Source organism: Electrona antarctica (assembly GCF_951216825.1).
Source record: "Electrona antarctica genome assembly, chromosome: 17".
NCBI lineage: Eukaryota > Metazoa > Chordata > Actinopteri > Myctophiformes > Myctophidae > Electrona > Electrona antarctica.
This window is the reverse complement of record NC_136798.1, coordinates 3480358-3552446: the sequence shown is the minus strand read 5'-3', so window position 1 is coordinate 3552446 and position 72089 is coordinate 3480358. Positions and strand designations below refer to the sequence as shown.

At 41.0% G+C, this 72089-nt stretch overlaps 4 protein-coding genes and 1 long non-coding RNA gene across 9 annotated transcripts in view; 4 read left to right on the top strand and 1 right to left on the bottom strand.

Annotated features, from left to right (window-relative positions):
* rps12 (ribosomal protein S12) overlaps positions 1-11345 on the top strand; it is a 131958-nt gene extending 120613 nt beyond the window's left edge. Inside the window, exons 1-6 of one of the 3 annotated variants that reach the window (XM_079525870.1) lie at positions 7780-7858; positions 7983-8026; positions 8991-9113; positions 9354-9456; positions 10763-10864; positions 11257-11345. In XM_079525870.1, the coding sequence (XP_079381996.1) occupies positions 8013-8026; positions 8991-9113; positions 9354-9456; positions 10763-10864; positions 11257-11319 (405 nt within the window). In that variant the 5' untranslated portion in view covers positions 7780-7858; positions 7983-8012 and the 3' untranslated portion in view covers positions 11320-11345. Of the gene's footprint in view, positions 1-7779; positions 7859-7981; positions 8027-8990; positions 9114-9353; positions 9457-10762; positions 10865-11256 lie in introns of those variants that run through there. The other 2 variants (XM_079525872.1, XM_079525871.1) reach the window with 2 other exon arrangements.
* Positions 11346-13945: 2600 nt separating this feature from the next.
* Positions 13946-25058, bottom strand: sh3bgrl2 (SH3 domain binding glutamate-rich protein like 2). The gene is made up of 4 exons (XM_079525444.1): positions 24714-25058; positions 18611-18796; positions 16890-16970; positions 13946-15361 (listed from the first exon to the last, which is right to left on the bottom strand). The coding sequence occupies exons 1-4, from the start codon at positions 24756-24758 to the stop codon at positions 15347-15349; spliced, it is 327 nt and encodes a 108-aa protein (XP_079381570.1). The 5' UTR covers positions 24759-25058; the 3' UTR covers positions 13946-15346.
* Positions 25059-25588: 530 nt separating this feature from the next.
* lca5 (lebercilin LCA5) lies at positions 25589-38938 on the top strand. Of its 3 annotated transcripts, none has more exons than XM_079526254.1 (9): positions 25589-25680; positions 27536-27967; positions 28608-28855; positions 30199-30504; positions 31582-31719; positions 32447-32543; positions 33984-34117; positions 37025-37211; positions 37646-38938. In XM_079526254.1, exons 2-9 carry the CDS (start codon positions 27553-27555, stop codon positions 38782-38784), a joined length of 2664 nt encoding a protein of 887 aa, XP_079382380.1. In that variant the 5' UTR covers positions 25589-25680; positions 27536-27552; the 3' UTR covers positions 38785-38938. The 3 variants fall into 3 exon arrangements, with proteins under 3 accessions (XP_079382380.1, XP_079382379.1, XP_079382381.1); XM_079526253.1 differs by lacking the exon at positions 25589-25680 and adding an exon at positions 25725-26039; XM_079526255.1 differs by lacking the exon at positions 25589-25680 and adding an exon at positions 25767-25856.
* Positions 38939-49171: 10233 nt separating this feature from the next.
* fam167ab (family with sequence similarity 167 member Ab) lies at positions 49172-55115 on the top strand. The gene is made up of 2 exons (XM_079526538.1): positions 49172-49694; positions 54674-55115. The coding sequence occupies exons 1-2, from the start codon at positions 49329-49331 to the stop codon at positions 54929-54931; spliced, it is 624 nt and encodes a 207-aa protein (XP_079382664.1). The 5' UTR covers positions 49172-49328; the 3' UTR covers positions 54932-55115.
* Positions 55116-55341: 226 nt separating this feature from the next.
* Positions 55342-56976, top strand: LOC306940924. The gene is made up of 2 exons (XR_013792073.1): positions 55342-55615; positions 55944-56976. It is a non-coding gene; the product is annotated as an uncharacterized lncRNA (long non-coding RNA).
* The last annotated feature ends 15113 nt before the right edge of the window (positions 56977-72089 follow it).

Below are 72089 nucleotides of genomic sequence, written 5' to 3'. Positions count from 1 at the left end.
CTTACAGTAAGTATTCAAAAAGTACATGCTTTTAAAAGTTTAAAAGCACAAGTTCAAATGTACAAATTACAAAGTGCATTTTGTTTTTGTTTTATATCAATGCGATGCTGTATTGAAATTTAGAAATTTTCCAATCAAAGGTTTTCTAGTGAAAATATTTCCATTATGTTTTAGATAGAGCTTAAGTGGATAATTCAAAAATGTTGAGTCAAAGTACACTATTTGTCTTGGAAAATATCCAAAAATGCAAATACTCAAGTGGAGTTCAGACACTCAAAAGATTTCAAAAGAAGTACTCAAGTTACTGCCCACCATGACACCATGACAGCCGACATGATGACATTGCCTTTAGCAACTTTAGCCTACAACAAACAAAACCTAGGATAGAACAGAAGTTAGTGTCTCATTGATTAAGTTACAATTCACATATCAATTAGTATGTGCAAGAATTTCATTATATATTATGTATATGTATATATTGTAGTCTGCTAGAGAGGACACATTGATTCAAAAAACAAACATCATTTATTGTGATCTCCTTCGCAGTGACTAACAGCTAGCTAGCTTAAATGTTCAAATCTTTATTAACTCTTTATTTATATAGCACATTTCATACCATTGAACAGATCAAACCGTTCAAAGGCTACGGTATGCACTTTGATTACAGCGATAATGAACAGCAAGCACTTACCAAAGGATCAATGAAGATGTTGATCTAATAACTATACATTTATACATGTATTACTGTGGTACTGCATGTACTTGTTTTCCCTGGAGGTGTAGTTTAATGCCCTTGGTAAACATAAACAAACTACAGTAAGATGGCGCTCAGGTGGCTGTATTCCTCTGCCAACACTATGTGACTATAATGTGTCAATATTTGCCAATTCCACGTGCATGTCATAATTTAACCAAACTTACATACCTTTGATGAATTAGTGCTTTTCATGCTTGTTATTGAAGACAATGTTTTTGTTTAATAAATACAAACACAATGTTGTGTGCATGTGGTTCATTTAGAGAGCATTTTCTTTTTCTTTTTATAATGTGCTGAAGAAACATACAACCTCATTGTGACGAATTTAACTAATGATAATCCAGGAACCAGCTGGAGGACGGCCTCTACTGATTTCGGTGACTTCATTGACTGTACTGTATTCACACACCGGCCATTTTTCTCTCACGTCATATTTGCGGATTGTGAAGAAAATGAACTTAGCAAACACTGTGTGAATGTGGTAAAAGGCCTTTCCTCTCTAGCGCTAAACTATAAGTGCATGGCGTAAATTGCCTTGAGGATGTGTCGAACTCAAATATTTGCTTGGTGTACTGTTAAGGGTGTACTGTTAAGGAGAAATAGTCTCTGAATTAGTCATGGGTATGTTTTGGGTGTAACATGAAATTAATTAAGTAGGTCTAAGGCGCAAAGCTTTCTGGCTTTTCTTCCACCCTGCAATGCACCTGACCACACCCCATCTTAAAGGGGCATTCCACTCATTTTCAACATTTTACTATGTCATTAATATACCTTAGAGCTGTTGTGTGGAAATAATAAAAAAGTCCCCCCATTCTGTGTTATCTAGAACTAGAGGTCTGAATTTTTTTTTTAAATAATTACAGTTCTAGGAAGCACAGAATGGGGGGACTTTTTTATTATTTCCACACAACAGCTCTAAGGTATATTAATGACATAATAAAATGTTGAAAATGGGTGGTTTTCCCCTTTAAGAACAACACATCTATGGATGCAGATACATAACGAGGGCGCTGGGCGTGAAAAATGTTGTGACAACTGTTTCGGTTGTGGTCATCTGTGTGTGTGTGTGTGTGTGTGTGTGTGTGTGTGTGCGTGCGTGCGTGCGTGCGTGCGTGCGTGCGTGCGTGCGTGCGTGCGTGCGTGCGTGCGTGCGCAAAATGTCATATTGGCTTGGCAAAACTGCAGTTTCGTGAATGTGACAATCAGTGGCGTATCCAGGAATTACGTTTTGGCCAGGCAAGATGTGTTAATTGTCGTCTCCCTGCGCACAATCGTAGCACTAAAGGTTTTCAAAGAGATATACCTGCCAGACGAGTGGGATACAAAGGCTGAAAGGCATGCATTTACATTCCAATGGGGGTCGAGCTCTACCGCAACGGCCAATCAGCTGTCCATTTTATAGTTCTCAGGTCTTGTTTTTGTCCTCTTTTTTCTCATTGTATGGATTTTGGCCAGGCCAGAAATGGATTTGGACAGGCGGACGCCTGCCCTCGCCTTATTGTAGATACGCCTCTGGTGACAATTATGGATAAAACATATCATGTATAAACTTGATCAAAAACGACCTACAGTAGTAAAGACAATGTTTATCGTGGTATAGATCATGACTGTGCAAGTCTCAAAGCATCATTTCATCACAGTTGCTTAAATGGGAAGATCAGACTCTAGACAAAGAAACTGTTAACCACACTGATTACAGGGGTTGTGTCACTATAAGACTGAAGTGTAAAAGGTGTGTATTTTGAGGTGTGTGCGTGCGTGCGTGCGTGCGTGCGTGCGTGCGTGCGTGCGTGCGTGCGTGCGTGTGTGTGTGAGAGAGACAGAGAGACAAGAGAGACACTAGTAACCATTCTGCTGACAGTAAAAGACAGAAAAAACTGGAACACAATTTGATTGATTTAACTTAATCGAACACTCATAGATAATCCACTCAACAAGAACAATAGCAACTGTTTTGGGGTGCCAGTTAGGCAAATACCTAACACAATCAGTCCTGTTTAGGACAAACTGCTTATTTTTTACCCACATGATTTTAATCAACTGACAAAACACATCAAAGGGAAAACAGAAAAGAAGAACTACAAAGAGGATACACTGAAAGAAAATGCAGAGACGTTGAATGCAGATGGAGATGCAGACTCTAAGGTAACAAACCTAATCTTCACAAGAAATATAATGGCATGGCGTACGGCCACATTGTCCCACTATGCATCCGGCGCCATCACAAAAACAGGAAATAAGGATCACTACAAAGTGACAATACACTTTTTCAATAGACAGGATTCCCCAATGCATTCTGGACCAAGACAGGGACAGTGCTAGTGCAGGGCTACTTAAAACCTTTTACAGAAGACTTCTGCAGACTAAAAGAGCTCATGCAGGAGGGAAAAATAAACATGCACAGTTGCACACTAACTCTCCTATCAAACCCAAGACCACTGAGACCAAAGAACGCCATAACCCCCCCCACCATGGACCCCTACACCTCCACTGAGATGACGGCTGAAAAGACCAAAGAACGCCACGACCCCCCACCATGGACCCCTACACCTCCGCCTCAAAGAACACTGGGATCAGAGAAATGCAAGACAAATTCACCCAGTTGGAGAAAAATCAGTTGGAGATAGACCACAATAAAACCTAGACCACAGTTTGAAATCCACTTCTGCTTTGGCAAGGTAAACGTAAATTTTCTCATACCAATAAAGCTCCTTTGAATTGAATTGAATTGAAATTGAATTGAATGAGAGAGAGGCTGTGGGTGTGGCGGGTACATATTCAAGCATGCGTTTAACAACCAACGGGTTGCAACAGGAGTGTCAGTCAGCTAAGAGGGTGTGTCCACCAGGTAAGCCATGTCCAAACCTGCTCACCTTGTCTACGGCGGCGGAAAAGCCTATCCTACCCACCCAGCATTCTGGATACTTTGCATTCTCTCTCTCTCTCTCTCTCTCTCTCTCTCTCTCTCTCACACACACACACATCCTATATTCACAGGAACACAGCAGTGTGTCTACAGGAGAGCCCATTAGCTTAGGGAATCTGAAGTTCATAGACAAGAAAATATCAGATATGTCTGTCCTAGTGTATTACACCAGCGTGAGTGCTTCCACAGAGGTACAGTACTCTTCTGTTCTCTTACCTGCATGTTGCATAATAGTTTGTGAAATCACAGCTATTTCAGTAGGAGTTGTAATAAGTTGTAATTGACCAAGTTGATAAGTGTTCTACTACGAGATGTGGAAGTTAGTACATTTTAACTGTGTGTGTACTGATTGCGGGATTGATTACATTGAATGTATTATTACATTCAATTTATGCAGACATGGAAAGCTACAGTAGCACCTTTTGTCACATTTATGAAAAACTGGGCTTTTATTGTTGTATAGGTAGAGGTCTCACAGTCAGGCTTCACATACAGAAAACAATCAGCCTTTTTTTAAGTAGTGACATGTCGTTGCAGTCTCTCTCCTTTTTTACCCGTATCATTTTAATAGAGATGAAATGGTTCAGTCCACTCTGAATGAATATAAACAAACCTATTCTCCAGATAAAGAGCCAACAGCAAAGAATCTTCATGGTCCTGGATGGAAAGAAGGTTCAATACAAGGCTGTGGACATTGCTCAGAATTCAGACGACAAGGATGAGATGAGGCGGAAGGCGGGGAACCCCACCGCTCTGCCTCCTCAAATATGCAATGGGGACACTTTCTGTGGGGTAGGTCTCACACAATAATAACCCAAGTTAGTTAGTATTTTATAGTCATATAGTTTTTGAGTAAGGACAAAATCCAATTTTCCCAGAAGAAGGTGTGAGAATAGATTTAGAATGTGGCCTTTAAGCAGATGTTCTTTTAATATCCAGAGCCGCTTATAAGTGCAAAATCTGAGTAAATGACATGACTTCACTGAACCCTAGTCAACAAACAACTGGGTAAATGGTAGAGTGGATACCGGCAAAAATCTGTCGAAACAACATGGTATCTAATTTTGTAGATCTGCATAGTACAACTATCATCTATCAAAAACATTTTAACAATGTCCTTGAGTATTACAGTTTAGTTGTTTAAACTGATTTGTACTGTATGTGTGTCTACTGTCTACTCTGTATGGTGTAGTTAATTCTTAAACAAATCACCAACAAAGTATTTATAAGTCTAAGTAAGTAATGTAGAGAAAGTCGTGCAAGGCAAATAACAAATAAATATAACACAGTTTTAGCTTACATGTAACTAAGGGTAAATCATTTACAAGTTGTAAATTATCATGCAGGCACATTAATTAACATCCTGTTTTAAATCTATGGGTGTGGAGTGGACTCAGGGAATAAATTATAATTTAAATGATCAATGCACACACACAAACACACACACGCACGCACGCACGTGCACGCACGCGCACACACACACACACACACACACACACACACACACACACACACACACACACACACACACAACGCACAAACACAGGAATAATAATAATTTATTAGGAGCCTTCTTATCATGTATAGGCAAAAAAACATGTTTGACTAGGATGTGACCCTTTAATGTTTAATCCATACAGGGAGAGTAAAATTGTATCATTAAAGCCACATTTAACCACAAGCTCACGACGTGTCGATTGGTTATTTTAACTATTCAAAAATGTTATTCAAAATAGTAATAAAAAGGCAAAGTAGTTTAGGGATTAGGGGTTTAGAATGGACGAAAATAGAGCTCATAGTAGAGTGTAAAGTTTCAACATCGGCATGATAAATGCATTACAGCAGGGGTGCCCAGACTTTTTTGACTTAAGAGCTACTTTAAAAATGACCAGCTCAACAAGATCTACCCACAAAGAAGTATGATCTCATTGCTGAAAATAGTAAAAACAAATGTACCTGAGGGGGCGAAATGGAAATAGTTTTTGTATGTCTAACCTTGTAATGCTAGACATAGACATGATCAACACTCTTGAAAACAAATATTCCATTGTGGCTTAATAGGTCATTTTTTATGTCAATCAATCAAGTCACCTTAATTCAATGCACGTGTCAGATGCCAAATTATATATTTTTTAATTTAAATTATATATGTTTTAGGGGCATGTCATGTGATCTACCTGCACAACCTTTGTGATCTACTGGTAGATCGCGATCTACCTTTTGGGCACCCCTGCATTACAGCATGTGGTGGACTAATGAAATCTCTCATATCTTCTCTTTATTTTGCTTTATTTTATTTTTTCGCCTCTCTATAGGACTTCACCGCGTTTCAGAATGCAGTGGAGATGGAGGCTATAGAGGAATTCCTCAAGATATGATAAGACCCAGATCAACCCAGATCATCATCTAGCTCCTGTGCCTTTTAATGAAACAATCAAGCCCTCTAGGCCTACTTCACTTATGACAAATAGCAATAGCCGATCTCTAAGCACACAGGCAATTTCGGTATGTGTGTGTGTGTGTGTGTGTGTGTGTGACTGTGTGTGTGTGTGTGTGTGTGTGTGTGTGTGTGTGTGTGTGTGGCTGTGTGCATGCCATGTGTGCACATTGGGTTAATGTGGTTTTATAAATTATAAATATGCTGAAAAGAAGAATTGTGGAAAATGTCATATTTCTTTCATTTTGTTTAATTTGGTCTCCATTTGTTAAGTTTACACTAATTAAAATAAGGCTGTACAGACTTTTATTAAAGAATGTGTGGCCACATCTAGTTTAGTGATTATGACATGCATATTGCATATGGTCTGTTTTTGGTCATGGAAAATGTTGTGTTTTTGCAATAAAGTTATTGCAGTTATTAGACATGCAGTCTGTTGTCATGTTGTTGTTGTTTTGTTAAATGTAATGGTCCTATGAAAATTAGTGCAGGTCCCAGGTTTTTCAGGCAGGCCTATGGGATCCTCTGTCTAACTTGATAGAAAACCACCCCAAGCCCCAACCAGAACCAGCAAGAGTTGACACCAACAAATGCATTTAGGTAAATGAAAAAGTAGCACAAAATATAATGTTTCACAAATAAACACAGAACTCAGACGCTAATACAATGTAATATAATGTATCCTAGTTGTAGGCTGGCCCTGATGAAAATCGCTTTGCTTCACCATTTATGATTAACAAAGGCATACAATAATTAAAAAATACAATAGGCAAGGAATATGAATAAAGCCACCCCTATTAAACACACACACACGCGCACTGTCTCTCTCTCTCACACACACACACACACACACACACACACACACACACACACAGAGAGAGAGAGAGGGAGAGAGAGAGAGAGAGAGAGAGAGAGAGAGAGAGAAAGTGAGAAATGTTTATAGAATAAAACGTCTCTCCCTTTAAATAGTTGTGTATATTCGTGCAAATGTTCTGATGAATTGAAAATGGTGGGCCCTATTGTAAACAAGTGTAATGCTTTATGGTGTCGTCCACTCACAGTTAACAGTTTTTGTATTGAGTTGTACTTGAAATGTACTGTAATTCTGCAAACTGTTTTTTGATTGATTGAAATATTTATTAACAGTTTGCAGAATTACAGTACATTTCAAGCACAAACTCAATACAAAGACTGTTAACTGTGAGTGGACGACCCAATTAAGCATTACACTTGTTTACAAGAGGGTCCACCATGTTCAATTCATCAAAATATTTAGAGACGTACAAATACGTCACAAAATCAATCAATCAATCAAAAAGCTTTCTAATCGAGACTAGAGCATTTATTCGCAGGATAGGCCTATTATGCTCAACAAAAGCAAGGTGTTATATGCTGATATGCTTATAAACATGGGAAAGAGAACTTTCATAAATAAATATTTGTTGAAATAGACCTGATTTCTTTCTCCAATGTCCACATTAGCACAGCATGTTCCATCTGAGCTTTAACATAGGCCTACTTTCTGGGAGTTAGTGAAAATGCTGCCATACATACATGTAGTCCAGATAGTTTCTTGTTAAATTAAATTGAACATCTCTTCTGGTCACCCCAGAGCTGTATAGTATTTATCATTGGGGTATTTATGGACAGGCAGAATAATGGACCCACTGTGGGTCTGGTTAAAGCAATGTCGCTGACTGATGACGTCCTCTTTTATCCGCTGTCTGTGGACGATTCGGTCGGTTTCTTTACCCTCGCATGCAATCTAGTTGATTTTAACATCATCCTTCATTAAAAATGGGCCACAGTAGTACATTTACAATGTATACTAACTGTTCTTTCATTTGCGATCTTTATTGCAGAATCTTAGGACCATCCATCATTAATCTACAATGGCCGAGGAAGGGTGAGCACGACTGTCATAATATGCGCACTATTTTACTCCCAGGGAAGTAAACGCGTGCCGTTCACAATGTTTTATAAAGTGTAATCTCTAGTGGTCGTTCTCCGGTCACCCAATATGTGGCAAATATTGTCATGTAAATGTATGAATATGTCTAGTATTTTCAATGAATTCGGATCCAGGTGCAGTTCGGCTAAACTAATGGTCAGCTAATCTGGTTAACTATTTTTATCGGCGATTGACAGAACTGCACAATAGTTGCTTTTCTGTTGTTTACGTTGACCATGTGCTCATACATGGGCAACGCAAGTGAGTGAGTTGTGACAGTTGTCTGTAGCAACATCACTTTGCTCTCAATTTAGTTTAGAATGTAACAATCCGACCACACCAGCCACTGCTACTGAGCCAGTGACGTTTAGAATCTAACTTTACTTAATGCAGTGTTTTTCAAACATGTTTCATGCCGAGGACCCCCCCCCCCCCCCCCCAATTAATTTAATGTGGGCTATTTAGCTTACAGAGTGTAGACCCCCATCTGACAATATACCATACACGATTTGTGGTGTTCAAATGTTTTAAAAAAACTAGATCGTTATCAAATGGCATGTATTTTTATGCTATATTAAGTTCTTTCCGGGAAACCAAGGTTGTGACAGACTGTAGTTGATTTATCACTGATGATATTTGGGGTGCATACTTAGTTTAGACTAGTCATTGGTTAGACATGGGTTATGTTTAGGTGTGCAAATGCCTTTTGTTACCCAATTTAGATGCATCAAACTAACTGTTCCATGAGTTTAGTGTTTTTTTCAATTGCACTGTTTGACTTGGGAAGAATGGACTAATGGGGATGTGAAATAAACAATAGACCCCACTTTGAGAAACACTGGTTTAGAATATAACTTAATGATTAATTTGTTTGTCCCACATATTTGATACAGATGTTTAATGATCGTTTGTGTCCTAGTGGTAGTGTTGCTGCTGGAGGTGTGATGGATGTCAACACGGCACTCCCTGAAGTGCTGAAGACCGCACTCATCCATGATGGTCTGGCTCGCGGCATCCGCGAGGCAGCCAAGGCTCTGGACAAGTATGTTAACTGCCCTTTTACGTCATTATTGCTGTTTGTTTGTTTTTTTATGGGTTTTTACATTGGTTGATGTATCACTGATGATATTTAGGCTCCCTCTACTGAAAGCACAGTGAGGACAAATGCCTTTGTTACCCAATTTCTGTCTGAGATGTGTCATGTTCTATGTGTTGTCTGGGGAGACCTGAGCTTGATCCTTGTTAATGTAGCTAATTCCTGTCCTTATTTTATTTTTTTTAGGCGCCAGGCCCATCTCTGCGTCCTTGCGGCCAACTGTGACGAGCCCATGTACGTCAAGCTGGTGGAGGCCCTCTGTGCCGAGCATCAGATCAACCTGATCAAGGTATTGATGAAGCTCTGTCCAGATGAAATTGGTATTACAAGACCATGTCTGTAATGCGACATACCAAAGCCTACATGGGTTGTGCAGTCTAAGCGCTGTGATTGACAGCCTAAACATAACCCTAACCTCAAAAACTATACCTAAACCTAACCTCAGTAAACTTAACTTGCCCAGGGGCGTGGTTATAAGCACAACCCATGTAGGAATTGGTATCTAGTGTCTGTATTGTTTTACTGTGGTGTATCGGATGAGTAACCACGTGGTGTAATGGCGTACCATGGCAGTGACTGTCTAAACATTGTTTGCGCTATTACCAAGACCATGCACATACAGGAAAAGAGAATGCATGGAAAGATGCAGACCCAGTTCAAGATATAAAGACTGACAAACTCAGCTCGGTTAAAGCTGACTCTACTGCAATCATACATGGGCTCGTTAACCCTGCCTATAAACAAATGGACTTTAAATGCACTATCCGGAATATATGGCTTCATAAGAGCCAGGATATAGGACAGGTGCATGTGTGGGATCCCCACTGTTATTCCGAGCATTAGTCCGACATGCGCTGCTCCCGTGCTTGCGGTTATGGTTGGGTTAGGGTTTGAGGTAGGCCGTTCACTTGACTTATATCACTTCAGAACAGAAGTGGGCCAGTGAAGGCATTCATTTAAATGATGGTGCCAGCGGAACAGTGGGACCCTGAGCAACACTACCCACCACTTTTATATGCATTCATTTAGATTTTACATTAGATTTTATATGTACGTCGTATGCAAATGAGAGGCAACTTTCTTTCCCTTTTACAGTAATCTAATATTTCTACACAAATTGCTACATAACCTACATATCCTCATTTTGGGGCTACACAAGGTGAAGGGTAATCTATAGGTTTGATGTAGCATGCATGTTAAAATGATGTATACCCGGGCGCCCGCTGGCTGAGTGGTCCAGGCGCATGCCACCACATAGGCTCTGGCCTGACTGTGTCGTGTGTTCGAGTCCCGTTCATGATAACGTTAGCTGCATGTCGCTCCCTCTTTCCTATCTTCACTTGAAACTATCAAAGGCAGAAAGCATACAGTAAAAACATGCAGTAGGAAGGAGCCAAACTAAACTGATGTCAAGTAAAGGCTGTGTTGCTGTATCAGTGATTACAATTTGGCTCCCTCTACTGAATACCATGAGGATATCTGACATCCGTTACCACATGTACATGTGTCTGAGATGCATGCAGCTTCAGTTAACTTTGTCTAGTAAAGGTCCTGAAAATGGCAGTTTATTTGACCTTCTGTTGTCTTCTGTTCAGGTTGATGACAACAAGAAGCTCGGTGAATGGGTTGGTCTGTGCAAGATCGACCGTGAGGGCAAACCCCGCAAGGTGGTTGGCTGCAGTTGTGTCGTGATCAAGGTAAATGGATGCTCTAAGTGTGAACTGAACATGAGGTGGGGATTGTGAGGAGATGATGATGATGATGATCATGTTTGAGATCACAAGGTTTATTCACAGCGGTGTTACCGTGACATAGGACTTATATTGAATGAAATTGTTGACCATTGTTTGGTAAAATTAATATTAATTAATTTAAGATTGTTTTAGTAAAACAAACTTACTGATCCACTGGTACGCTCTGTGCCATGCATCTTTCTGAAATAATTGCTGTACTGACTGGATATGAGTCGGTCATCTACCCAGTGATCCGGTAGTGTCTTGGTCTAGTCCAATAGTAATATGTTTTGTATTAACAAGTTTGTCATGTTCTTCACCACTTGACTGGTCTAATAATGACTTGTTTTCTCTAGGATTATGGCAAGGAGTCTCAAGCCAAGGACGTGATTGAAGAATACTTCAAAGCCAAGAAATGAGGTGTCAATAAAGATGTGGGAGTAAAGCTACTGTCTCAAGTGTTTTTCTTTTATCGTCCTATTTAATAATGACTGCATTTTGTGCTGGTCAACTCCAGTATGGGGCTGGTTTAAATGCATTCTATAACCTGTTAAGGTATTGGATATCTGACATGATGCAAGACTATGGGGAAATATCTTTATTAAGTGAGTGTACAATTTATTTTAACTGCGTCCGATAATAAAATAGGCCTATTGGTACTTTGGCTATCAGTGTGTGGCCACATACTTGTCTCTTGAAGACAAGTATTAATGTTATATAAATGTCAAGTGTAGCCACAACTATTTACCAAGTCAATTGTAATTGTACCATAGTTTTTACATGGAGGTAAAAGATTAATGCTTTTCATATTGTCAATAATTCTCAAGTTCAGCTGGGTAATGTCCAGATAAACATAAGGGATTGGGTTTTTTTTTAACTACAGATGTTTTGTTTTTTAAACAAATGGCAATTTTTTTTCCAGTCACTTCAGGACAAATGGCAACATTTTTCAAGAATATTTAAATGCCATACAAAAAACCTCAGATTTAAGATGTGTTTAAAGGTAGCAGTTCTTAATGGAAATTAGTATTGAGTTCATAATTATATTAACGTGTCCACTTAAAGTAAACTGCCTTATGACTCCTGGTCTGGGGTACAGTTCAACATTGCATTATTTTGTCAACTGTTTATTACAAATATGAAATGCACCCATATATCATGCAGTAGGCCATAAAATAGCTTCTCACTTCCCTGTCCTGCCAGCTGCATGTTGAATATTTGGTCTGTATTTATAGATTCTATCTAATACCATGTCCTTATCAACTCTTTTGTGAACCTATTTTATTGGTTTAGTAAAGAAACGTCTTGAACAAACTAATACAATTCTAGAAAAGTGAGTCCATCGACTTTACAGGATGTGTGGGTTTATACTGCCATCTAGTGATGATTCATTACTTGATTCTATTGAATCAAGTCATTCGTCTTCAGAGTTGCTCATTTTTTTTATTTGAATAACACTATTACGAAGGAAAGATTATGAAGCTGTTATGGAGTTTGATTGATTGAAAAATGTATTAACAGTTTGCAGAAATACAGTACATTTCAAGCACAAACTCAATACAAAGGCTGTTAACTGTGAGTGGACGACCCAATTAAGCATTACACTTGTTTCCAACAGGGTCCACCATGTTCAATTCATCAAAAACATTTAGAGACGTACAAATAGACACTTCTATATAGAAAAGGACAGACCGTGTATACCAGGGGTGCCCACATTTCTTTGACATGAGCTACTTTCAAAATGACTAGCTCAACAAGATCTACCCGCTGAAAGAAACATACCATTGTTGAAAATAGTACCTGAGGGGGATTTGGATTTGGAATAGCGGAGCTGGTGTATAAAACCAATGCACTTGGAATGGGATATAGTGGGAGAAATGGAAAGGGTAGGCCGATACGTTTTTCTGTATTTAATTTGTAACGTTTTTGTGCACATGCAACTCTTGAAAACAAAATATTGCATTGTGGTTTGAGCTTTTGGATGTCAGTCAAGTCACTTTAATTCAAGTGGCAGATGCAAAAAAACTACTGGTAGATCGTGATCTACATTTTGGGCACTCCTGGTGTATACTGTAGGTACAGCTCAGTTAGCCTGGTTAATAAACCAGACCGAATCAGCCGTTGGCAAAAAAATATTGCCCGCGACAGTGTTGTGTGATATTAGTCTGGCTTATTAGCCAGGCTACAGCTCAGTGGCCTTGTGGTCCGAGTGCCTGCCCTGAGACTGGGAGGTTGGACCACTGGTTGAAAACCAGGCTCTAGTAGCCTAGCCCTGGCCTATGGTATACCATACGACATCTTCTTTCAGCTAGTTCTGCATGATGTGAGAGCAGATTAGGAGCTAATTGTACTAACCAGATTCACATGTCACCAACACTAAAGATGATCTGACTGACTACTTTGAGGAGCTGATGGGATAGGAGAGCTTCACCTGTGATGTTCTCTTCTCTAGTTAGGAAAAGTTAGCGAAATGTGTGGCAAATTTGCAAAAACAATGCTTTACCTTCACAAATGTGTTCATAAAAGTGTCTTGTCTACTATCACCTATCAATTTGTGCCAACCCAACTAACTCCCTTGGGAAACTTTGTGACAGCTGCTGAAAGTTGGGGTACTATTAACCTATGTAAGGCTCTGTCTGTCCTGATGAAGGTCGAATAGACCGAAACGTTGAATAAAGAGCAACATTTCTGGCAAGTTTTCTGACAGTGTGCGGGACCCTTCTTTGTTTTTCAAAGATACCTTTTTAACCTATGTAAGGCAACATTTTCAAATTCTAAAGTTCTCAGTCCTGGGGACGGATTTCATAGGGGTCATTTAATGAGATCAGTGCAGATTTGCAAAAAATCATTTTCATAATTGGGATTTTTTTTCTTTGCTTTAAGCCCTGTGCTTTAAGTAGCATGTGACGTGTCAAACTAGGGGGGTTTTCCTATTTGGACGAAATTTAGCCCAAGGACAGGAAAAGGAAATTGTAATACATAATATGTATCATCATGGGATCATCATTTATATATAAAATGGTTAAACAGAATTGTAGACACTAATGAAAATACACATTAAACTTGGTTTATTTAAACGCACATGTCAAAAATTACACAGTGTAGGAAAATAAAAACGTGTGGCAGAGATAAGCAAAAGGAGAATGTTGCTTCTTTTTGTTTTCAGTGATACATTTCACCAGTTTGGAATGTGTTCTTCTTCCCTGCTGGACTTAAATAACTTCCATATTCAGTCACAAGATGGCACTAGAGAACAGCCAAGTCTATGGACTCAATGTTTGCTTTTAAGCAGTTTGGTTTAAGCAGTGACATCATGTGGCAGCTACAGTTGTCCCCCCCCTCACTTCACACAAGCGTGATGTTTTTTTTAAAAATAATAATGGATTTAGGTGTCTATGGCTATTAATTGTAACCCTGTTTTGACCGTGGCAGTATATATTTTTTGGTCTTTGATCAATTGGACAGTCAATAGCCATATGTGTTTGTCCATAGTCCATACCGTTTGCCCATATAGCAACTGGTTTCAATGCATGGCAAAATATAAGGCGAACGCTTCCTCACATCCACACCAGTGGTACAACTGAGCCACTTATTTTCCTTGCAGCATGTGGATGCATGCAGCAGCCATGCTGGCACCACATGCGTTGATGCGCCGCACGCACACACACACACGGCTCCGTTGTCTCAAGTTGCATTAAGTGCAACCTCTCAGTTCCACTGCTGATGCGCTCACACACACACACACACACACACACACGCACGCACGCACACACGACAACCCCAGGCTAGCTTGTGAGGAGAAAAGTCTTGTTATGCGAGCCTAACTTACAGCCCGACCACAAGAACCCTACAACACATTCATCAACAGGAATGCTACGATTCAAGTGGTTTAAAAACGCACAGTGTGGCTTCTTTCTGGCTAACAACTAAAAACCTAATAAACTCTGCTTAAAGCTGCTACAAGATAAACGGTTTGTTTGTCTACTTACAACAAATGCATGCCATGAAACAGCACCTGCATTCAGCACAGTGTAAACATTGAAAAGATAAGATAAAGGTTTGCCATAGTTCACTGTGGCAAAGTGAACCCCTTTTCCACTATTTAGTTAGTGTGGCCCAGTGAAACTCAAAGGAAAGCTGAGTGGAAGGAAAACGTGGAATGTTTCAACACTTTCAACCTGGCCCTGTCCCCATTTTCAGCATGTCTCAGAAATAATTCAAACATCTTTAAAAAACATGTTGTGAAACCTGTAGTTCTGCACTGTGCAATTTTTTTTAAATAGTGCTTAAGTGGTAAAATGCAGGGAATGATTGTAGAGTGATCTGAAGTGATGTTTGGCAACTCATTGGTATCCCAGCTGGATCATCTGAGGAGATAGAGGAGGTGGTGATGATGCAGCCTTTGTCCTCGTCTTAGGGACTGCTGGTGACACGCTGGCAGGTTGGCTAGGACTCAGAATCCTGAAGAAAGGACACACATGAAGAATATTACTCATGTTCGCACGCACGCACGCACGCACGCACGCACGCACGCACGCACGCACGCACGCAAGCGCCCCACACACACGTCACACACACACACACACACGTGAAGATTGTGGCCGTGTAGAACATAGAATTCTGAAGCATTTCCAAATAAGGAAAGGTTCAGTGAGCAAAACAATACCTCACTAAAATAAGTCTGCATGTAATCTAATCTGCATTAAACAAGTTATCCAATCAGCCTCAAGGGCAAAGACAGACAAAGGATGCGAACGAGAGAAAATCTAATGACCAGTGTCATTTACCGGTGATCCATGGAAACAAGATTCTGTGACATCATAATGTTCTGGTCATTATACTGTAAGTCAGGTTTCCTTAAAAAGCAGATGGGGCTAAACAATGAAAAATAAACAGCTACGCATAGGCCTACAGTATACTCCTTCAAAGGACAAGTATTAATTCTTGGGTAGGAGCTGCACAAGAAAATGTAGCATGCATGCATTCCTTTACAATGTTGTAGTTTCCATCCATCCATCATCTTAGCCCAAAGCACTGAGCATTACCTTTGTCCATTGGCTTATCAAGGAATACTGGTCAGGATATTGTCTTGTTATTGGACATGTATAATAAACAGCTCTCGGCTATATACGGTATGAAATGAAAGAAAGGTTTTCAAAGTGGGGCCAGTTGGAAAGGAGAAACAATAAATACATGAATGTAGTTCAAATTAAATTCAGGGGATTATTGTGCTATCTGAACCACATTCAACCTGGCATCCCTTATTTCAGGGGTGGGCAACTTTGACGATGGAGAGGGCCGCTATATTTCCACACTCACTCCCTAGGGCCATATATTAGTATCGTCGCAAAAATAGCCGATCTACAAGCTCAAAACGCGTCGCGCTGCGACACGTTTTGAGCCTGTAGATCGGCTATTTTTTGCTATATTCGAATTGAAATGTTGAATTATTTGTTGCTATTTTTGAATTGGAATCCTGAAAATTAAATTTTTTATGTAATTTCAAATGCCTTTAATTATACTTGTGTTGAAGCAATGAGCTACTAATTTAGACTGAAGTAATAACAGCGGGTCATGTTTGCATGTTGTGGAATTGTAAACAGCTGAAACCAATATTATATCAGTATTCTGACATACTAACCTGAGGGCCACATTAAGTGAAGGTGGGGGCCGCATGTGGCCCCCGGGCCGCCAGTTGCCCAGCCCTGCCTTATTTGGTAGGAGCAGTAGAAGGGCCGCAGTGAGAGGCTATTATCATGCTATTTGAGGGTCCTTGGCATGGTTACATTTGGGAACCCCCGAATAGAACGGAGGTGAGGAGATGTGACCTGTGACAAAACAGATGCACGCACGCACGATGGAGGAGGACAGTGGGTGGCTTAAGAGGGACATAAGACAAACAAACAAATTCTGACTGGCTTCCTGATTTGCTCAGCCAGTAGTGAGCGTGCATGTGTGCGTGCGTGTGAAAGTGTATACTTTTGCTTACTTTCACTGAGGGTTGGGGACTGAGCCTCAGGAAGGCAAACACAGTGTTGTCCTCCTTTGATTGAAAGAAATCCTCATAGTCCTGAAGGGAAACACCACAACATAAGAACATAGGGTACATAACCGCTATACAAGTCTGTACAATGGGTTATAAACATCAACTAAATGTGCCCTGAGGTACAAGCCCTTCCATCATCCAATGGTCGGATCATTCTGGTGTCATCAGCGAGTAGCTACTGCTGGATTACTACTACTGGGAAGACCGAGAGCGAACCAGGGCACATAATCTGTCCCATCCAGTGACTGGATTACGACAGGATTACACACAGCAACATGCAAACTCAGCAGAGGACATCAAATGGTTTTACCTTTCACAAAGTGCTCACTGATCCACGTTAATATTAATTTGCACAATCTTCTGCTACCACTATGCGGCTAATTGTTTGTCCTTTATTCTGCTTGGCATTAGCCATGAAAGATAAACTAAATAAATGATAAACACAAAATAAACTAAAAGAATAAACTGACCCACAAAATGCTTAGAAAAGTTCAAAACTGTCCCCAAACAACATTCAAGGATTTCAATAAAGTGTGAATAAAGAAATTCTATATCCACTGTTAGCTAAGGCCATACTGTCTTTATATTCTGGTGTACTAGGCTGTAAAAGGAGCCGTCTTGTGAGAAAGATTGGGTGTTATTCATCTTTGGTCTTGTCCTAACAATCTGAATGTAATTTAGAACTAAGGCGCCACTACTGCATGGTATTTATTATTTTGAGTAGACTAGAGCTTGGCTCTATGACACATGCTCCCCTCATGTGTAGAACTATGGTCTGATCCTCGCATTTAGCAGAGAACTACTTGACCACTGACCTGTGCGTTTAATGTACTTCTCCCATTGAACTACCTTTGAAATACTGAGGCATCGCCGACTTGTTTGCCATGACATTCTGATTAATGCAGAATTCCTCCACAAAAGTCAATCCCATGATGTGAAAAGATTGTCATCCTAATGTTTTTCCAAAATCAGTAATAATATACATACATGTTTTTTTATTGCAAAAGCAAAATGAATTAAAACTAAATAGAGTTGCATGTAAAATTATCTTGGTTTTAGTTACTATCGTAAAAAGAACTAAAACTGAAACACCAAGCAAAAAAAAAAGAAGAAGAAAACACAAAAAACTAATATTCCTAAACGAAGTATCATGCCCAAAATAGACTCCAGGTTGGAAATGTTTAACCACAAAGATAACGGATCGCATTACGACACATTTGGCAAAAGTATTTGGTGTAGACGGAAAAAGAAGTAGAAGCACAGTTATCCGTTTTAGTAAGAATTAGCCTGGGCAGCATTCCATTTCGGGTTTATGAACCAGTCTGGAGCGGATGATATCGCTACGTCATGTTGTAGTATTGTTTTGTAGTCATCAATCTTCCGGAACTTCCTTTTCCCTCAAACCGATTTTTCTCAATAAAAGCTACGAGAGCTTTTATTGTTATTCTTCCGGTTTGAGGGAAAAGGAAGTTCCGTTTGATTGTTCCTGCCTGATGACTAAAAAACAATACTACAACATGACGTGACGATATCATCCGTTCCAGACTGGTTCACGCGGCACTTTTGGAACAGAGACCAGGCTTTCCTCCGAGGTGGAAAGCCTGGTGAGGCGAGGTTAAGTAAGGGCTTTATTGGTAAATAATATACTCAGTTCATAGTCATACCCCACAGTAGCTTTCCTCGTTGAAGATCTGTGGTGGCACCGGGTTGCCCTTCGCTGGCTGCTTGTTCTGGGGGATGTTCCTGTTCATCCACAGCCGCTGCTCCTCCAGCATGGTGATGTCTACTTCCTCGAAGCAAATACGATTGGACTCCAGGAAGCCCACAACATCCTGCTGATGCTTCTTCACCTAAAAGGGTGTGGAGAGCAGAAAATTGAGTCATATGGAGGATAAGTGGAGGTTGATGAGGGTGGAGGAGAGAATGTGGTGAAAGAAAGGGAGGCAAATGGAGTTAATTCATGAATACATTTTCAAAACAAGGCAGGCCTAGTAGGGGCCTATAGACACTATACATACTTTGACAGTCAGGTTCTCAAACTTTTTCCATCTCAATTTGGCCATCGACCCCCATCTGAAAATATTCTGTAACCTCACAAGATTTGTGAGGTTAAATATTATGGTTAAATTAAGTGGTCAAACTAATTTTGATGCTATAGAGCACCGAAGTCTGACGTCAATATCGGTAGAGGGCGCAAATCCACGGGTTCATGTACTTTTTATTTGCATTGTAATCCCCATACTAGGCCCATAGTGGGATTTTAGATCGCCTCATATAAGAACTGTGTTTGAAAAATAAACATGTCATCCCGGCCGTTTCACTCATATTGATATGAAGAATCAACTTACTGAGAGAAAACACTATTGTTACTGCTACTGAATTAGTTACATCTTCGCTAGAAACAGACTGTATCATAATATGAGTGACTGACTGTCGCAAACGATACAGAGACACCTCCCTGACAATAATGCAGAGACAGCTTGTTTATTTTTGGACCACAATGCTTATATGAAACGATTTTAAGATGAGCCCATGATGTTATTCTCCATAGAACAAATTACTTCCGTGGGCCAGGCAGAACCAGGGGATGAGCGGATTAACTTCGGCGCTCCATATTAACTCATTTTGCGGGGGACCCTTCAATGACCTCTGGGGGTCCCCAGACCCCACTTTAATTAAGAACCACTGCTTTAAGATATCATTAACTCACAAAATCCTTTAGTTCGTTCAGCCCGACGACCTATTCCCTCTCACCCTGTACTCAATCCTGAGTGACATTGCTAAATGAACACTGCATATTTTCCTGTAAACTATGCTTTCCAATGGAGTTTGCTCATCTGTATGTGACATCCTACTGTATATTAGTCTTTGCCATGGGGTCAGATGTTTAATACACTCCTGTAATGACAGACAGTAAGCCGACACATGGGTTCACAATGCACATATACTGTGCAAAGGAACATCACGCACACACAGTGCACATTATTGATTGCATTAACTCCAGACTGTAATGTGGGCATTAATTGATTATCGGGGGAACCGTGGGTTTGAAGGCATCCTTTTCCCATTTCTTTAATCTAGTTTTAGATCAATACAAATGACTAGATTACAGGAGTGGCACATACATCCAAGATGCTTTTCAATGCTGTCATTATTTCTTTAGAAGAAGGAGAATACCAGCCCTCACGGAATAGGCACTTTATTGTTTCATCTTTAAATAGGATGGGTATGCTGCACAAGCAGCAACACAACAAACACGTTTCGGCCAACGGCCTTCGTCAGTGTTGTATAATATACAACACTGACGTTTGTTGTGTTGCTTGCTTGTGCAGCATACCCATGCTATATATATATATATATATTTTTTTTAATATTTTTTATCCCACGATTTTGTAACCCATTTTTCACCCCTGTGTCAATTATCTAATGTGATCCTGGGCGCTACACACCCTCCGCCAACCTAGTCTCCATATATGGGGGACATGGGGAGAGCAACGGACTTGAACTCATGCTTCCTTCATGCCCGAGTGTCCTTTACACCTGACAGGGGGGAGTTTTCCTGGTTGGACGTAGCACGTGGAAGGAACACGTTATTCCGACCAGTTCCTTTCCCCTCCATCAGGCGCCCCGGCTGGCCAGGGGGAGGTAGTTTAGAGACCAGGATTACTGCATGTTTTTTGTGAGGGTACCTACCCTATACCCATGCTATTTAAAGATGAAACAATACAGTGCCTATTCTGTGAGTGCTGGTATTCTCCTTCTTCTAAAGTGATTCCTGACCGTGCACCCGGTAAAATGTTCTATGAGATTGAGACAAGTTGGAGTCGTGCGTGCTTTCTTCTTTTCGAAACGTCACTATTTCTTGTCATGTATTTATCTGTACTGCATTGGACCAGTTGACAGTTAACAATATGATATGTATATTCATGTAAGACTTTTTATATTTATTTTGATTTGTTTGATTTATATTTTGCTCTATATTGTACTGTACATACAATTTGCACATGGCATGATGGGCATTGCGAACTGGGAGGCATACTATGATCCAACGGAGCATTGGTTCGAAGGAGCATTGGTCCGAGGTGCGCTGGGGGTCGGGAGAGGGTTGGGGTTAGGTTTAGGTGTGCTGCCCCGTGGGAGGTTAGGGTTAGGGTGAGGGTTGGAGGTAGGTTGTCGTTCGGACCAATGCTCCGTCGGACCAAACACATGAACCCTTGCGAACTCACTTAAAAGGTCCTGGCCTGGGACTTAAAATACTAAAAGAACTTCAAGGGGACTCTGATTTTTGGCTTGAGTTGAAATAACCAAGATTTTATTTGGGCTTTGTAAACCATCCTTTCTTAAAGTTATACAGGCCCAACAGTGTTCTTCAAGATGGTATGACAACTGTACACATAAACCATGTGTGCAGGGGAAACTGTTTGGACTTGTGTTTGTGAGTTTGAGAAATTAAGACATTCTCATATGGTGAAGTCAGGAAAGATGGAAAACTCCCACGCTACTCATGGGTTATTAAAAGATCCCCTCACACATACAGTACAGTACAGTACACACAAGGGAAACTTCCTGTGCTCTACTGAACTGAAGCCAGTGACCATGTTGAGGCCGATGGAGCAGAGTTGGTGGATCATCCCCTTATTCTCTGGAATTTAAGCATTGTGAGAAATATCCTATCCTTAATAATAAGGATAGGATAATAATTTGTGGATTCCACAAGTGTGCGTTAAATCATTCTATTTGTATGTATGTGGCAGCTTTCGCAGTGATTATGAATACATTCCAATTATTGTGACACAATTTCTACCAATTCCTCTTCTTTACCATTCACTACATCTAACTAAATTGATGATATCCTATCAAAAACTGCTCCTCTATATGAATGAAAATTGTTGCGGGTGTATGGCTGTTGTCTGTGTGTGGTATGAGCTTGTGTGTGTTTTGTTTTAAGGATGGTGCTGCCTACAATGAGGCTATTGTTCTGCCTTAAACACAAAGGACTGAGGATTAAGTTTAGAGTAGACACTCAAACTCCCAAACAATACAATAACAGCATGCCAGACATCTTCAGTATTGTGTCTTTTGTAATAGCTTATCACTATCAGTATATGGCCATGAAGCAGCAGTTGACAGACACAATAACAATCTGCAAGGGTATACTGTAGAGTCCATTTTTATATAGATAAGGTATTTTGTTCAGGTGAGAAGTTAAAACTTTACAACAATTGCTTGAGACAACACAACCAGTATCTACTGTACCTCTGTACTGTACTTTTTGTGATGAATTGAACATGGACCCTATTGTAAACAAGTGTAATGCTTTATGGTGTCGTCCACAGTTAACAGTCTTGTATTGAGTTGTGCTTGAAATTTTAATGTACTGTAATTCTCCAAATCAAACTCCAAGCTGAACGTGTGTGTAAATAATGAAAGATGTGGCCCTGGTCAGTGCTATTCTAAAAAATATATTAGCTTTTTTTCAATTCCACAAAGCATTCATCACAACAGCTCCTGTATAGGTAGAAAACGCCTGTCCTCTCCTGATTTTGTGACCACTACAAAAAGAATATCTATTGGACTATGTTAGTAGTATCACCAACATATTGGGCATCGGCCTTCGTCAGGGTGTACAGGCACACGGTCAACACAGCATAAGGCTCAAAGGAGCCACTAATCAGTCTACCGCTAGATAACAGTCTATCAGTCAACAGTCAGATCTCAACAATAACAAAATCAGAGAAACGTGCATGACATTTACCCCAGTATGGTCATGAATCTACAGTTTAGTAATACAGATTCTGAGAATTATAGTAATTTAAGGCATTAAGCAATAAGCACTGGCACTCTGGCGGTGTCACAGATCCACTTCGACACACTCCCTGAGATAAACATTGAAAGTGTTTTTGTGGTGAGTAGTGGAGGAGATGACAATGCACTTCATTCATGTGGACGGATGATTTCTTCCCCGCTAATCTGCTCTCATTAATCTGGGAACTGTGGCGCCGCATTTCGTTTGATTAGTTGTTCTCTCTCTTCACGCGCGTCTTTTTTATCTCTGCCTCTTTCACTTTGTTGTTCTCTTCCTATGCTAGCCAGACACCCCTGCCAATCCCCCAGCCACGACCACACACACACATCCACTTTGCAGGTTTTAAATCAAATGAGGAATGCCTGTCATCTCCCATATCTCCTCTTTAATGCAATTTCATCTCTAATTCAATGCAACAGAGCTGAAAATTGAATTTTCACATGAGCTCACCATCACTAACACGGAGTTGACCCGTTTCCCGGACAGCCTCCCCGAGTGTGTGAGGTGTATGTGTGTGTGTCATAGGATTAAAAATAACTCCTTTGTAAACCATAACAGATTATGTTGCCCCACTCCAGAGACAAGTGAGCATGATTAAGTAAATATATTACTCATTTGTGCCATTACCTAAGTCTTTAAGAATTCCTTCCTGAGTTTCCAGTTATAGCCTATGGGCTGAAGATAAGAGCAGGGATGGAATGTCCAACCAGGAATACACAACACTTTTGATTGCAAATAGATAACACTTTAGCCAGGCATGTGATGTGTTCCTGTGCATGTGAGATTGTGTGCATGATACATAGATCTTTTAGTAGGCCAAGCATACAATTTACAATTTAGGCATTTAGCAGACGCTCTTAATCCAGAGCGACTTACATCAAGCAATAACAAAAAGCATGGCAGTATCTATGTAAACTATACATACTATACTATATTATATATTATACATGTGTACTATAAAGTGCTATGACTACATAAAATGCAATTCTAGTGCTGTCTACATAACATGCTATAAGTCTGTTTAAAATACTATCTAAGTCTACATAAAGTGCTATAATTAAAATACTATCTAAGTCATAGAGATGTATATAGTATATACACCCCTCTAGGCAATATACAAAGAGCAAAATGGCAAATTTGTTTGTGCATAAAAGATGCACTTTGCACTGCCTGTAAAGGAAGTGATACATAAACTTAAAACAAAGCAGTAAAAATCTGTCTATAAGAGCAATGCCTGACATCTTGACTAGGTGTAACCTCATATTATTGGTCATCATAACTGATAAATGCATTATGCATGGAATAATTAAATTAATGTTATATGGTATATCCTCCCTGTGTTAAAAGAGTAGCCTTAAGAGATGCAAGTTGCTGCTTGCATCTCTTACGGCCAGACCAGTCCACATAATTTAGTACACCACCAGTCAGTGCAACTACTGCAACTACATGCATTGCAAGTATGCCAAACATTATCCCCAATGGCAGTTTGCAAGGAGTTGCATTGGTGCGACTATAGTTGCAATGGTGTGGCGGGCTGGCCTTTACCTCTCACTTTCACTCACTATCTCAAAAGCGGGTTTAACATTTACCAACACATGTGATTCAAGTAATGGCTATATATTTAATGTGTCTACTAGTAGTACTACGGTATAGTACTAGTTGGAAAAGGGGCGAGCGGTCTCGTATTCCATTGAATGAGATCTAAGTGTCATCATCGCACAGTGATTATAGTTGTTTATCTCTGCGCGCATCTCTGCACGTACATTAAACACCGTCGGTTTGTTCCAAGCCCTAGAATGGCTCTTGTTGTTTCATGGCATGCATTCTAGTCTAGTCTAGTCTAGTTTGTTCCATAAACAAGATTTTTTTTAGTAAAGATGCCCTTGTTTCACATAATGCCATATTATATAACTCAAAATAAATCGCAAACGAAGGTATGTTATCGCTAGTTGAATACTCACCGCCACAGAGCCAGATGAAGAGGTGATGTAAACCTTGATGACCATTTTAATCCTAAATCAACGCCACCACCACCCACGCAAACAAACAAACTATTTTCACCGATTCGTTCTAGTGAAACATGAGCTCCAAACACGATATGCGTTTTATTCCCTTTCACTGTCATTCAGACGGCGGTGCGTGCGGTGCGGTGCGGTGTGGTGCGCGTCTCTAACATACAATATTACTGTGCCATGATAAACAGGGAGCTCAGCGCGTTTCTGCTGCTGTCTAGTCTAGTGTACTACAGTCACTACTGAGCTTTATTTACGCTCCTCTGCTCTCACACTGTCGTCATGATCACTAGCTGCACTCTTCAAGTAGTAGTGGTGGATCCGAGGGATGATGGGAAATGTAGTTCTTTTTTTTGGCCTACATTTGTGTGTTGTTTTTTAAATCTTTTTGTGTGTATTTAATGTTTTATAAAGTAATGGTTGCTATATCATTTATTTTATATCACTTTTATGATCATTAGGGGAGAACAAAACCAAAAGGTATTTTGTATTGTATTAATATATTTCAAATGATGATGATGATAATAATAATAATGTTTTTTTATATTTATAGTTTATTTTTATATTTATAGTTTAGTTTATTTATTTTCTTTCTTTTTAACTAATTTTTTTTTCTAATAAAACTGTTGTTATTTTGTTCTGTAAAGCGACTTTGGGTACCTTGAAAAGCGCTATATAAATTGTATGTATGTATGTATGTATGTATTATTATTATTATTATTATTATTATTATTATTATTATTATTATTATTATTATTATTATTATTATTATTATTCCTTATGTTATTTCTATTTATGGAACAGTGATGTAACAGCGCCTCCCTGGTGGTGCCAACCCAGAAGTGCAGCTAGCGGCCGGTTGCCATGGAGGCGGAGCAGCGTCAGTGACAGCCAGGCAGCAGCAGCACACTGACGGGTAGGATAGGCGTGCCTTCCTGGATACTAGTGGCTACTCTTTTATCGGATAATTACAGGATCGAAAAATACCACATATTCTAAAAAAAAAAAAAAGAAAACATGGTCACGATTCAGTCGCTGAATGAATTAAGTAAAGGGAGGGCTGTGTGGGCCAGTGTGCGAATAACGTTAAAGGTAACTGCTAGTTTGCTAATTTAGCTGGCTATGCTAGCTTGTTGTTTTTGAACAGGCTATGTTAACGACCATATGTCTATGTTAACGACGGCTGGTCCAGCCAACATGCTTGCTTATTTACTAGTTTAACAAACGAAGAGGACTGTAAGGGGGAATTAATGGTCGAAGAGTGACAACGGAAAGGTTGGTGCTGGCGAACATATAAAGCTACACATTTGCACCTGTTGATGATAGCATGATAGCAGCTGCCCAGCTAGGTTCTAGTGGCAGCAGCTTACGTTTATTAGCTAGTCATAATAACACTAATAGTTCCTGTCGAAAAGCGGTTATTTGAATGTAGTTTCAATCAGCTGTATTTCAATCCACTTTTAACTAAACTTTGGAGATCTGCTACTAGTAATAACAACATAGAGACGGATTGTGTTGCTGTTGTTGACTTATTGACGTCCAGCAACGTGCCTACATGGCTGTCAGCAGCAGAAGGCGGCCCTGTTGTGTTTAATCCCATCTGTCACTGAAGTCACCAGCAACAACACAACACACGCTGCTAAAAGAAATGTTTTTGTTTTCACCATTGCATTTTTTTTAAACTGCGAGTTTAAATATGATAATCCAAGCTGGTTTAAGCTTTTGCATGATGAATACTAAGAGATTATTTAGGCATTATAGATGTTGTTATCCAGGTCAGAACCTAAACAAAGTGGAATAAATGTCATGAAGTATATATTCAGTCAACAAAAAAAACGTTTACCAAAGCTTAATTTTGAGCCAGTGCCTGCGTGCCTTGTGATTGTATTGTTGTCGAAGATAAATTAAAGGCCAGGGTGTCCATAGCAACAGAGATGGAGTACTTAACTTAGCCTTGAATTTAATGTCAAGTCTAATGTGTGCACGCCCTGTGTGCTTAGCAACAAAATGATCTGACCTCTCAATAAGTCATACGAGTGCAATCAGTGGCAGCAGAGAGGAACAGTGTTATATAATAATACATCATTCGCCCTCATGGAAAGTTCTGCTTCTCATGTTCAGTCGCTTAGTGACCAAGAGACGCACACTATAATAGCAAGCGAGCCAGTTGGCCCAGCTTCTTCAAGCGAGCCAGTTGGCCCAGCTTCTTCAAGCGAGCCAGTTGGCCCAGCTTCTTCAAGCGAGCCAGTTGGCCCAGCTTCTTCAAGCGAGCCAGTTGGCCCAGCTTCTTCAAGCGAGCCAGTTGGCCCAGCTTCTTCAAGCGAGCCAGTTGGCCCAGCTTCTTCAAGCGAGTGGCTCAAGAAAGAGGTAGTCTTGGAATCCTGAAGGTTGCAGGTCCAATCCCCGGCTCTTCCTGGCAAAGTTTCCTTGAGCAAGACACTGACGCCCCTAATACTGCTCCCGATGAGCAGGTTGGTGCCTTGCCTCTGCCATCGGTGTGTGGATGTGTTAATGTACATTGTAATGTAAAGTGCTTTGGAGAAAATGTAATTATTTTCTGAAATAACTACTCGTCTTGGTCCAGAACAGATGATAATGATAATAATAAGATCTCAAACTTATATAGGCCTTAATATCCAGTTCTACTTAGTGGGTAACATGCCCTTGTTATTGTAATGCAAAATAGTATCTGTTGTTTGAGACGTATTTATTTTAAAATGTTTATTTGCGACATCGTGACTGATCATTTTCCTCTTTTCCCATCCATAAAGTGTTTCCAGAACAAGCCATGGAAAAAGTCAAGGAATCAGAAAACACCGCCCTCACCTACGGAGACAACCGGGATGAACAAAGTCGTCAATCCGTACGGACCACACCAGGGAAACATTCCCAAACATCGTCGTTCCAAAGTCCAAAACGTAGCAGCAGCCACCGGGACAAGAACCGGGACGCAGACGAGAAGGAGAGCTCTGCTCTGGACAGGTCCAAAACCCGCATCTGGGATCCAGACCCAGACCGGGATAGGATGTCGGATGAAGAAGAACGACGGAGAAGCAGTAGATCGTTTTATTCGGATAAATATGAGAACGAGTCTCTCTCTGAGCGCTCACTTTCACCGTACTCTCGGTCCAGGACACCGTCCCCATCTCCACCCAGAGGAGGGCAGGCCAAGAAGATATCTAACAGCCCCGGCTACAAGAAAGGTGGGTAAAGCACCGGGGTAATGCAGACACACACACACACGATCAATCAATCACAATCAATTAATGAATTATTATACCATTGTGTACATCAGTCAAACGTTTGTTTCTGAAAGTTAGTTAACTTTCCAGTAGATGGCAGCATAGCACTCATTTCCAGTATTGTGGCATGGCATCTGGGAAGAATGTGTCAACCCATATCTTACTTACAGCAGTGGTTCCCGAACTCTTTCATGTCAAGGACCCCCAAATTGACACAAAGATATGCCAAAACTGCCTCCCCCTGGCCAGCCGGGGCGCCTGATGGAGGGGAAAGGAACGGGTTGGAATAACGTGTTCCTTCCACGCGCTACGTCCAACCAGGGAAACTCTCCCCTGTCAGGTGTAAAGGAGCAACTTGGACACTCATGCATGAAGGAAGCATGAGTTCAAGTCCGTTGCTCTCCCCAGGTTGGCGGAGGGTGTGTAGAGGCCAGGATCACATTAGATAATTGACACAGGGGTGAAAAATAGGTTACAAAATCGTGGGATAAAATAAATAAAAACATATGCCAGGGAATGCCAGAAATGTTGTCTAATCTAATTACCCCGCAAAAACAAAAAAATGCATATTAATGTGCTCTGTTCTCCTGTCTCCCACCAGGGGCTGCTGTGGTACGTCGGGGTGTGCCTCGCCACCAGCGTCCTGGCGGTGGGACCCACTCCCAGCAGCATCGGTTGGGCGTGCGCTCCCAGAGCAAAGACTCCACGGCGCCCTCCAAAGACCTGGACCTGGTCACCAAGCGCCTGCTGTCGGCCCGCCTGCTGAAAATCAACGAGCTGCGAAACTCCTTCGCTGAGCTAGGGCTGCGCACCGAGGAGCTACAGAAGGAAAACCGCATCCTGAAACAGGTATAGGGTCCATTCTTTGCACTTTCAGAGTTCCATTCTGGGCGGGAACCCCTTTTGGTGTTTTAAGCATTATGTTCTACTTTCTATTAGCGGTGCCGTGCTACCGAGTGCCGCGCTACGAGCTTGTAGATCTGCTAATTTTGAAAAATTGTGAAAATGTGTTGCAAATCTTTGAATATATAATCTTTCAGAGAGAGCGTTTTTAACTCAAGTCTCTGCTTCTGGGGGGTCACTGGAACAACATATTCAGATGGGGGTCGCCGGCCAATTACATATAATTTTTGGGGGTCCTTGACATGAAAATGTTTGAGAACCACTGACATAGAAACATAGGTTTTTCAAGACATTATTTTGTGAAATCGTCTGCAGGTCTAAATGGGTTAACCTTCAGAACTTTGCTGTGTGGCTACAGTATGAGCTTTGGTGGAATGGCTGTTAAAGACCTCTCCTGCAAGAGGGGCACCATGTGCATCATTCATATAGCTGAGTTCGATTCTGTCTTGAAGACCTGTGTTCCATCCATGTCATGCCCCTCTCAGCCCTCAGTTTCCTGTCTCTTTATACTATCAGGAATTATATGTATATAGTTTATCATTAATGGGGGGGTCAGTTCAGTTCGTATAAGTGCTTGGTAAATGCTTTGATAAACAATGCACGCAGCCTCATGTAAGATGAAGCAAAATTGTGAGCTGCTGAGTGAGTATATCCTTTTTTCTTTGAGGGTGGACATGCAAACACATGCAAATCAGAGTTTATCCTAACAAAATGCTCTAAAAACACCTTATAAGGGTACAGGACTTGGCAGATTTATTTCCCTCTCTGTATAAATTCAATAATTATACATTTATTCCATGCCTGGAATAAACTAGCATTCCAGCTTTTTGATGAATTGAACATGGTGGACCCTGTTGTAAACAAGTGTAATGCTTAATTGGGTCGTCCACTCACAGTTAACAGCCTTTGTATTGAGTTTGTGCTTGAAATGTACTGTAATTCTGCAAACTGTTAATACAATTTTAAATCAATCAATCAATCAAGCTCAGACACGCACCCTCTGTAGACATTTTTAAATCTCAACTCTTGCTTTTAGTTGAGTTTTAATATCTGCATTCCTACTCTATCCTGACTGATTTGCTGCATGTTATGTTTTATTTTTATGTTTTTACGCTTTTATTTTGTTCTTTGCCATTGTTTTATCATTTTAACTATTTGCTTGTGTTTTATTGCTATTTTTATGTTCTGCCCTGTGAAGAACTTTGAGCTGCATTTATGTATGAAAGGTGCTATATAAATAAAGTTTATTATTATTTAAAACATCCTTCTCTCTTCCGACACTCCTCCAGCTCCAGGTGCGTCAGGAGAAGGCCCTGCATCGCTACGACGACACGGAGAGCGAGATCACCCAGCTGCTGTCGCGCCACAACAACGAGACGCACGCGCTGCGCGAGCGGCTGCGGCGGGCGCAGGAGCGCGAGCGGGCAGGGGAACGGCAGCTGAAGGCCAGCGACGAGCGTCTGCAGAGGAGCCAGGCGGCTGGCGCCCGGCTGAAGAAGCTGGCCGAGCAGCGGGAGCTCGGACCCCGGGAGGAGCTGAGCCGCCAGCTGGAGGAACAGAAGACGCGGACCCTGGAGGGAGAACGCAGGATAAAGGTGAGAACAACGGCCTTCTACAGCAGGGATGGGCAACTTTGACGATGGAGAGGGCCACGATATTTCCACACTCACTCCAGAGGGGCCACATTGAATATTACTGTTGTAGCAAAAATAGCCGATCTATAAGCTCAAAACGTGTCGCAGTGCGCCCGCTCGCGCTCCTGCACTATTTTTGAATTGGAATCTTGAAGTAACCTTGTTATTTAATTTCAAATGCATTTAATTATAATTATGTTAACTTTATGAACCAAATACAGCTGGTTCATAAAGTCGGTGCAAGCACCGAGTGCCGCGATACGACCTTGTGGATCTGCTATTTTTGAAAAATCGTGAAAATGTGGCGCAAATCTTTGAACGTTTTTAACTTGTATCTTTGCTTCTAGGGGGGTCCCTGGAACAACATATTTTGAGATTGGGGTCCATGGCCAATTGCTTATAATTTTGGGGGTCCTTTCCTTGACATGAGTAAGGTTTAACACCACTGACAGAAACATTTTTCAGAAAACCTGATTTTATTTTTTAAGAAGGCCTCGGCCCTAAAAGTGTTAACCTGACTCCGCCAGATTGGGGCGGTATTGAGTCACAAGTTCACAGCACAGCCATTCCATGTGCTATAATAGGGTTTCGTTTTTGATTGACTGAATACTTTATTCAACAGAAATGCAAACAACAACAGCGTACAGTCAAGCACTTGGTCCTTATTCGGGGTCTTATTTACATTTCGGGTCCTATATATCTATTCAATTCATTCATGAGTCTGTATATAATGTATGAAAGTTGAGTCATGGTTGAGAATCTATGCATGTGAAATCTCAGTTACACCAACATTGATGCAATATGTGTGTTATTAGACAGCCTTTTTTATGCCATGGCTTTGTAGGAGGCGAGGTGTTCCATCTAGAAATGGGCCTGCCTGCGTGCGTTTCCGGGGCTTAAACCTTGCCCAAATATGGATGACGGACGTCACAGTACTGATGTTGTACATGACGTGTGTGTGTGTGTGTGTGTGTGTGTGTGTGTGTGTGTGTGTGTGTGTGTGTGTGTGTGCGTGTGCGTGTGTGCGCGTGTGTGCAGGAGCTGGAGCGCAGCATGGAGCTCAGCAGCAGTAGTTACCAGCGGCAGCTCGCTACAGAGAAAAGGAAGTATGTCAACGCTCAGAACGCCATCATGGATCTACAGGAAGACCTTGCTCGACTGGGCAACAAACTCAAGGTATACACACACACACACACACACACACACACACACACACACACACACACACACACACACACACACACACACACACACACACACACACACACACACACACACACATTTCCACCTGGCTTTTAATCACAGCCTAGTTTAATTCCAATTACCAGCTCAGTGGCCTTGTGGTTAGAGTGTCCGACCTGAGACTGGGAGGTCGGGGTTCAATCCCCGGCCGGGTCATACCAAAGACTCTGAAAATGGGACCCAGTGCCTCCCTGCTTGACACTCAGCATCAAGGGTTGGATTGGGGGTAAGTCCCTGCGACATACTAGCGTCATATCCAGGGGGTGTACTTGTACATCAAGCTGCCTTGAAGAAACAGGAGATAGGCTCCTGCCCTATGGGCCTCATGGCTTGGCAAGGCTACTTACTTTGTTTAATTCCAACCTTTTACTTGATCACCTCTTATCTTAGTGTCTTATTATATCAATATGTACCTGATACTGTACTTGATATTGATGTATTGATCTTATTTGATTGTATTGTTGATGTTTTTTGACTTGTACAGCACTTTGGTCGATGACGGTCAACGTAAAGTTTGATTTGATTTGATGTCATACATAGAACTATGTGCACACAAGTAGCCTACTCACTGGCATACATCCTTGTGCGTACACAGATTCCTAGATGTGGGCTGGCTAATTCTTCATTCTAATAATAATAATATAATTTCCATCCCTTTCAGGAGAAGGAGAGAGAGCTGGATTCCAGAAACATCTATGCCAACCGCATGGTGAAACCCACCCCTAGGAAAGATAATGACAGCGACATGAAAAGTACAGGTTTGTTGCGGTGCCTAGTTGTTGGTTATGATTTGTTTGTTTATATTGTCACAGAAACTGCATCATTTCCTGGGATGCATGGTTTTGAAGGGAGTAGGGATGTTAATCGATTAATCGCCGTTAAGAAATTAATCGGTAGTCGTTAACAGTTAATAACTAATCGTAATTCATTTTAAAAAAAACCTGTATCTTCAATGGTCAAATAGATATTTGATTAAGGAATATAATATGCCTTTTGTATTATTTCTGTATATCAGCAAAATGTAGATTTGTATGTTAGGAGAAGGAGGAGAGACCCGCACACCGCCACTTGCTGGTTCAAGAGTTTTATTTTAAATAAGAGTCATAGCAACGTTTCGGCCTTTCGGCCTTCTTGAAGCAGCAAGTGGCGGTGTGCGGGTCTCTCCTCCTTCTCTAAAACGTTTGCTGCTCTGCCAGGACCTTGAAGCAGCAAGTGGCGGTGTGCGGGTCTCTCCTCCTTCTCTAAAACGTTTGCTGCTCTGCCAGGACCTTGAAGCAGCAAGTGGCGGTGTGCGGGTCTCTCCTCCTTCTCTAAAACGTTTGCTGCTCTGCCAGGACCTTGAAGCAGCAAGTGGCGGTGTGCGGGTCTCTCCTCCTTCTCTAAAACGTTTGCTGCTCTGCCAGGACCTATACGCCTATACCTGCTGTAAAATTAAACCGGGTGTGCGGAATTCATCTCTCTAATAAAGATTTGTATGTTAGACATTGAGGGAAATTAAGATTCTCAGATTTTTTACCAAAACGTTGCTTATCAACTAACCGGTTAATCGATCGATAACCTTATCAAAACATATCAATTAACTATTAATGCATGCATCGATAACTCACATCCCTAGAAGGGAGTAGTTATGGGAAATGAACACTGATGTGAACTGCATGTTTTGAAATGAGAGAATCCCAGTACATCCTCAGGGGGACATGTGTATTAAAACCAAAAGGGGCAAGGACCAACACAAAGGGTAGATAGATGTATATCTAAAATAGGGGTAGACTTGTGGAATAGCCTGGATAATGAACTAAAACTATGCACATCACTTACCAAATGTATCGAATTTAAAAAGCTATTTAAAAGTAGGGTAAACATTATCATTATTATTATCATAAGATCATTATTATTAACATTATTAAACATTAACATAAGATTATTATCATAAGTTCTAAAAAATACTAAGTTAAAAAAAATGCTTTATTTATCTTTTTCTGTTTCCTTTGTATTTTATTTATTTTCTTTGTATTAATTTTGTATTTTGTTTCTTTTCTTAAAAAAGGCTAGGCAAAATAAGCTTCGGCTTCAGCCTAGACCTTTTCGGTGCTACCTCTTTGTAAAAAACATAAATGCAAATGATGAAACTTAACATGTAAATGTAAGCACCAAAATAAACTATTCATTCATTCATTCATTCATCCCACATCCTGTAGTCTCCAGTAGGAACAGCACCAAGGCAGTGCAGACTGAAGCAGACAGGATGTCCAGTCTGGACTTCCCCACCCCTCCACCCATCACTCCCGATGCCAACAACCAGCAGGCGCCCAATGGCTACCTATCGCTCAAGGTAAAGAGTCTCTACTTCCAGGCTCCATCTTCATTCTAGAAAAAACATACTTAACACCACGAACGCCCGGGGGTATTTAGGAGTCAGGACCATTAAATCAGAGCGCCCAGAGATTTGCAGCAACGGAGCACATTTAGCGACGCACCAGGCCCCACCCCGGATGTAGCTGAAGTAGCTAGATGTAGCCAAAACACCCCCGAGGTGATCGACAACAACGGGAGGTATGATTAATTCTAACACGACTAGCGACGGGACCGCGATGGCCCTTCTAAAACATAATCTTTGATTAGAATTGGACGGAATGATTTAGATCAAGAGTTATTCACGTTTTTAGATTTTCGATCTGATCCGCTAAAATGGGGGGGGACATTTTGGATGACGTCCCAACTGGAAACTACATCGAATGTTGCCCAACAGACGCTCCCAGCCTGTGGAGCGATGCGATCGGTTTTGATATCGATAAATCTCCGTCCTTTTATTAATCTCCGTCCTGAGCGCTGGGCGTTACTATTTGATATGACGGAGAACTCCGTTTATGCCGCTCAGGGTGTTAATTGACTGTGGTCCCCCAGGGGGCTGTAGTGACGAAAAATATTCCACGGTTACGATACAACAACAACGGGGAACAGAGCGACATTACACTCCATAGACTTTGCATTGTGCCTCAATTATCCAGAAGCCCTGAGAAGCCAGGCTCAGGGATCTTTTTTTTTTTTTTTTTTTTTTTTTTTGCTTTCGCCTTTTATTTTATATATTTTATGGAGGGATAGACAGTAGGCTGACAGGAGATGGGGGGAAGACATGCAGTAAAGGCCGTCGGGATCGGGAGTCGAACCTGCGGCACACTGCCAGACTGGATTGCCAGCCAAGGTGCCTGGACCACTGAGCCATGGCCCAGGCCGGCTCAGGGATTTATTTTCCGGTCACGTGATCCAAATGTGGGACGTATCCTAGAGGGAAAATTCTTGTGATCAAAAACTGCGAATTCAACAATGGCAACATAACTCATGTAACTTGTGTTTGGGAGGGAAAGAGGTCTTTATCAATCAACTCGTGAAGGGGAGTCAATGTGTTAATTAATAATTCAAACTGATTTCGAGCTTCCAAATACAGATTTTTATTTTTTTGCAGATATCTGCACCAAAGACACTTTTTAACAAAACATAAAGATTGGGAGAAAGCAATGAAACCCATTCCAATTGAAGAGAGAGATGTATGCATTTTTAATTTGATGAGGATAGGAAGGTAATTGATTTTAACAAATCTTCTTGGACATGTGCCCTAACAGCTCATTGTATATAAAGGAGAGATTAGAAGCTGAAATGGGTATAGATAAACATATCACCAGATACATGGAAAGAAATATACATGAAGCACACCTTGTACCTAATTCAAACACATGGAGGGAATTCAAATGGAAAGTGATGACTAGATTTTTTCAGGACACCAGAAATAGGGGCCAAAATGGGACCAACTCATTCGAAGAGATGTTGAAGGGCTGTGGGTCACATATCGGGAACCACAATCGTATATTCTGGGCCTGTCCCAAATTAAGACTGTTCTGGAGGGAGATATCTCTGAAGCACTAAAATACGTTTTTGTCAGAATATCACAGAGGATCCCATGGAGATGTTGCTGGGACTCTGGGAGTGGTGCCGGAGGGGATAGAGGGCAGAGCCAAAAAAACACCTACTCCATACTACTCACAGCGGCCGTAAAATGAAACCAGATCCATGACATAGAATATGTGGACTGAAAAAGTATGGGAAATGTATCATGTTTTTGACTAATTAGTTGCTGCGAGAGTGAGGTCTAGCACTAGCATGACTGAAGTAAAATGAGACACAAGTAGCATGTGCTTAAATTCATATTTAGAAAAAAATTCAGATGTCAAAGATTTCTGAGATGATAGAATGGTGATGGATGATGATGGTCATGGAAGGGTTAACCTTCTGAAAGCTCCATGGGCAAAGATAATCAACTTCAAAATCTTAAAAAAACGGTCAAAATGACCTCTCAGACATGGTAGTGCTAGCCAATAACAACTCAGGATTCCTGGATCGCTGCCCTCCACAATTTCCTATCCAACATCAGGTTCTTGAGCTCTGCAGTGTTGTCGACAAGCTGTCGTTCCGCAGCACGTCTACATAGGTGGTACGCTTCTTTCCCCTCCTGGCTTTGCTCTGGGTTGGCTCCCATAGGGTCAATTTTTCTTGCCTCATTGTCACGCTGTCATTGTCATAAATGTTCTATCCATGTATGTTGATTTATGTTTTTTTATTCTTCTAAAACATGATTTGTAAACAGCTGAAGAACGGGGGGGGAAAAGAAGAAAAACAAACAGTTGTAAAAAGTTGACAAAACTGAAATAAAAACAAAGTAAAAAAAGACAGTTTAGCTACATAACCCGCTTTCCATGCTATTTAATGCATGTTTCTCCCATGCGTAATACGCTAAACCCGCTATTTGTTTTATGTGTTTAATTTGCCGTTATTTAATAATTTAAAAAAAATAGCGGATTTGTCGTGGACCTGGTGACGAGGCCGTCGCGTACTTGCGTTATGATGACGAAACCAGAAATCGACCCGTGCTCTGGGCTGCAAGGGCTTCTGGGAAAATGAGTTCAATGCAAGTGAAACGTAGTTTCAACTGGACTCCAGCAGCCTTCACTGCTTGTCTCGCATCGCGGCGGTGGAATATTTTTCGGTTTGACAACAAGCCATGGAACTATTTTCAGGGGGATTTTCATGGATCAAAGGAGCAAATACTTCGGCGTTATGCTCCAAAGGTAATGAAACAATCTCGGCAGCCTCGGTATATGTCACCTTTTAATCTAAAGCCGTCAATGTGTTAACTACATTGATTCATCTCACTCTGCCCCCCTCTCGATTACTTTCCTCTCTTCAGGAACTTGACGAGGTGGACAGAAAACGGAGTGAAATGGAGGAAAGGAAGGCTCTAGAGCGGGAACAGCAGAGGAGGAAAGACGTGGAATTGGACAATGGCAAGGAAAGAAAGCGAGAGAAAGACAAGAAACGGCCACTAGACAGGGAACTGAACGCCTTGGAGGCAAAAGCCAGGACTCTAAGAGACGGTAAGCTTGTACAAGCACCATGTTTTTGTTCAGGTCCGTCATGCCCTGACTTAACTTGCCCTGTCGGTACGACAGATGGTTTTTTAGCAAAAGGCCGATGCACCCCTCAGAAGGCTAGCGACAGGTGCGTAGGGCAATAGAGCATACATTATAAAGGGTATCTTTGAAAAGGTCCCGCACACTGTCAGACAATGTTGCTCTTAATTGGGTCGACGTTCCGGTCGATTAGACCTTCATCGGGACAGACAAGTACAGCAGGTCAACTTTAATGTCTTTATTCCTTGACAATGTAAAGAGTGTACAGTATGTCATCAGTGAGGTTCAGGACACTGCTTAAGCCCAACGTTTATTTGGTTGATAAAGATGTTTCGTTGACTGATATGTTGTAAAGATTTCTTATTAAACATGAATTAAACACAGCGCTCTTCCCACAGGCCGGCAGAAAGAGAAGGAGGAGGGTGGAAACGCTTTGAACCGAAAGGACGTAGAGAACGGGAAGCACGGCCGCAAGCCTCTATGCAGTCCGCATGTGGCAGAGGAGGAACCGTGTAAGAAAGAGCAGCCTCTGGAGAGTCCGCATGCTGTGGCAGAGGAGGAACAGTGTAAGAAAGAGCAGCTCCTGGCCAGGATGCATGAGATAGACTGTCAGAACAAGCCCCTGCAGCACCCCGTGTCCACTGAAACCGATTCCACCCTTTCCCATTCCGGTGTTGTTGGTACTAGTGGTACCGCAGTCCGTTCCCCACCTCCTCGCTTTACCGAATCAAGGAACCAGAACCCCGCCATCTTCCGCTTCACGGAGACAACAGAGGAGTCGAATAATTTGCGCGTGGGCGCCGGGAGCCGGGAAGGGGGGGGTAGGAGAAGTGTGGCCATAGACGCTGGAGCGGGAACATTGGGGGTTGGGAGGAGAGGCACCCGCGTGCCCCAAGCCTCCAACGAGGACATGGCGTTTGGAAGCTACGCCCCGTCTTTCGGACGTGCGGCCGCTCGAAGCTCCTCCTCCGGCTTCCCTCCACCTCCGCCTCCGCCCAGAGAGGACAGGGACTCCACCTTCGAGGCGACAGGGCCCAGCGGTATCGGACGGATGGAGAAAGACAGGGACTCCACCTTCGAGGCGATAGGGAAAGACAGGGACTCTACCTTCGAGGCTATAGGGCTCAGAGGGACGGAGAAAGACAGGGACTCTACCTTCGAGGCTATAGGGCTCAGAGGGACGGAGAAAGACAGGGACTCTACCTTCGAGGCAATAGGGCTCAGAGGGACGGAGAAAGACAAAAGGGACAGCGGGTCGGGGAAGGACAGGAAGTCTAACCTGATGCAGCAGCTGTTTGGAGCCCTGGCCACGCCCGTCACCTACGACGCCACCTCCAATAAGATGGAGGTTCTCAGTAACCCTCCCACCACCAATGGGATACGCACGAGAAGGGAGGGACTGTTAAACTTCAACTCACCTGCCCCCACCGGCACCCCCCCAACCCCCGTGCTGGGCGCCCTGCACGTGGCCGAGAGCAAGCCCGTGGTCCGCGCCATCGCCTCGTTCGATGACGACATCGAGGAGCTCACTTTGTGAATCTGCTCTGATTGGACGTTTGAGTACGGCTGTCTGCGGGGTGATGTTGTGATTCGCTGTGATTGTACGTGGAGGTTGTCATTGCTTCTGATGAAGCTAAACTTAATACAGCACCAATGGATGTGAGTTTCATTTATATTCACTGTAATAGAGCGCCGAACGGATTTATGGCTCTTTGAAGGGAGCCGGATCTCTGGGATCCGTTCCTTTCAGAGAGTCGTTCAAAAGACTGGCTCTTTTGAATGATGTTCCCGATGGGTGCGGGGGGGGGGGGGGGGGGGGGGGGGGGAACTCTGTCTGCCCAGTGTCCCCCCAGTACCTCCCCAGGGCCTCCCTAGTGACTCCCCAGTGCCTGCCCAGTGTCCCCCCCAGTGTATCCTGCTTAGGGCGCCAGCTTGCTCATGAACGGCCCTGGTTGAAACCTCCCTGCCCCCCTCCTCCCCTCCTCCTCTAAAAAGGAACGGCTCCCTACTGTGAACCGGATCCCATCGTTCCTTTCAAAGAGCCGTTCAAATGATCCGACTCGTTCACGAACGTCACATCTCTACGCCGAAGTCCATACGTCACTCGCTCATCCCCTCGATTCCCGGAAGTAATTTCTCTATGGAGAATAACATCGGTTCATCTTAAAATCGTCTCATATAAGCGTTGTGGTCCAAAAATAAACAAGCTGTCTCTGCGTTATTGTCAGGGAGGTGTCTCTGTATCGTTTGCGACAGTCAGTCACTCGCATATGATACAGTCTGTTTCTAGCGACAATGTAACAAATTCCGTAGCAGTAACAATAGCGTTTTCTCTCAGTCAGTTGATTCTTCATATCCATATGAGTGAAACGGCCGGGATGACATATTTTTCAAACACAGTTCTTATATGAGGCGATCTAAAATCCCCCTATGGGGAATACAATGCAAATAAAAAGTACATGAACCCGTGGATTTGCGCCCTCTACCGATATTGACGTCAGACTTCGGTGCTCTATGACTTCAACATTATTATTATGTATCTCAGACCCATATGGTGTATGTGAAACCGATATAATCCATATGAAGAAAATTCAGAATGATAAAAAATCAATATGGTTGCCATATCTATATGTACTCAGGTAAAAGAGGTGTGTACATTCATGTAATGTGCATTGTGTGTGAACGACTAAGTAATATGACTTAGAGTAATGTATTTAGTTTTGATATCTTTAGATCGGTTTATGGGTATGAAATACATTGAGTTGTGGTCACTGCATGCAGACTCTTACTAAGGAAGTGTATAATGAGTTAACCCATGCAGGCCTGACGTAAAAACAAAATCCAAATCATGACAATTTTCTGAAAGATTTGAGGCACATTTTAACGATTTTTCAAAAATAGCAGACCTGCAAGTTCATAGTGGCGCGCTATGAGCTTGTAGATCTGCTATTTTTCAATAGCTAAATTATAACAATGTTTAAAACACCAAAAGGGGTTCCCGTCCAGAATGGGTTAATATTTACTATTTTCAAAAGTGATAATATTACTTTAAAAAGTATGTTATTCATTTTATTTTTTATATTACTTTTACCCCACTCCTACTGAAACATGTATGTATACAATAGGCTACAACCTGTTTAGCACTTTAGTGGAACGATAGTAGTTCAATACCGTAGTTCCACATCCTCACAGGAGGAGTCACCAATGAGCCAAATATTGCACACATTGCTTTCTTTGACACACACACACACACACACACACACACACAGGTACTTTGATGAATAACTGTAATATAATTACTGTTTTGACAATTGTAGTCCCTTAAACTATACTTATTACTGGGGAAAGTATTACAGTAATACATTACATAGTAATATTACTGCCCCACATTTTCTGGGAGTGAATTACCTTATAAAACCTGTGATTTGGTGTAATGTTTCTTTGTAACTACAGTATAACTATCAATTTACTGTATATTTATTTTTATTTAAATTATTACAATTATTTTAACTTTTAATTTTTTTGATGCTTTTTTTGATGTAGAATCATGAATACAGTTATCTTCATGATGGAGAGACTTGGGGCCCTATTTTCGCCAGTGCCTCCAATTTGTGCCTCCAATTTTGAAAACTAGCTGATCTGCATCGACACGTGAGTTTATTTTAGATTATTGGCTGTTTGAACTATTCAAAGGTTTTCAAAATAGTAAAAAAAAATCAGACCCGTCTGAATTGAGTGGTACTGTACTGTACTGTACAAGCCCTCCCTGTCCCGTGTGTGTGGACGGGGACAGACCCAGGGACACAGCCAGGGACACAGGGACAGACCCAGGGACACAGCCACACACATAGCTGTCTATAGGAGTGGTTGCACCATTATTATTTTTTGGGCTACAATACAGCCATGATGCTTACATTAGCTTGCACCACTCAACAATATAAAATAAAGTTTAGGGAAATAGGGGTAAGGCGAAAATAGGAGCCTTGGAGTGGCTACCACTACATGTGGTATGGTATAGCCTACAATACATGTAGGCTATAATGAGCATTTTTTTATTATTTTGTTTACATTAGGGCTTATAGGACAACATTATGTTGAGAACGGAACACATTCTGTTGTTTTAGACCGAAGGACTGAAAGGGCTTGTTTTATCCCCACATATAGCCTATATCTCTTTGTTTCTGTTAAAACCTAATAAATAAAATCCATCTCTAGTTTCTTAATCTCTCAAGAACAGATTTTGTGCTGGAAACAAACAGCAGAGGGTGCTGTTTTTTCTTTTCATTTTTTGCCGATGGGTTCCCAGATTGCTAAATTCTTAACAGTTGAAATAAAATATGTTTGCCATGATATGGAAAAAGGTAATGCTCTGCCAAATGTGGAAAAATGATTAAAGAACAGAGTAGGCCTATAGGAGTTCAATGTTGTACAATCACATTTGTGTGTAACAGGAATGTAATGTGTAGCTCTGGTCCATAGCTCTAAATGCAACGCATTAGAGCTATGGACCAGAGCTAAGGAATGTGCAGACAATATTGTTTGTGTTAATAGTGTGATAATAGTGTAATGTTGATATCAGTATAGCCTACCCTTTGCTCCTGATTGTGATTTCAGACAATCAAAAACAAACTGCAAACCTTTTCAGTTTCAAGTTTTCAATGACTTGTTAAGTTGTTGAAATGGATTAGTCAGTTGGAAAAAAAAATTAATTTATATTTTATTGGCCCCCAGGTGATTAATGTGGACGAAATGTGTGTTCCGCAACCCACCTTTTATTTATGTTATTTTGTTTCTATAATTAAACATCGCATATAGAATGTGGGGCCAAATGGAAACTTTTTTTCTTTTTTCTTTTTTTTGGAATTGTGGATATTTTTTGTTTTGTGTTTGTTTGTTTGTTTTTACATTTTGTATAACTATAGCATCGTTATTTCTTTATAATGAACGATTAAACATAATTAAGTGAAAGCGTTGCCTGATGATGATTATCAGAGCGTGGCGCAATTGCAGCAATATCATTAGCACAGGGAGTCTGTTCTGGTAGGGATTCCTGCGACGTCTCCAAGCAACCATAACCTGACGCAACCTTACTGCCCCTCCTCCGGTCCCTGTGTGTTCAAAAACAAGTGGACCGACCCGACAGACAGCCGGACTGGAGCGGTGGAGCGGGAATGTGCAGGAGAGGAGAGAGAAAGAGGGGAACAGAACGGGATCATATTCATATCATCATGGCTAGGAGGAGGTAGCGCAGCTTCCACATCTTTCCCCGGCGGTGACGGTGAGTCACACAGGCTAGAAGAAGTTCGACTGCGCAACACTAGGAATTCTGACTGCAGGTAATACAGTTACGAAACGCCGTTTGCATGATCGCAATTAACCAATTTACAGATTATTCAATGGCAAACCTTGAAATAATATCTTGAAATCCAGAGTATCATATGTTTAATGTAAATGTCCATTAGCATAGAAGTACAACAGATGTGGCATACATGCGCCACATGTAGTTTTTGGGTGATGATGTGTCAGCCAGCCTTCTTTCTACCACATGCTATTTCGTTAAGTTAACCACTCCAATAAATTGCATGGTATGGTCTTTGGGCTACAGTACAGCCATGATGCTTACATTAGCTATTTCCTGACGAGCCCCAAAAAATAGACACATGGTGTGTATAGAATAAACTGACTGACTTGACTACTGCGAGACTAATTCCTTTTTCTTTGCATATGCAAATGAGCTTTGAGTGAATGATAGGCTCTTTATGTATATCCATTAAAAAAACAAAATCAGTTAAGACTGAGTAAACGCAGTAGGCTACACCAGGATGGGTTACTGGGAAGATAACTTTATTGACCGACTTATATCATAGCCAGTAGCCACAGTTTGTTTAGCTCGATCTGGTCCATAGCTCTAATGCGTTTCATTAACGCATTAGAGCTATGGACCAGAGCTACAGTTTGTTATGCTCATTCAGGGTTTTGGGATGTTGCTGTAGTCTTTCCATAAACACAGTTTTCAAAGGAATTTGGTGTTTTTTTAGGCTACATAGTGCCTAAGGCGGCCTATATGTAGCCTAATATGTCTGCTCAAGATAGAATAACTTGATGTGTTCAAATAGAACATGACATGAGTAAAAGAATAATGGCTCTTGTGACTTTTGAAAGTAGGCTACAGTATTTGACTGTGCCGTAAAGGCTTGTCTAAAAAGAAAAAACAAAGAGGGGGGAGTTTCAGTTTCTTATCTTTGCATCTGGCACATAAATGCACAAAGTGTTTCCTCATCCTTTGAATAACCTTGACTCTTCCAAAGAACACCTGTTGGCACTGAAGAACCATGCATTGCTTCTTTCTGCTGTGAATGGTTTAGGTTACAGGTTCAAAGGGGAGGGTGGGGGACTTACTTAACTAAATAGAACACTCACTGAAGCCTGTTTTATAACAAAAAAGTTGTGTGATGGTGTCATGTATCTGTGTTGTGCTGCTGCAACACATTGCAAACTTGTACATCTGCAATTTCCTGTGAGCATAACCAAGTCTAACTCTAGTCTTTAAAACCCATTTTGGGCGGGAACCCCTGTTGGTGTTTTAAGCATTATGTTATACTTTAGCTATTGAAAAATAGCAGATCTACAAGCTCATAGCGCGGCACCGAGTGCCGCACTACGAGCTTGTAGGTCTGCTATTTTTGAAAAATCGTGAAAATGTGGCCCAAATGTTTGAATATATTCTTTCAGAGTGAACGTTTTTAACTGAAATCTTTGTTTCTGGTGAGGTCCCTGGAACAACATATTTTCAGATGGGGGTCGGCGGCCAATTACATATATTTTTGGGAGTCCTTCACAAGAAAATGTTGACTGACATAGAAACATGGGTTTTTCAGAAAACTGTCAAGATTTAAAAGGCATTTGTAGAATCGTCCTCAGGTCTAAATGGGTTAAGTCTCTCAGTCAGTTGTATGTATGGTGAATGCATGTGACTGTAATGCAATACGATGGGAATCCCACATGCTGTATGTATGAGATGCTTATTTTCCATAGTGGGAATTCGATTGCTAATTGAATGTGATACTGAGTGCATAATAAACGCTGCAGTATGAAAAGCACCTCTCAATAATCGAGCCCCAGAGAAAAGTTATGTTGTCGACTCATCAGAGGATATGGAAAGATACACACACAGTGAGTCTACAGCCATTACAATGCGGTCATGTTTGTTATGCTGACTACATGTCCTAGATAGAAATAGACCCAGACATTGTAAGTCAAAACAGATATTTGGCATGTCCATATAAGTCCAAAACTCACCAATATATTATATTTTTATTGGTGTGGCCAACCAAGGAAACTGGACGTTGCCAAGCAATCCAGTTCTGCAGTCAGCTCCATGAAATCCTTGGAATGTTATGGTGGAAGATGGTTGATTCGGATGTTAGATTCATAATACCCATAAATGGTCTTTCATGCCATTGACCTATTACTGTCATTATTGGGCCCAAATTGCTATTTGATATTCAGGATGCAAACTTTGGCTTAATAAACAAATTAAGATTTCCTGCTGGTCTATTTATCTATCTTAGTGCTTGCTGCCAATGGCACAAGAAGTGGATTTTAACCACCAAAATATGTCATTTACAGTATGTAATGTTATGTGATGGAATATACTTTAGATGTCTTGGCATTAAACTGCTTCTGATCTGATCCTTTCCATTTTGACAGCACAAGATTCACGATTATGATTATATCCTGCCTGACATACACTATATTCTACACATAATAGTAACATTCCCCTCTCCTCATATCTTTACTCTGCAGTTCCTGTTTACCAACAAAATCACTTCCTTCCTGTACACACGTATGTCCATTTAGTTCATACAATGTCTTTAAACCATTTTGGGCGGGAACCCCTTTTGGTGTTAGCATTATGTTATGCTTTAGCTATTGAAAAATAGCAGATCTACAAGCTCATAGTGCGCCACCGAGTGGCGCACTACGAGCTTGTAGGTCTGCTATTTTTTTTAAATCGAGGAACGACTGACATAGAAACATAGCTTTTTCAGAAAACTGTCAGGATGTAGAAGATATTTTTAGAATCTGATCTCAGGTCAAAATGGGTTAAAAATGCATGTGCCATGCCCATGGATCTTTCCTCTAATGCTTCCCTACAACAAGGCAGCCTCCAGAGGAGCATCGATTCCCGTAGAGAATAAATGCGAGGAGCCCTTCCCTAATCATTATTTTATAATAAGTCTGTCAGCTACTCGGCACAGTCAGCGAGAGAGAGGTTCTACTTTACCTTAGAAAACAGCCAAGCCTATCATTAGATACAAGGGCGATGACTTCACTACTTGTCTGCTGCGCCCATTATGGAAGAACTGAGCCCTATAACCACATACTGTAGTGAGTGGTTGAAAAGTTGGTGAGAGGAACAGAAGCCGATTCAATGTTTTTGCGCTGCATGCCGCTGTCATGGTTGCCACAGAATGGCTTAGTTTTCAGTTTTCCTTTTTCATCCCCCTATTTCATCTAAGAGGACGTTTATAGTCTAGTCAAGTCAAATTTATATTTATAAAGCACATTTAAAGACAACTCTCGTTGACCAAAGTGTTGTAAAGACCCGTCCAGGAGGTATAGTTAAAATCACAAATACAACAAGACATACAGCTCAAAGGAATGAATAAACTATCATCAATAAAAGAAAACAGGAAAAGAAAACAGGAAAAAGTCAGACCTGAGGAACCTGGAAGTAGTAGGAAGGGGTTCAAAGGTCAGCGATATAGGTGGGCGCAGAGCCATAGAGTATAGACAGAGTTACGCAAACTCTGTTCACTTCATGGGGCCAGTCCAGTTCTACATAGACTCCTATTGGTTTGTCCCTATTTGAAGGCTTCAAATAGGGACAACTGTAAGTTTACGGAATGCATTGGAGTCCATGGGCTCGCGCGAGTACATGACCCACGTGACCGGGCTGTTTTCTGCCCCCTCAATATCGCAACTCTTCTATTAGATGGCTCTGGGTGGGGGCCAACCGATTTAGATGTTAATAAACATGCGGTAATCCTGGTCTCTATACTGCCTCCCCCTGGTCAGCCGTCAGGAACATCAGGAGAATCTTAAAATCGTATTTAATTTAAACCATTCTAGCAGCCTTTGGGGGGGTAGGATAGGGGTAAATTGTTCCCTCTTCCCGGTACCCGTCGAGGGTGTTTTGGACCATTTGCAGGCAGGACAGGGTCGACTAGTCACAGAGTGTTAACAGGGAATTGCAATCCAAGAGGGCGTGGTGGATGACTCCCCAGGGTCTTGACTTGAACAGAGAGAGAAATGGCTTGATTTGGCCACAGCCCAGATGTGGAAAGAAACTGGGTTTTGCTCCTCCATGTACCTGCTTGTCAAACTAACCGTAAAGGCGGAAAGGAAAGATCACACAAAAGATTTGCACACAGGGTTTAACAAGCGTGGGCAGGCTGCCAAGACCATTCACTCTTTATTTTTGATTCAACTACGGAAGTTTTGTGCCATCCAACTCTTATGTCTCAAGGCAGTTCATGATGAGCGTGACTAGTTTAGACTAGTTGTTTGGTTTCTGGGATGAGATAAAGCTGAGTATCGTTGGTTTTTACTAGATCCCCCTTTCAAAGTTTCAAGTACGACATATAGCTCCACGCATAAGATAATAATTATTGAGTTTGTCAGTCTAGGACTACTATTGATTGATTCATTGATTTCCCCCCTTCATAATGCCCAGAAAATGCGTCACATTACGTTGCCCTTATTATTATTAATTTGACCCATTCAGGGCGGGAACACCTTTTGGTGTTTTAAGCATTATGTTATACTTTAGCTATTGAAAAATAGCAGATCTTCAAGCTCGTGGCGCGGCTGTAGATCTGCTATTTTTGAAAAATCGTGGAAATGTGGCGCAAATCTTTTAATATATATATTCTTTCAGATCTTTGCTTCTGAGCGGTCCCTGGAAAAACATATTTTCAGATGGGGGTTTCATGTCCTTGACATGAAAAAGGTTGAGCACCAGCACTGACATACATAGAAACATAGTTTTTTCAGAAAACTGTTAGGATATATACTGTAAATGGGTTACCGGCGTGGAGGTGGTCCGGGGAGGGCATCCTATGAGGCTGCAATGCCAGTCTGATAGCATCCTATAGGCTGCAATGCCAGTCCGATAGCATCCTATAGGCTGCAATGCCAGTCCGACAGAATCCTATAGGCTGCAATGCCAGTCTGATAGCATCCTATATGCTGCAATGCCAGTCCGACAGCATCCTATAGGCTGCAATGCCAGTCCGACAGCATCCTATAGGCTGCAATGCCAGTCCGACAGCATCCTATATGCTGCAATGCCAGTCCGACAGCATCCTATAGGCTGCAATGCCAGTCCGATAGCATCCTATAGGCCCGATAACATCCTATAGGCTGCAATGCCAGTCCGATAGCATCCTATAGGCGGCAATGCCAGTCTGACAGCATCCTATAGAGCGTCGCAGTCCCGCCCCCTACCAGGGCCCAGGAAATGATTCTCCGTTCATTTTCCTCATAGACATTTCAAAAAGTATTTATTTAAAGACGTTTACGCCGCGGACAAAGCCAACTCGAGTCGTGACAACTCATGACAACAAACACATATTTTTGTCCGAACAAATAATTAGAAAGAACACTTTTTTGTTGTTTTTCTTCTTTGTAATTATTTGTTTGGTCCAAAATATTGTGTTTGTTGTCATGAGTTGTCACGACTCGAGTTGGCTTTGTCCGCGGCGTAACCGTCTTTAAATAAATACATTTTGAAATGTCTATGGGAAAAATGCATTGGGAATCATTTCCTGGGCCTGGCGTCGTCATGAAAGGGGGCGGGACTGCGACGCAGTGCCAGTCTGATAGCATCCTATAGGCTGCAATGCCAGTAAAGGCATAAAAAAGGCATACAAAAATAAATCTTTAAAAAGCATGGTAGTGTCACAGGCTTTAGTCTAGCTTTTAGTTTACAAGGAAGGATTCATTTATAACTGTGAATCATGTACCACCAATCAGTCCACAGTCAGTATTCTGCCGTTGTCATTGTAGGCTGTTGAAGTCTATAAGCCCTGAGGAATGGGAGGCAGAAAAGAATGCTGACTCATTTTCCGTGCGTGTGTGTGTGTGCGTGCATGCGTGTGTGCATGCGTGCGTGCGTGCACGGGTTGTTGCTATAGAAACGACTTCTTCCATACCAGAGGCGTGTTCCTCAGCGAGGTCCTTTTACACAATGACAGGTGTTAACAATGAATGAATAGCGAGCTGTCTCAGAAGATGCAGTGTATTATGCACTTGTAGTGTCTTGTAAGCTATAAGCTTGCATTGTAAGTATAATACTGTACATTCAGTACTATGGTGACCTAATGATACAGACTAACTGCGTTGATGAGATTAGATGCATCACATCATAGACCGCCGCATTTCGTTCTGGACACGTATCTTGTGAACAACAAGCCTTTATTAGGTCCAGCATTTTTGTCAGATATGCCTCATTTTGTTATGCACCCATTTTGGGGTGGGAACCCCTTTTGGTGTTAGCATTATGTTATGCTTTAGCTATTGAAAAATAGCAGATCTACAAGCTCATAGCGCGCCACCGAGTGGCGCGCTACGAGCTTGTAGGTCTGCTATTTTTGAAAAATCGAAGAACGACTGACATGGAAACATAGCTTTTTCAGAAAACTGTCAGGATGTAGAAGACATTTTTAGAATCTGATCTCAGGTCAAAATGGGTTAACTATATATGCTCCGAAAACATTAAAACATCCCATGTTTTCTTTCTTTCTGTTACAGGTCCAAATGATGAGCTGTACACTCCAAAGGGACACATTGCAAAACGTTTGGAGAGGGATTCCTTAATTAATAATCTTTGGGCTTCGTCAGTATCCACTAAGGTACTAAGATATAGGAAATCGGAACAACACAACTGAAGCCTAGCTTATGATCAGATTTGTCAAGGACTTGTGGAATCCATGAAGAACATTATACCACTTGATCATTCTTCTTGACCCAGTCAGACTTTTCGAGGTGGTGTGTGTTTATTTTTGCAGTTTAACGATGGAGGCAACCTCAGTTCCTCACATCGCTGTGGACAGTGTCGTTGATCCGGGAGAAGAAGACGAAGAATTAGCTGAAGATGACCATCTGAAGAGCTTGAAGGCCCTGACGGAAAAGCTACGACTGGAGACCAGGAGACCCTCTTATGTGGAGTGGAAAGCCCGTGTTGATAGCCCTACATTCCGAGATCCTGCAGCTAAACAAGTCCAGCTCCAGACGGAGGAGGGATCGAGACCTATGGAGCAGTCTGACGAAGACGAAGAGGCTCGGAGGAGCTCTGGAGTCATTCAGTGCAAGCTGCCATCAGGAGTCCTGAAGGCATTCGGGAACATCGATGAAGCTCTCAGCTGGCTAAGGAAGGAACTGGTAAGTGAGTAGGAAAAAGACACACACAAAGAAATACAGAAAAAACGATCAGTATCAATTATAATAATCAATTAGTTGAACTGTTGCCATTTGTCGGCGATAGACAACACTCAGTCAGCTTGTAAAGTTTAGTGTTGATTACAATGCAGATTCTAGCTGTGAGGCTACCGACTGCGCCATGCACCGTGCCCCTCTCACCTTTATACTTTATGCATAATTAATTTTATTTATTTACTCGAATTGTTACAGACTCCTCTCTACCTGGTGTAAACTCGATGTGACTAAAGTTGTTATTGGTTATTGAAACGCGGAGAGAAAATTACTTCCTGCTCATTAGCCAATTAGGATGGAACAATGGAGACAACAGCCAGCGTGTTATGGCTGTGAAAAGAATGCTATTCAAGTTCAAGTGAGTGTGAGTGACTGGTGCAGGAATAAGGGCTCCTATTCATCTTCATAAACAGCTCTATTCATCTTCATAAACAGCTCCTGTGAGTGTTAACCCATTTTGGGCGGGAACCCCTTTTGGTGTTTTCTATTGAAAAATAGCAGATCTACAAGCTCATAGCGCGGCACCGAGTGCCGCGCTATCAACTTGTAGGTCTGATATTTTTTTGAAAAATGCCCTCAAATCTTTGAATATATATTATTACAGAGGGAACATTTTAACTCAAATCTTTGCTTCTGGGGAGGTCCCTGGAACAACATATTTTCAGATGGGGGGCGGAGGCATATATAATATTTGGGGTCCTTGACATGAAATATTGAGCACCACTGATACAGAAACATAAGAAAATGTTCAGAAAACTGTCAGGATTTTGAAGACTTTTTTTTATTTATTTTGACGTCAGGCCTAAATGGGTTAATTACTTGTACTCTGCAGCTATGTGGCACATTCATCCAGAGTTTGCATGCTTGGATTAACGATGTCGACCTTGAACATGCGAGGACTACAGTATATTCTCAGTATATTCGAATGTAATTATACCCATATTGACTACAAATATTTGCACACACACACACACACACACACACACACACACACATATAGCATGAACTTTCTCTCAACCCGGAACCTATAAAGCTGACTCATTTTGTGTTACGTACAGTAATTATTGATAATTTGTGAAATAAAGCTACAAGATGAAAAAGCAAGCAATCCTTTCTGGAAAAACAGCTTAGAGTATACTGTAAACTAGAAAGGTCGCAATTTAAAAAAATTGCAAAGTGTGGTTGCCGCAGTGGCTTACATATGCCCCTCCCACTGATATTGCCAGCCAATTACAATGTCGCGTCACCCCTGCGATCATGCGTAAGTAATTCGGAGGGGAAAATCATGTTTTTGCTTTTGGTACTTGGTTGATTGAACCACCCGCGACATGTGATTCAAATTTGGGATGGATTGGACATTCCGTTCGTGATTTATGGCATTTTTTGTAAAATAGGCCCCTCCTACTATCTTCGGACGACGATTACGGCCGAACGATACGCACTACCAAAGTTCTGCCGATGGTGATTTAATCGGAAAGGTCCAGAGATCATGTGTACCAATTTTTGTGAGATTTGGACAAAATCTGTAGGAGGAGGAGCAAAAAGTGTGTTTTGGAGAAAATTCAAAATGGCGGAAAATCTATCATGGCGCAAATGGGTGTGGCCTATATGAGGAGAGTCATGAACTAAGGAAGTCAGGGAAAACATAATTTTGATTTTACGACCTACGGTTCAAGAGTTATAAGCCAAAATGTAAAGTGGGCTGTTATAGCGCCACCATGAGGCCGACCGATAACATTATAAGTTGATTCATTTTAGTAATTATTATGAACCTACCCTCCAAGTTTTGTAACTATAGTGCTTACAGTCTCTGAGGAAAAAATACTTGAATGTGAGAAAATGCGAAAAATCGCATTTTCCCATTCATGTCAATGGGGAAATTTAATTCACTAATAAATTAATATCAATTAAACTATACAACATTTCTCTTCAAAAAATACAAGCACATCCTTCCCTTGAGATATGGCTCAAGTGCGTACAGTCAAAACTGTGGGAGGAGTAGTGCGTCAAACAAAAGGTTACTCTAGTGGAATAATAATAAAGTGTTCCAATTACAATAGTCTGGTTGCCCTTTGGGCAACCACACTAATTAGGGTACATTCCAGGAAATGTACATTATTAGCGGGCTGGATGGTAAGTGGAATGGCCAGTCACCGTTAAACTCCATGCAGATAAAATTATATGATGAAATGATTGCGGAGGAAACCATGCAAGGCACCAACCTGCACATCAGGAGCAGTTAGGGGTTCAGCGTCTTGCTCAAGGACACTTAGGCCTCTTTTAGACGGCGACCATCTCCAGATAAAACGGCAAAGTCCCGTTGCGTTCTCATTTTTTATTGACCCTTTACACAAGAACGCACACTTTATGAAAACGCTATAATGTTGCTACAGTAGGTGGAGGTAACGGGCTGCCAAATAGGGGGGGGGGACAGGCTGACAGGCAGCCCAGAGCATGCAGGCAGAGCGCGCCACGGGATGGTTATATATTTTATAATACATTAGGCTACATAAACGCTGCTGCCGCGGCTGCTGCCTATCACAATTAAGGCATTTTATTTACATCATGGTTTTACATTCATGAGCAGCGCTTTGTAGGCGAGGAGGAGGGAGGCTTGTTCAGGAACTCCATTATATCATATATGGCTCTGCATCAATGTAATAAACATATGCGCTGTGAGCCAACGTGAGCCATGATGTCATAAGTTTTGCGGATTCACCGTTTGGCCTGTTTACACTGAGAAGGGATAAAACGGCGTTCTCAAAGATTTCCACTCTGGAAGGTGGTTTCACTTTGTCCTGAAAACACCGTTCTCGTCTAAAGGGACACCAGCAAACGATACTTTATTTAGCCGTTTTCTATGAACACCCTTCTCGTCTAAAGACCACCTTAGACACTAACTCTGGGGAAGTCCGGGATCTACCCGTATTGCGCCGAATATAAGACGACTCTGATTATGAGACGACCTCCATTTTTCAAGACTCATTTGTGGAAAAAGAACATTTAATGTCAAATAGTCTACTCCCCGATTATAATACGACCCCGTCTTATATTCTGGCCAATAGGGTAATTGGGTTCCCATCCGGCCACTCTGCTCCTGAGCTAATGACGCCCACAAATACTCAAGGAAACATAACTTCCAATAAACCGAACACACCTTACTTAACAATGCACCGGGTACCTCCTCACCACACTCTACTTAGACCTATATCTATGTCAGGTGCACTGGGCCCTGAGTCCTGACCCACTAAGATACTGAAGATAGTTAGCTGCATAGTAACCCCAACTCTACCTGCTCACACCAACACAGTGAGGGGGATTTCTATCATACATTGCACTTGAAAAAAAAAAAGGAGGACACACTAACAAACCAAACACAATTCAGATTTGACTGGAACACTAGTCTACAAGTACAGTTTGCCTTACTAATACAGGAAGCTATAATTTGTATATCGCTAGCCTGGGCACCATTTCATTTCGGGTATATGATCCGGTTCGGGAGCAGATGATATCGTTACGTCATGTTGTAGTATTGTTTTGTAGTCGACAGGCAGGAACAATCAAACAGAACTTCCTTTTACCTCAAACCGATTTTTCTCAATAAAAGCTGCAGGCTACGAGAGCTTTTATTGTTATTCTTCCGGTTTGAGGGAAAAGGAAGTTCCGTTTGATTGTTCCTGCCTGTCGAAAACAATACTACAACATGACGTAACGATATCATCCTGATTACTACAAAACAATACTACAACATGACGTAACGATATCATCCTGATGACTACAAAACAATACTACAACATGACGTAACGATATCATCCTGATGACTACAAAACAATACTACAACATGACGTAATGATATCATCCTGATGACTACAAAACAATACTACAACATGACGTAACGATATCATCCTGATGACTACAAAACAATACTACAACATGACGTAATGATATCATCCTGATGACTACAAAACAATGACTACAACATGACGTAACGATATCATCCTGATGAATACAAAACAATACTACAACATGACGTAACGATATCATCCTGATGACTACAAAACAATACTACAACATGACGTAACGATATCATCCGCTCCCGAACCGGATCATACAGACTTTTGAAACAGAGACCAGGCTTTCCTCCGAGGTGGAAAGACTGGTGAGGCGAGGTTAGTATATCTCCATTTCCCTCTGCATGTCATTGTGCTATATTCTCTCTGTCAGTGCTTTCTCTCTCTTCTCTCACTCTCTTAGTAAGAGAAATCTATGAAAATCTGGGAACTAAATCGTTACCAAGAAATGTCTTCACCAATGTGTTTCTAAAGGTGTCTAATAACATGTACTAAAAGTTTGAAATTCAACTCCCGTGGGAAATTGAGTTATTAGCATAATATGTGACCATACCCATAACATCCTATATAAGGCAAGTATCCTATATAAGTCCAAATTTCATCATTCTTTAAGTAGCATGTGACATATGTAACTAGGGGGTTTTCATGATTCTGAATCCATTCCAAGCATTAGTTTTGCACAAAAAACACTCCTTGGGAGGAAAACGGCCTCACAAACGTGATGAGGTCAGCACATTTGGTCAAGTGGATATGGCCTAATTTAGCCCAAGGAGTGTTTTTTGTGCAAAACTAATGCTTGGAATGGATTCAGAATCATGAAAACCCCCTAGTTTCATATGTCACATGCTACTTAAAGAATGATGAAATTTGGACTTTTTTGCCTTATATAGGATGTTAAGGGTATGGTCACATATTATGCTAATAAACTCAATTTCCCACAGGAGTTGAATTTCAAACTTTTAGTATATGTTATTAGACACCTTTAGAAACACATTGGTGAAGACATTTCTTGGTAACGATTTAGTTTCCACATTGGTCAAAAATACCTGATAAAATGCCCTTACTCTCTCTTCGCAGAAAGACATGCGCCTGCAGGACCAACACTTGGCCAGGCAGCTCATGCAACTCCGCAACGACATCAACAAGCTGAAGATCGAACAGGCGTGCCAGCTGCACCGTCGCATGCTCAACGACGCCACCTTTGTCCTGGAGGAGCGGGACGAGCTGTCGGATCTGCTGTGCGAGTGTCCCGTCACCCCGGGCCTCTCCGCCCCGCTGCGTCTCATCGGCGTCACCAAGATGAACATCAACTCCAGACGCTTCTCACTCTGCTAGCAGCGCCGTGCAGTCACTCCTCTCCTGTCTAGACCAGTTGGTTCTTAAATTTAGACCTTCTAAATCCTGACAGTTTTCTGAAAAACCCTATGTTTCTATGTCAGTGGTTCTGAAACATTTTCATGTCAAGGACCCCCAGAATTATATGTATTTGGCCGCCGACCCCCATCTGATAATATGTAGTTCCAGGGACCCTCCAGAAGCAAAGATTTGAGTTGAAAACGTTCGCTCTGACAGAATATATATTCAAAGATTTGAGTTGAAAACGTTCGCTCTGACAGAATATATATTCAAAGATTTGCGGCACATTTTCACTATTTTTGAAAAAATTGCAGATCTACAAGCTCGTAGCGCGCCACCGAGTGCCACGCTATAAGCTTGTAGATCTGCTCATTTTCAATAGTTAAAGTATAACAAAATGCTTAAATCACCAAAAGGGGTTCCCGTCCAGAATGGGTTAATTGGCGAAACACTAATATTTTAATGATAATATAACATTTATATTTTTGGATGAGTATGAGCATGGCAAAACTTAAACATGAAATATAATTGTAAAATCCCTAAAATGACTAAAACAAGAACCGTAGGCCTATGTAATGTTGCTTTTAGATGTATTACTTGAGCACATTTAAAATTCCGTAGCTTTGATGTTTAACCACTTTCACCGTGACGTCCCTGTTCTAGGCATACCGGTGTGTTAATTCACTGTGACGTCCCTGTTCTAGGTATACCGGTGTGTTAATTCACCGTGACGTCCCTGTTCTAGGCATACCGGTGTGTTAATTCACCGTGACGTCCCTGTTCTAGGCATACCGGTGTGTTAATTCACTGTGACGTCCCTGTTCTAGGTATACCGGTGTGTTAATTCACCGTGACGTCCCTGTTCTAGGCATACCGGTGTGTTAATTCACCGTGACGTCCCTGTTCTAGGCATACCGGTGTGTTAATTCACCGTGACGTCCCTGTTCTAGGCATACCGGTGTGTTAATTCACCGTGACGTCCCTGTTCTAGGCATACCGGTGTGTTAAAATGTTTTTGAGTAGGGCTTAAGTGGATGATTCAGATAAAAGGCAGCTCTTGTAGACTTCTCTATTTTAAAAGTTGTAGCAGCTGCGCTCTAAAGAGATCTTTATAGGCTACCATGATCTGATATTTTTAACAAACCATATCTTATTTCTTACTACGGTATATTATGTTTTCAAGCTCCATATTCATGCTGTGTAGACATTCATCACTTCACACATTTTCATCCATCCATCCATCCATCTTCAACCGCTTATCCGTAGTCGGGTCGTGGGGGCAACAGCTCCACCAGAGAGCTCCAGACTTTCCTCTCCAGAGCAACATTAGTGACTTCCTCCTGGCGGATCCCGAGACGTTCCAAGGCCAGTGAGTCGATGTGTTTCCTCCAACTGCGCCTTGGGTCTGCCCCGGAGTCTCCTCCCAGTGGGACGTGCCTCGAGGACCTCCCTATAGGGAGATGGCAATGAAGGACCGGGAAGTCTGGCGTAATATTGTGAAATCCACGATCTCGACCGTGGTCGAAAAATGATGATGATGATAGGGAGACGCCCGAGAGGCATCCTAGCCAGATGCCCAAACCACCTGAGCTGGCTCCTTTCCAGACACATTGTCATGCTTGGCTTGATTTTGTAAAGCAGTTTCCCAACGAGGCACAAAGTCTTTTTTAATGGATTTGGATATACATTATGTATACATTATGTGTACCGTTTTTACATGTAATGTCTTCATATGTTGTCATTGTTGTTTTGTGTTGTTTTTATATGTAAGAGATGCCTTAATTTTAATCTATAAAGCCATTGTGCATTTTAACTGACAAGTAGCAAGACGTGCAGTGGGGAATAGTGATATAGCTCCACTGAATCTGTCTATTCAAATTCCATAATGAATCCATCTGCAGTAATAAGTAGCAATTCAGGTAAATCAGTCCTGCCTTTTGTAAGAATACATTTTTTGTGATGATGCAAATGTTTTACTTCAATCAATGTCTACCAATAATGATTAAATCACAGTAATTGTTCAACTGCAGTTTCTCCGGGTTATACTGGGCACTGAAATGTGGGTCATTTTGTTAGGAAATAAACAAACTGCTGAGAAATTGCCTTATAGTCTGGTTTAATTGGAAAACATGTATCTCATCTAGCTGCAACTCGCTGTCTACCCAAAACTAGATGGACAAGCTTACATAGAGCTAGTGCACAGGACCTTTTTCTTATTCCTGGCGTTTCAATATAATTGCATGTTCTTTCCTCGACTATAAGTAGGCCAGTTTAAATTATTATAGGGTACGGTGGAGTGGAGGTGGATGGTTAATGCATTTAGACTTGAGGACGATTCTACAAATGACTTCTACATCCTGACAGTTTTCTGGAAAAACCTCATGTTTCTATGTCAGTGGTGCTCAAACTATTTCATGTCAAGGACCACAACAATTATATGTAATTGCCCGCCGACCCCAATCTGAAAATATGTAGTTCCACTAGGGACCTCCCAGAAGCAAAGATTTGAGTTAAAAACGTTCGCTCTGAAAGAATATATATTCAATGGTTTGTGCCACATTTTCACGGTTTAAAAAAAATAGCAGATCTACAAGCTCGTAGCGCGGCACTCGGTGCTGCGCTATGAGCTTGTAGATCTGCTGTTTTTCAATAGCTAAAGTATAACAATGCTTAAAACACCAAAAGGGGTTCCCGCCCGAAATGGGTTAATGCGTTTGTGAAAGTAGTGGAGATCTGGGTCAGTCTGTATACTAGAAGAAGACACAGACAGGGCTGGACTGGGTCAATCTGTGTATACTAGAAGAAGACACAGACAGGGCTGGACTGGGTCAAACATTCTGCCCTGATATTTGGCCCAGAGTGACCAGTGTTGATGTCGTCGACTAAAACTAAGACGAAAAATGTTCGTCGACTACCTTTTCCCACTGATGAAAACGACATGGAAACTAAATGAAAACTAAGCTATATGATGACTAAAACTAAGACTAAATATACTAGACTAAAATGTTAGGAAGGGACTAGTGGACAAGAGATCCATCCAGTATAAGTCATTTTACAATTAGTTGCATGCTGAAAATAGCCGATCTACAAGCTCACAACGTGTTGCGCTGCGACGCGTTGTGAGCTTGCAGATCGGCTATTTTCAGCAAGTATAAAAGCAGTCATTACAACGGCATCAAGGCCCGCCAAATCACATTTTGTTCGACTAAATCAATTACTGTAGATTTAGTCGACTAAAATCGCATGACATTTAGTCGACTAAAACTAACACTAAAACGTTCCAGGTGACTAAAATGTGACTAAATTAAAACTATTCAAGAGACTAAAATCAAAATCTACTGCCAAAAACAACACTGGCCCAGACTGGCCCTGCACCACAACCGGCACGCAAATGTCAGATGCTCTACTGCCCCAATCCAATCCGTCGAGGCACGACAAACAAACTAATAATACCACCACTTTTACTGAAAAACATCCCTCCATTTAATGACAATTACCATAATGATCTGGGAAAACGGTATACTGTACTGTTGGACATTCAACAAAGAAAAGAGCTGTTCCAGGAATCTAGACAGTACAGGGATCTTTTCAGGTCATCACTCCTATTCCTCCCAAGTGAAAAAACATTGTTCTAATTTGTACCTGACCATGGCAGTACAGATTGAGATAAAACCGGTGTGTGTGCGTGCGTGCGTGCGTGCGTGCGTGCGTGCGTGCGTGCGTGCGTGCGTGCGGTCAGAGTACCACCAGCAACTGGAAGATTAGGTTTCTCTAGCGACACAATGATAGGCTTTTGTCTCGTCCCTTGGGGACATGTGGCCCAATGTGTCTAGGTTAGGTACAGCACCCACCCAGCCAGTGAACCAACTTCAGCCTGTTCTTGAATTACTAAGCTTGTAATGGAAGTAAACATGTGTCTATAGAACCAAGAATGGTTATTAAGATAGATCAATGGTGAGGTTGGAAATCACAGTGACATGGAGTGGGCTAAGTGTGTGTAAGCATAGAGTAGGTGTAATGTTAGTCTACTGACTATAGTGTGAGTGTTGAGTGTAGTGTGAGTGGGAGAGTCTGTCTTGTATGTAAGGGTTAGGTTTAATGTTGCCAACTTTCAGTTTTAAAATACCTATAATATTTGTATTATACATATATTTTTGGAAAACAAATGAGGCCAATGATTTGGTTAAAATATCACTGTGCATTTGTGCAGTGCAGTCCTTTATAATGTACAGATAATTTGCCAGCACCCCAAATTATAGGAAGTATAAGCCCTATATTTCCTTTTCATTCCTGTGAATTTCCACATAGTATTCCCTTTAATTCCCATGGAAAATGTCCATTGTCCACCATTGAATACAATCCAAATGTTACAAGCCAAAATGTGATTACATTTGTTAACAATGTCCCAGCCTTTGCAGTCAAGTGCTACATTCAAGGCTGAATAACAAACAAGCTCTCTTCTGGGAGTGCTAGGAATCGTATACTCCCAAAAAATAAAAGTCTTTAAAAACATGAAAAATATCCTGGACACACAACACAAGTCATGTCTGCACTTTATCACAGACAATTCAGTCTCCCAAACTTTATGAAGAAAATGTCAACACAGGAAACACATACTGTAGATAGGACCCCATGGTCAATTGCTTTGATATGTTCTTCAGCAATAATCCACTGGTGAATGATCACTGTCACCTCCTTTCTGAAAATAGGCCCCATCATTTTGGTCTTGCAAATCTATTGCGCATGCAGCCATCTCCGCAGTTCTGGGGACGGGGCCGTGGTAAATATGTATGGGACTATGAACATGAGTGACTACTTGTGCACTGCATCCTGATACCCGTGTCACTGTGGCATGTCATGAATGACTTTGTTGAAGCTATGATTTTCATGCATGAGCTCCAGCTTTGTGTGAGCTCAGCTCATCCTTGTTGAAACCAGAGCCCTAGTGAGCATAATGTATTGGTATTCCTACCAATCACTGGTGAGCATTGCATTGTGGCTGGTGTGAACTTCAGTGATAGTAGTCAAAATGGTGTAAACAGATTTACAGATGGCGTGTGGGCCTATCCTCAGGGGCCGGCCTGTGCAGGGCAACCCGCTGGGGGCCCTTAGGCTCCCTGTACGGGTGCTATAAGTGGACATAGCCTTGGTAACCAATCAACCTGAGCCATGTGGCCCACAGGGCCGGAGCCTATCTCCTGTTTCTGTAGCATGAGGCGACTGGATGGGTGCACAGTGTAATGCACCCTGGCAGAGCATAGATACATTGGCCAGGATGTCAGGCAACGCAAGGCACTGGGCAGTGTACAGTCTAGGCACTGGGCAGTGTACAGTCTAGGCACTGGGCAGTGTACAGTCTAGGCTTGTATCTGAATGGGCACAGCGGTCTTCAGGATCATCACCAACAAGTAGACAAAATTACTTGTTGATGTGACTATGGGATTTGCTGAGAGGGGAAAAAATACATGTAGAGATTATAACTACATTTGAATGCCACTTTGATAAGTTGCCATTTCAATGTGTAACCTTGGACTTGTGATACATGTGTGTGTAGCCAGTTGGGAAATGTCCCTCGTGGGCTACTGTTGAGATACAGGCCAGAGCTCCTCCCACTTCCTGCTTCCTAAATGTTTGGCCCACTATAAAAGTGGGCCAAACATCAATTCAATACTAGTTGTGACAATGTGACAGGTTCTCTGACTGTGCAATGCCCTGGGCCTTGCTCCTCTGAGTGAAAAAAAAAATCCCTTTCTGGCCAAAAAGTACATTTTATATGGTGTGGTGGGGGCTCAGAAATGGAAAAGAAATGGTGCATTTATATAGCGCCTTTATCCAAGGAACTTTACATAGATTGTTCAGCCATTACATTCACCCATTCACACACCGATTGCAGTGGAAGCCTGCATGCAAGGTACCAACCAGCACATCGGGAGCAATTTGGGGTTCAGTGTCTTGCCCAAGGACACTTTGACATGTAGACAGGAGGAGCTGGGATTCGAACCACCGACTCATGGATCATTGGACGACCTGCTCTACCTCTTGAGCCACAGTCGCCCCGCTCAGAGTGCGTCCACTTACTCCACTAAGGGAAGTAGGCTTTCTAATAACACAAGACGCCTTGTTATTGGTGAGTAGGTAAAACATTCCTTATATTTCTGCAACAGAGGAGAGGCTGGTCTGCATTTCATGCGATTGCGGGAAGACGTACAGTCCCATAGCTCTAATGAAGGCATTAGAGCTATGGACCAGTGACTGGTCCCTGTGACTGGTCCCTGTGTTGGCCTTCCACATGGGTTGTGTTCAATACTCAGACAGAGGAAAATGTCATGTTTGTTTTATACTGTGTATGATTTGATTCTTTTGTAGACACTGACTGCCACTGCTGTTTTGTTGGTTTGGTTTTGTTGATTTATATTGATTTCAGTTATTGTCTCCACCAGGCCGAAGGCATGGGGAGAGAGTAGCTCTGGTCCATAGCTCTAATGCGTAATGCAATGCATTAGAGCTATGGACCAGAGCTAGGGAGAGAGTATGTGTTTGCACTCCGTCCGTCCGTCCGTCTGTGTGTCCGTCTGGGGACAGCTAATCTCTGGCACCGTTGCCTTGAATCTACAAGCTTACAACACATGCAAGCTTGTACTGTAGATCTGCTATTTTTGAAAAATGTTTGAAAATGTATGGACATTTATCAACATGGAAACAACTCTCTAAATGTATGGACATTTATCACCATGGAAACAACTCTCTAAATGTATGGACATTTATCAACATGGAAACAACTCTCTAAATGTATGGACATTTATCAACATGGAAACAACTCTCTAAATGTATGGACATTTATCACCATGGAAACAACTCTCTAAATGTATGGACATTTATCAACATGGAAACAACTCTCTAAATGTATGGACATTTATCACCATGGAAACAACTCTCTAAATGTATGGACATTTATCAACATGGAAACAACTCTCTAAATGTATGGACATTTATCACCATGGAAACAACTCTCTAAATGTATGGACATTTATCAACATGGAAACAACTCTCTAAATGTATGGACATTTATCAACATGGAAACAACTCTCTAAATGTATGGACATTTATCACCATGGAAACAACTCTCTAAATGTATGGACATTTATCAACATGGAAACAACTCTCTAAATGTATGGACATTTATCAACATGGAAACAACTCTCTAAATGTATGGACATTTATCAACATGGAAACAACTCTCTAAATGTATGGACATTTATCAACATGGAAACAACTCTCTAAATGTATGGACATTTATCAACATGGAAACAACTCTCTAAATGTATGGACATTTATCACCATGGAAACAACTCTCTAAATGTATGGACATTTATCAACATGGAAACAACTCTCTAAATGTATGGACATTTATCAACATGGAAACAACTCTCTAAATGTATGGACATTTATCAACATGGAAACAACTCTCTAAATGTATGGACATTTATCAACATGGAAACAACTCTCTAAATGTATGGACATTTATCAACATGGAAACAACTCTCTAAATGTATGGACATTTATCAACATGGAAACAACTCTCTAAATGTATGGACATTTATCAACATGGAAACAACTCTCTAAATGTATGGACATTTATCAACATGGAAACAACTCTCTAAATGTATGGACATTTATCAACATGGAAACAACTCTCTAAATGTATGGACATTTATCACCATGGAAACAACTCTCTAAATGTATGGACATTTATCAACATGGAAACAACTCTCTAAATGTATGGACATTTATCAACATGGAAACAACTCTCTAAATGTATGGACATTTATCAACATGGAAACAACTCTCTAAATGTATGGACATTTATCAACATGGAAACAACTCTCTAAATGTATGGACATTTATCAACATGGAAACAACTCTCTAAATGTATGGACATTTATCAACATGGAAACAACTCTCTAAATGTATGGACATTTATCAACATGGAAACAACTCTCTAAATGTATGGACATTTATCAACATGGAAACAACTCTCTAAATGTATGGACATTTATCAACATGGAAACAACTCTCTAAATGTATGGACATTTATCAACATGGAAACAACTCTCTAAATGTATGGACATTTATCAACATGGAAACAACTATCTAAATGTATGGACATTTATCAACATGGAAACAACTATCTAAATGTATGGACATTTATCAACATGGAAACAACTCTCTAAATGTATGGACATTTATCAACATGGAAACAACTCTCTAAATGTATGGACATTTATCAACATGGAAACTACTATCTAAATGTATGGACATTTATCAACATGGAAACAACTCTCTAAATGTATGGACATTTATCAACATGGAAACAACTCTCTAAATGTATGGACATTTATCAACATGGAAACAACTCTCTAAATGTATGGACATTTATCAACATGGAAACAACTCTCTAAATGTATGGACATTTATCAACATGGAAACAACTCTCTAAATGTATGGACATTTATCAACATGGAAACAACTCTCTAAATGTATGGACATTTATCAACATGGAAACAACTCTCTAAATGTATGGACATTTATCAACATGGAAACAACTCTCTAAATGTATGGACATTTATCAACATGGAAACAACTCTCTAAATGTATGGACATTTATCAACATGGAAACAACTCTCTAAATGTATGGACATTTATCAACATGGAAACAACTCTCTAAATGTATGGACATTTATCACCATGGAAACAACTCTCTAAATGTATGGACATTTATCAACATGGAAACAACTCTCTAAATGTATGGACATTTATCAACATGGAAACAACTCTCTAAATGTATGGACATTTATCAACATGGAAACAACTCTCTAAATGTATGGACATTTATCAACATGGAAACAACTCTCTAAATGTATGGACATTTATCAACATGGAAACAACTCTCTAAATGTATGGACATTTATCAACATGGAAACAACTATCTAAATGTATGGACATTTATCAACATGGAAACAACTATCTAAATGTATGGACATTTATCAACATGGAAACAACTCTCTAAATGTATGGACATTTATCAACATGGAAACAACTCTCTAAATGTATGGACATTTATCAACATGGAAACAACTCTCTAAATGTATGGACATTTATCAACATGGAAACAACTCTCTAAATGTATGGACATTTATCAACATGGAAACAACTCTCTAAATGTATGGACATTTATCAACATGGAAACAACTATCTAAATGTATGGACATTTATCAACATGGAAACAACTATCTAAATGTATGGACATTTATCAACATGGAAACAACTCTCTAAATGTATGGACATTTATCAACATGGAAACAACTCTCTAAATGTATGGACATTTATCACCATGGAAACAACTATCTAAATGTATGGACATTTATCACCATGGAAACAACTATCTAAATGTATGGACATTTATCACCATGGAAACAACTATCTAAATGTATGGACATTTATCACCATGGAAACAACTATCTCAAATGTATGGACATTTATCAACATGGAAACAACTATCTCAAATGTATGGACATTTATCAACATGGAAACAACTATCTAAATGTATGGACATTTATCACCATGGAAACAACTATCTAAATGTATGGACATTTATCAACATGGAAACAACTATCTAAATGTATGGACATTTATCAACATGGAAACAACTATCTAAATGTATGGACATTTATCAACATGGAAACAACTATCTAAATGTATGGACATTTATCAACATGGAAACAACTATCTAAATGTATGGACATTTATCAACATGGAAACAACTCTCTAAATGTATGGACATTTATCAACATGGAAACAACTCTCTAAATGTATGGACATTTATCAACATGGAAACAACTATCTAAATGTATGGACATTTATCAACATGGAAACAACTATCTAAATGTATGGACATTTATCAACATGGAAACAACTCTCTAAATGTATGGACATTTATCAACATGGAAACAACTCTCTAAATGTATGGACATTTATCAACATGGAAACAACTATCTAAATGTATGGACATTTATCAACATGGAAACAACTATCTAAATGTATGGACATTTATCAACATGGAAACAACTATCTAAATGTATGGACATTTATCAACATGGAAACAACTATCTAAATGTATGGACATTTATCAACATGGAAACAACTATCTAAATGTATGGACATTTATCAACATGGAAACAACTATCTAAATGTATGGACATTTATCAACATGGAAACTACTATCTAAATGTATGGACATTTATCAACATGGAAACAACTATCTAAATGTATGGACATTTATCAACATGGAAACAACTATCTAAATGTATGGACATTTATCAACATGGAAACAACTCTCTAAATGTATGGACATTTATCACCATGGAAACAACTCTCTAAATGTATGGACATTTATCAACATGGAAACAACTCTCTAAATGTATGGACATTTATCAACATGGAAACTACTATCTAAATGTATGGACATTTATCAACATGGAAACAACTATCTAAATGTATGGACATTTATCAACATGGAAACAACTATCTAAATGTATGGACATTTATCAACATGGAAACAACTCTCTAAATGTATGGACATTTATCACCATGGAAACAACTCTCTAAATGTATGGACATTTATCAACATGGAAACAACTCTCTAAATGTATGGACATTTATCAACATGGAAACAACTATCTAAATGTATGGACATTTATCAACATGGAAACAACTATCTAAATGTATGGACATTTATCAACATGGAAACAACTCTCTAAATGTATGGACATTTATCACCATGGAAACAACTCTCTAAATGTATGGACATTTATCAACATGGAAACAACTCTCTAAATGTATGGACATTTATCAACATGGAAACAACTCTCTAAATGTATGGACATTTATCAACATGGAAACAACTATCTAAATGTATGGACATTTATCAACATGGAAACAACTCTCTAAATGTATGGACATTTATCAACATGGAAACAACTCTCTAAATGTATGGACATTTATCAACATGGAAACAACTCTCTAAATGTATGGACATTTATCAACATGGAAACAACTATCTAAATGTATGGACATTTATCAACATGGAAACAACTATCTAAATGTATGGACATTTATCACCATGGAAACAACTCTCTAAATGTATGGACATTTATCAACATGGAAACTACTCTCTAAATGTATGGACATTTATCACCATGGAAACTACTATCTCAAATACCGGTCATTGCGATTAGGTGATTATGTAATAATTGTGACAGATCTAGTAACCACTTTATTAGCATAAAACCGTACCCCTTTATAAATGTAACTTCCTTTAAAGGTATATTCAGTGATTTGACTTAATTCAAATATCACTTATTTTTTCTTTTTTTCTGGATAATCCTCCCTACTATAGAGTGTGCTGACCATATAAGGAAATCCTCCCTGTCCCCAGTGAGCCCCTGGGGTCAAAAAACCCTAGTTTCCCTAGCCTTGGTGCACATGCTGTTGGCCTGTTCCACTTTAGAGCGTGCATGTGCACATTTTGTTACCGGGCGGACTGGGTGGTTTTCCAAATCACTGAATGCTCCTTTAAAAAAAAATGTATTCATTCATTTCTAATCAGAATGATATCAAGAACTAACCTACTGGTACAAACCTCATTACTACAGAATATAAAACTGCTACAAACGATCCAAAAGGAAATCTGACACTGATAAACTATAGAACTAGATTATTTTAATTGCTCAGTCTAAAACCAAAATGAAACCTGTTGCACCGGTCTGTTCTCTCAGTCTGGTATGCCATCCTCAAAGATAACCAGCATTCTATCACAGTTGCTTTATAGTCTGTCAACATCAGAATTAAAAATCCAGTCTGTATTGTTTGCTATAGCCTGGCTAGGACATACAGTATCTCACATGACAACAAATATTATATGTTGCCTAAAGGATGGTAGGAGAAGCTTAGAGACTTAATATATGCTGGAGTCACTTGCTAGATAAAAGATAATTTCAAGCATTATGCTGTTTTTCTGCTTGAAAATCTGTTATTTTCAGTGGGCTGCAGTAACGTACAGAGAGTAGCCCAAATTAAGCTTTAATCTGCACCACTCCAGGACATGGCACGTACTAGTATGCACAGAGAAAGGCAGTGTTCCAAGAGTCAATAGTATCTGTAGTTTCCTTGACCTGTGTGGGCCACTTTTATCTGGCATAGCTGTCTGTCATTCTGGTCCAGGAATCTAAAAAGGCAAAGCTATGTACAAGCCAGTCTCACCACATGATGTGCCTTGACATGTGAACCCAAGCATTAAAAGGCTTGTAGAACACCTTCACGGAGGTGTGCCACGTGGAAAGGTTGGCCATCTGGCGAGAGTCCCAGAGTGTGTACAGTATCACACGCTTTGCTCAGAACATGTCCTCATCAGGGATTAACTGTATCTTGTCGGAGACATTTAAAGAGCAGCGTGCCATCGTCCAGCCAAGAACACATTTAGGTTCACCTGTGGGCTGTTTCTATCATTCCCTTACATAATCATACTACTACATATCACACTATACGACACTAATATAATGTGCTATTTTCACCAAATGATTCGCATATCTGTCCGTTTGCCTAGTGTGCCAAGTTGCCTAGGGTTCATGTGGTTAAGCACTGTTTAAAGGTGGATGTTTTCCTCTTTTCTTGTGAAATAAACTAAAACATATATAAAAAGTGGGTTGATTTGCCTGTGAATCACGTTTTAAAGCACTAAAAGGCCATTTAATGTGTGGTTTATATATAAATAATTACAATACCCATCTAACTATAAATGCACCAAGTGCGGACGTCTGTACGTCTGTAATCCACGTAACTCGAGAACCCTTCGCCCCACCGACTTCAAATTCGTCACACGCGTTCCACACCACCAACCACGGTTGTCCAGAAGAACCACCCCAAAAAGGCCTCTGCCCGGGCTCTCAACCGGGCCCCTGCCCAGGGTCCATATATGGAGCTGGCCTGTTCTGACCTCACAATCTGACATCATTCTGACGTCGGGCATAAGAGGGACACAGACATAATATCTGGGTGGGGCATCCATTTCCAACTTGCATCATTCCAAGTAGGCCAGTGCCCAACAGGCACCTCCGTAGTGGCACCACAGGCACCTCTCTAGTTTCAATCAATTCACCATATTAAATACAGGCAGAAAAAGACCCCAAAATATTAAAAAAAATAAGTATAGGTATAAATGACTTTAAAAAATACTTTTGGAAATATTTTCATGATGGAATTTCATGGAAACAAAAGGGTTTAAAACTTGAAATCAAACAGGATTAACATATAAATACACGTGACCGGGTGCATGAATACCCACCTTATCTTGATGACACAACTCTGTCTTCAGCTCACAGGCACAGTGTAAGTGTAGCATGTTGAATTCTTCTTATGGGCACCTAGCTGCCACGTCTATTAATGATAGGGAAATGTTTTTCTTACTGATGACACAGCTATTTTTATCGCGTGGAACCATGCGCTGAACCAACTATTTCATATTTGAGAGGTAATGTGCAACACAGACCATTATGGTTTCAAGTTTAGCCACAAGATTAAGCCCCTGCAGTGTCAAAACACTGACTATGACTATGATTTGTTTTGGATTCTTGGGGAAGACAAAATATATTAAACAAAAACAACTAAGGAAAACATAGGCCTGGTTCCTAGACAAGAATTAGATTTGTCCAGTACCAAAAAATAGCTTTCAATGGATATTGTTTTGATCTCTCTTTGGCTTGAAATTAATTTTCCATTTGATGACGAGGCTTTGGATTTTTGGAGAAACTGTTCCATTGCCTGCATTTCTAAAACTGGGATTTCTGAAGAAATAAAGGTCATTGGCTTTAAGATACATTCATGATTTCAAATTAGTAGTAAGTACATTTCAGGTTCAGAAGTCTCTTTCCATACAGTAGATTATGTTCATAGCCAGTAGTTTGCCACTAACTACCAACTAGCTGAAAGTTGGGCTCCATAACAGCTGCATGTATCTGGCTAATGCATTGTTGATCTTAAAATAATATATCTTTCAATATTGTATAATCAAAGTTATCTAAAATGAGGGAGCATACGGTCTACATTTCTCAAACATTGTCCAAACGGCTCACCAGGAGTTGAGGTTTCCTGCTCAGTGCAAGTTGTGCAACACCACCACATCCACCAGTAATCGACTCCTACATTTAAACCATTTACAATTCTGCCCAATGTTTCAAAATTTGTTGATCAATGAAGTTGTTCTTTGAAACGGCACTTATTAACCAAACAACCATTAACACCTATCTCATAATGAGGCAAGACAATTACACATAATACAAGTTGGCAATCTGGGTAATATACCCATTGGCAAAGGACACCTTTACTGTTGACTAACGCAAATTCAAAGGAAAGGAGGACTTCTTTCCTTTGAATTTGCGTTAGTCAACAGTAACACATGCACAGTCTTGTCTCGAGTGCCTCCACTCATCCACAGGACAATTCACTTTGTAAAAACACAGTATGTATGGGCAATTTTAACAACTTAATTAAGCCATGTAGCGTTACAGTAAGTAATTGGTGTAATTGCTTGTTCCCACTAAGATTGGATTAATGTGAATTTACAGGAAACCAATTGGAGTACTTCATGTAGCGTGAGAAAGCAGGCGTTGGTCCATTACTCATGTCATGAACCCGCAATCGCACACTCTTTGCCTCTACCAAAACAATGATGCAACCTTGTGACGAATGTAGCTTTGGATGTGAAATGACAAAGTATCCGTCCTGATTCTCTCTCTCATCCTTTTGTTCCTAGTAATCAGTACCTCATGGCAAAGTGGATGTTTAACATTTAGACCTGAGGCCAATTCTAAAAAAATGTCTTCTAAGTCTTAACAGTTTTCTGAAAACCCTATGTTTCTATGTCAGTGGTGCTCAACCCTATGTTTCTATGTCAGTGGTGCTCAACCCTATGTTTCTATGTCAGTGGTGCTCAACCCTATGTTTCTATGTCAGTGGTGCTCAACCCTATGTTTCTATGTCAGTGGTGCTCAACCCTATGTTTCTATGTCAGTGGTGCTCAACCCTATGTTTCTATGTCAGTGGTGCTCAACCCTTTTCATGTCAGGGACCCCCAGAATGATCTGTATTTGGCCGCGGACCCACATCTGAAAATATGTACTGTACGTTCCAGGGACCCCCCAGAAGCAAAAATAGCTACATTTTAAAATAATGGTTAAAACACCAAAAGGGGTTCCCGTCCAGAATAGGTTAAGCCTAGGTGTAGCCTCCCACTCCATGAATGTAATCCTTCCCGACAACTCAACTTGCCGGAGTCCTGCTACAGAGTCCTGTCTACACAGACGCATCCTTACAGTGGATCTGTGAAGGAAGGACGGGTGGAAGGTACAATTTTGTCACCGTCGGTCGGGCATATTTCATGTTTTTTTTTTTTTTTTCCTCCGTAAATTAATGTCTGGCAAAGGTAGCAGAAATAACCTGTCAACTATCACAACACATTGTGTTCGTGTAGATCTGCTGTTTGAAAACACATGCCAGTGTGTGTGCATTTTCAAATTATTTAAGCAAATGCAAAGTTTTAACAAGATCGTGGGTCTAAATAACCACATTGGAGCAGTTATTTTTTTCCTGAAACATTTAGAAAACGGTTTCATTTGAACATACAGTACATGGTTTCAGGATTGGAATGTGCCCTGCTGCTGTTGTCGTGCCAGAGTGGGACAACTAATCCCAGACTCTGAGGACATTCAGTAACATCGTCCAACAGCAGCCTTCCTTTGATGAATCTGAAGGCTTAGGTGCATCCAACCAAGTGACCACTCAAAATGGATAACCATCACAAGTCTGAGACCTTTATATTCATCAGCCTTTGTTCAGCTTGCTGCGACTGGCCTTTTACGCAGTCTATCCCGCTAGAAATGTGAGAAATCTCTGCGTGCGTGTCTGCAGTTCAGGTACCTTCGCGAAACATCCGCCCAACTGACTTTAAACTCAACCGAGGACCCAAGGGAGTGCGATGCACTTGAGTTAGTCTTATAGGCAGCTGTCCAGAACCGCCAATCTGACCCATATGCCCATATACAGTATATAGGCAATATGCATATTATTATGGACATCCGGTTGGCCACGGAACTCCCAAAAATATGCATATTATGGACATCCGGTTGGCCACGGAACTCCCAAAAATATGCATATTATGGACATCCGGTTGGCCACGGAACTCCCAAAAATATGCATATTATGGACATCCGGTTGGCCACGGAACTCCCAAAAATATGCATATTATGGACATCCGGTTGGCCACGGAACTCCCAAAAATATGCATATTATGGACATCCGGTTGGCCACGGAACTCCCAAAAATATAGATAAAACCACAACTATTTGAGCATGCCTGACAAGGAACTCTACATGGGAATAAAAGGGACACAGAGACAGATCTCTAAGAGTCTCCCCAAATCACACCTTAGAAAGCTATTTAGTGTTTTTTGACTGGGGGGGAGGAATTGCCTGTCATAATTTGACCCCCCAGTATTAGGATGTATACTACCTGTGAGTGGGGAGTGTTGGCTGGGAGGAGGAGTAGGACTAAGGCCCTGTACGTCCTCTCTGGGGGGGGGGGGGGGGGGGGATACTACCTGTGAGTGGGGAGTGTTGGCTATACGTCCTCTCTGGGGGGGGGGGGGGGGGGGGGGGGGTACTACCTGTGAGTGGAGAGTGTTGGCTGAAAGACCAAGGAACAGATTGGGGGGGGGGGGGGGGGGGATCCCCCATGAGGAAGTTGCTAATGTTGCTCTGGATAGGGAAGTCTGGGACTTCGGATAAGAAGATGGATGGATGCCGTCTGTAACAATTTGAAGCACATGCCACATTGATTGCCAACAAACACTGGCATTGTAACATCTCACAACCATTGTGAAGCGTTAGCAAAAAATCACACCCGTGTGAACTGAGTGGTGCAGTGACGTCACACACTGACCATAGCAACCATGCGTGGGGCCACGTACAGGTACACACATACACAGGTACATACAGACAAAGCTGGTTGTTGGAGTGGTTTGCACCAC

Coding starts and splice junctions, on each gene's coding strand:
- sh3bgrl2 (XM_079525444.1), bottom strand. CDS start 24,758: ATGGTCATCAAGGTTTACATCACCTCTTCATCTGGCTCTGTGGCG. Junction 18,797..24,713: donor CTTCATCTGGCTCTGTGGCG/GTGAGTATTCAA, acceptor ACACCCTTTTAG/GTGAAGAAGCATCAGCAGGA. Junction 16,971..18,610: donor ACGAGGAAAGCTACTGTGGG/GTATGACTATGA, acceptor GTTTCCCTTCAG/GACTATGAGGATTTCTTTCA.
- lca5 (XM_079526254.1), top strand. CDS start 27,553: ATGGAAAAAGTCAAGGAATCAGAAAACACCGCCCTCACCTACGGAGAC. Junction 31,720..32,446: donor GACTGGGCAACAAACTCAAG/GTATACACACAC, acceptor CATCCCTTTCAG/GAGAAGGAGAGAGAGCTGGA. Junction 37,212..37,645: donor AGCCAGGACTCTAAGAGACG/GTAAGCTTGTAC, acceptor CTCTTCCCACAG/GCCGGCAGAAAGAGAAGGAG.
- fam167ab (XM_079526538.1), top strand. CDS start 49,329: ATGGAGGCAACCTCAGTTCCTCACATCGCTGTGGACAGTGTCGTTGAT. Junction 49,695..54,673: donor GCTGGCTAAGGAAGGAACTG/GTAAGTGAGTAG, acceptor CTCTCTTCGCAG/AAAGACATGCGCCTGCAGGA.